The 72,089-nt window shown below is 42.7% G+C and overlaps 2 protein-coding genes across 2 annotated transcripts; both read right to left on the bottom strand.

The window, feature by feature from the left end:
• Positions 1 to 305: 305 nt before the first annotated feature.
• On the bottom strand, positions 306 to 1,969 carry LOC309554222 (E3 ubiquitin/ISG15 ligase TRIM25-like). Its single transcript, XM_082255855.1, has one exon. It carries the CDS (start codon positions 1,937 to 1,939, stop codon positions 371 to 373), a length of 1,569 nt encoding a protein of 522 aa, XP_082111981.1. The 5' UTR covers positions 1,940 to 1,969; the 3' UTR covers positions 306 to 370.
• A 24,135-nt stretch (positions 1,970 to 26,104) lies between these two features.
• Positions 26,105 to 57,404, bottom strand: LOC309553082 (uncharacterized protein; the record flags this gene model as incomplete). Its single annotated transcript, XM_082253981.1, is given in 3 exon segments — positions 26,105 to 26,173; positions 26,175 to 27,772; positions 55,847 to 57,404. Coding segments are annotated over 3 exon segments (3,225 nt in total).
• Between the last annotated feature and the right edge of the window lie 14,685 nt (positions 57,405 to 72,089).

Genomic DNA, 72,089 nt, shown 5'->3' with positions numbered 1-72,089 from the left:
ACAAAACAGTCGATCGCCGGTTTCTGCGGCCATGACCTTGGTATAACCTCTTCCTGATGGGCCGTATATATACAGATGATGGTCAGCAAGGGGTAAAAGGACATCTGTCAAGAATTATGGGGGTTGTCATTGCTAAATTCTTTCTTTGAGAATGCTAGTTCCCTGGCTGTCATGTCTATGCTTTGGATTCAATAATGTCCCAGTGTTTGAACAAAGTACACAGCCAGGTAACTAGCATTTTTTGAAGGAGGCATGCAATGACAGCCCTCATACCTCTCCCAGATGTTGTCACTATCTAAAATCATTTTCTGAACAATGGACCAATCTCACCACCCGTCCCTGTGATGTCACCAGACTGTGGGCGGAGTTTTCACATATCCCCCCTCCCCCCACATATCTTTATACAACCTTCCCATACACATAACACAGCATGGAGGGGCTCAGTGAAGGTGGTGGTGAAGGTGTGGAGGTGTCGGATCGGGTCACACAGATCATAAAAGGAGATTCGCCCGGCCTCATAATCCAGATCTATCCTGACTCTGTTATTGGAGGGATTGGTGGGTAAGAGGGTCTTATTACTGTCATGTCTCACCGAATACTGATTACCAGTCCTGTCCAATCCCCAGGACTTCTTATTATATCCAATCCCTGACTCGTCCCCTTCCCTGTCTATACTGGGGTAACACATCCCGACTGTCCACCAATCTGACCCCCCGACCTCCATATCCCAGTAATGTCTCCCTGAGGAGAAACTCTGACTGCTCATCACCTGAGGACAATCCTGGAATCTCTCTGGTGTTTCTGGGTGATTCTTTTTCCTATCTGACCAGGATACAGTTTTCCTGTCATCTGATATCTGTACAGAAATTGCAGCTGTGTTTCCATCCAGTAATATGTCTGCAGCTCCCTGTATATAGAAGTATACATTTACCTCTCTTATTATATCAGATAAACCTGTGTGTAAGACCCCCGCCACACCCAGACCCCCTCCATCATGGAGGAGTTCCTCATGTCTCTCTCTGTCCTCATTATCTCCATCCTCAGTATCACACAAGTCACCTGTGTCTGATTCCTGTAAGACAGTCAGTGGATCCGTCATGTTACACAGCTCCTCAATGTCCACCATCTTCCTGGACAGCTCCTCCTTCTTTATTTCCAGATCCCAGATGGAGATGGAGATCCGCTCTGCCCGCCCGGAGATCTCCCTCAGGACTCTCTTCTCCAGATCTTCCAGACGTCTCCTGAGATCTATAAACAGGGCAGTGACTCTCTCGGTGTCACCAGCTGCTTCTTCTTCTACTTTCCTCCTGTGTTCCTGCAAACTCTGGACTCTTTCCTCCGTCTCCTCTCTCTTTGTCAGAAGTTTCTGCAGAACATTCCTCAGTGTCTTCTTCTTCTTCTCAGAAGCCTCATCCAGTGACTCCATCTCATGTCCTTTATGTCCTCCAGTCACACAAAACTTACAGACACAGGTCTCATCCTCAGTGCAGTAATACTCCAGGATCTTCTTATGGACGGAGCATTTCCTGCTCTCCATGGACAAGGTGGGGTCACATAAGATGTGTTCTGGGGACTTTTTGTGGACTCTCAGGTGTTTATCACAGAGAGAAACCTCACAGTGTAGACAGGATCTAACAGCAGGTACAGGAGAGTCCACACAGTGAGTACAGAAGATCCCGGACTCCTCTTGATCTGGCTGAGCAGACAGGAAAGTCTCTGCTATGTTACGCAGTGTTGTATTCGTCTGCAGTGCAGGACGATCCGGAAACTTCTCTCTGCATTCAGGACAGGAATATCCTCCAGACCCCCCCTGTGTATCCAGCACACCATCAATACAGACCCGGCAGAAGTTGTGTCCACATCTCAGGGTTACAGGATCTGTATAAATGTTCAGACAGACGGAACATTCCAGCTCAGCTCTCAGATTAGCAGACGCCATCGCTGACAGCAGAGGAGAAACGAAACTGAAAGTCTCTGGAGTCGGTTAGAACTGGTCTGCACAGGGCGAGGCTGAGCTCAGCTCTCAGATTACTTATTCAGGATCCTTGTGATGTCAGAATAAGACACGCCCCCATGATTGTTTATATTTACACTCATAATTCATTTAAAAGACAAAAAACGTTTTAATATTTTATTTTTTAGCTTGAATTGTCCATAAACGACATGAATTAAATAAATACTAAAAAACTATTTATATTGTTATTATCATTATTATTATTATTAATATCATTTTTGTTATCATTATTAATATTATTATTATTAATTATTATTATTATTATTATTATCATTATTGTGATTATCATAATTATTATTATTCATATTATTATCATAATTGTTATTATCATTTTTTTAATAATTATTATTATTATTATTATTATCATTTTATTATCATTATTATTATTAATGCTATTATTATTATTCAGGATTAATAGAGCGCCAACAAGGTGTGCCGTGATTTACACTACAAAGGGGGACGGTAGAAGGAGAAAATAATGGAAGAGAAGAGAATTAGGAGGAGCTGCTCATGGGAAGTTTCCATATGAAAGGAGAAGAAGTTCGGAGTGTAATAATCGCCTTTTTTCCAGCGGGAACGCAGTTCTGGCCCCTCCCCCACACAATGTTTGTAATGGAAAGGGGTACTAGAGTGTGCTGGATGGTCTTCTGATGCTGGTGGATCTATGGTCGCTGGGGGATCTATTACTGACCGAAAGATCTATTGTTGCTGGGGTGAGAGGGGTGAATATTTGCTGCTGGGAGGGATCTACTGTTGAGGGAGGGGTCTATGGTTTCTGGCTCCTGGGGATCTATTGTTGCTGGGTGGATCTATTGTTGCAGGGGGTCTATTACTGACAGGGCTTTTTTTCCCTCAAAAAATAGGTTTAGGAACCCCCCCCCTTCTGAGTCCCCCCCTTGTCTGCGCCCCCTACCCACCTCTGAGCGCCTTCACCCCCTACCCACCTCCCAGTACTGCCCCTTTTAGAGAATACAGAACCAAATATCATTTTGTGGTGCTAAATAATTTGTAGGGAATTTGTTACTGATAACAAGAAAAGCAGTAAAATAGATCTCCTGCACCAGCAATAATAGACCCCCCCAGCAACAATAGACCCCCCACACAATAATAGACTCCCCCAGCAACAACCGACTCCACTCCAGCAACAATAGATCCCCTGCAGCAACAATAGATCCCCTGCAGCAACAATAGACCCCACACAACAATAAACCCCACCCTAGCAACAACAGATCCCCCGCACAACAACAATGGACCACCCACAGCAAAACACCGCACCCAGCAACAAAAGGTCAACCCCAGCAACATTAGCCCTCCCCCCCAGCAGCAACAACAGATCTTCCAGTAGCCAGCATCAATAGACCTTCCAGCAGCCAGCAATAATAGACATCTCCCTCAACAGTAGACCCGTCCCAGCAATAATAGATCCGCCCCCAGAAACAATAGACCCTCACACAAAAACAGGTCCCCAACAGTGACAACAGATTCCCCAGCAGTCAGTATCAACATACATCCAGTGCTGGAGGTGTAGGAACTATGCAGGGAGAAAGCCCTGATTATTGATGGGGGGGAGGGGGATCTATAGTTATTGGCTGGAGGGGATCTATTTTATTGCTTTTCAGAGATTGGGTAAGGGGTGGAGACAAGGGGGGATTCAGAAGGAGGAAGTATTTGCACCTATTTCCTGTATTTCCTGAAAAAGAATCCCCGGTAATAACTGTGTGTCAGGGATCACAGATGGGGGTGACATGGGGTGTATGGTTGGGGGAGGGGCGGAGGGATCACAGATGGGGGTGACATGGGGTGTATGGTTGAGGGAGGGGAGGGGAAGGGATCACAGATGGGGTGTCATTGGGGGTGTATGGTTGGGGGAGGAGGGATCACAGATGGGGGTGTCATGGGGTGTATGGTTGGGGGAGGGGGGTGGGATCACAGATGGGGGTGTCATGGGGTGTATGGTTGGGGGAGGGGGTGGGATCACATTTGGGGGTGTCATGGGGTGTATGGTTGGGGCAGGGATCACAGATGGGGTGTCATGGGGTGTATGGTTGGGGGAGGGGGGTGGGATCACAGATGGGGGTGTCATGGGGTGTATGGTTGGGGGAGGGAGAAGGGATCACAGATGGGGTGTCATGGGGTGTATGGTTGGGGGAGGGGAGAGATCACCGATGGGGGTGTAATGGGCTGTATGGTTGGGGGAGGGGGTGTGTGTAATGGGGTGTATGGTTGGGGGAGGGGGAGGGGGTGCACAATGTATCGCAGTCTCAGAAATCACCCGGCACTCTGACAAATTATTGTAAAACCCCCAAAAGTTCCCCAATCCAGACACTGGGAGCGTCCAATAAACACCAACATACACACTAATATCTAATCTTCCCCCACCAACACATTATTTGTAAGCAATCTTCTTCCTGACCCCTCCAGTCAGTACAATCACTTAGGATAAGGTCACACCTCGGGTGCAAATTTACCCTCCGCTGTCACTGCAAATTTCCTAATCAGCTGTTTGGAGGCGGCGCCCACCGGCATCTTCACCATTGGCTGGTTGTTAGGGAGCGGCCGGGAAGACGGACGCCGCGTCCTTAACAACGGATGACTCATCAGCTGTCAGCGGGCTTCCCTCTCTCCCCCCTCCCCCGCTGACAGCTGAAAGTAAAAAAAACATTGCAGGCAATAAAAAAATCATGAAAAAACAGTTTGGGGTCCCCCCAATCCATACCAGACCCTTATCTGAGCATGCAGCCCGGCAGGCCAGGAAAGGAACGGGGGATGAGAGAGCCCCTCCTGAACGAGGAGGCCACATGCCCCAAACATGGGGGGGGTGCTTAGGGGCGGGGGGGGACCTTTTTTTTATAAGACATAACGGTCTGGTATGGATTTGGGGGGACCAAGCACCATTTTTTTTAGTTTGGCATGGGGGTCCCCTTAAAATCTGTACTAGGCCCTTAGATCTGATAAAAAAAAGCCCCTCCCCCACCCCAAAACACCCCCCCCTATGTTGAGGGTATGTGGCCTGGTATGGTTGGGGGGGAGACACTCGTCCCCCCTTATTTCCTGGCCTGCCAGGCTGCATGCCCTCAATATGGGGGGGGGGGGTGCTTTGTGGCGGGGGGGGGACTTTTTTTATCAGACCTAAGAGTCTGGTATGGATTTGGGGGGGGGGGGGGATCCCACGTCGTCTTTTTTTAGATTTTGGCATGGGGTTCCCCTAAAATCTGTACCTGACCTGAAAGGGCCTGATATGGAATGGGGGGGGGGACCCCACACTGTTGTTTTTTTTTATAGGAATTCAGATAGAGATTCAAAAAATCATGAAAAAACAGTTTGGGCCCCCCCAATCCATATCAGGCGCTTTCGGGTCAGGTACAGATTTTAGGAGAACCCCATGCCGAAGTTTAAAAAGAAAACAGTGTGGGGTCCCCCCAAAAGTCTATGCCAGACCCTTAGGTCTGATCTAAAAAGGTCCCCCCACCCCAAACCCCCCCCCCCATGTTGAAGCCATGTGACCTGTTTTTTTTTTTTTGGGATGTGATTCAGATTTCCATAGAAGGTAATGAGCCTGGAATTCCCATCTGAACCGCACCGCAGTGCTCAGAAAACGCACAGGACTCTTTATATTCGCACTGTCGCTGCACCGCACACACTGTATGTGACCCCCATCCATAGAAAGACGCTTTCATTCACACCTCATGACAATCCGATGCACTTCAACATGCATCCAATTCACACATATGTGAATGGAGCCGTACACTGATATTAAAGGAAATGTTTTTATTTTGTATTTATTTTATTTTTTTTCTGATGCTTTCAAGGGTAGAGGAGAGATTTGGGGTCTTAGAGACCCCGGACCGCTCCATAAAGAGGACCTGCCACCCTTTATTCCTATTACAAGGGATGTCTACATTTCTTGCGATAGGAATAAAAGTAATAAAAAAATTAAAATAAATTAAGGCTACATTCACACCTGAGCGTAGCGTTTTTCGCGCGTTTTTTACCGCGATTTTACCGCGATTTTTGCGGCGTTTTTTACCGCGATTTTACCGCGATTTTTACCGCGATTTTTGTGCAGGCGTTTTTAGATTCAATAGAGATCAATGGAAAACGCCTGTAATCTGCCCAAAAAGAAGCTCATGTACTTTTTTGAGCGTTGGGCGTTTTGTATACAGCTTCAAAACGCTCAGATGTGAACAGGGGCCATTGAAATGTATAGGATTTGTCTTGTTGGGCGTTTTGAGAGCTGATCCTAGAGCAGAAAAACGCCCCAAAAACGCCCCAAAACGCCTACATGTGAACGGAGCCTTAAGGGACAGTGTAAAAAATAAATAAAATAACATAAATAATAATAAAAAAAATGAAAGTGAACAAGTGATTAAAAAATAAATAAAATAAAGAAGCAAAAATAAATAATAATAATAAAAAATGAAAGTGAGCGAGTGATCAAAAAAAATAAATAAATAAAATAAAGGTGCAGTGTAAAAATAAATAAATAAATAAATAATAATAAAAAAAAAAAAAAGCGCCCCATCCTTCCATCCTTTTAGTCAGAAGCAAACACATACGTAAGTCACACACACATAATATGTAAAAGTATTCGCACCACACAAGTGAGGTATCCCTGCAATCCGATGGTTCGCACAGCTGGCCATAGAGGTGAACATAGACCAGACTGTCTCTCATCATCTCTATGATCTGTTCTAGAAGGACTGGAGTGACGTCATTACATCACTTCCTGTCTAGGGCAGAAGTAAACTTTAAAAAAAAAAAAAAAAAAAAAAAGACCTTATTTTCTTTTTTTTTATTGTAATCTTTTCCTTTCAAAAGTAGAGAGATTTGAGGTCCCAGATGTCTCCATAAAGAGGACCTGTCATCCCTTATTTCTATCACAGGGGATGTTTACATTTCTTGCAATGGGAATAAAACTGATGAAAAATAAGAAAAATAAACGAATAATATAAAGAGAAAAAAAATTAAAGCGATCAAGTGATCAATAAAATAAATAAAAAAAAAATAAATAAATAAATAAAGAGACAGTGAAAAAATAAATAAATAAACAAATAAAATAATAATATTAAAAACAATTAAAGCGATCAAGTGGTAAATATATATTAAAGGGACAGTGAAAAATAAAAAAAAGTAAGGAATAAATAGGAAAAAAATGTAAAGTGTCCCATCCCCCCATGCTTGCCCTCAGAAGTGTGCCAACGTAAGACACTCACACATATGTAAACGTTTTTTGCACCACACATGTGAGGTATCGCTGCAAACATTATAGGGAGAGCAATAATTCTATCCCCAGACCTCCTCTGTAACTTTAATCTGGTAACCTGTAAATGTTTTTACAATGTCGCCTATGGAGATTTTTAAGTACCGTAATTTGTCGCAATTCTGCGAGCGCGCACAATTTTAAAGCGTGACATGTTAGGTATCTATTTACTCGGCGTAATATCATCTTTCACATTATACAAAAAAATTGGGTTATATATTGTGTTGCCCAAAAAAAGGGGGCGGGAGCTTCTTTTGGGTAACAAACATGCATTGAAGTGAATGGGCTGTCCAATGTGTGACACGCGGAGTCACATGAAAATCACACAACAAAAATCGCTTGTTCCCACTTTACGATATGTGACCGGGACCTAAAATCTCATATATTGTACATAGTAGTAGCTCCGCCCACTTCCATGTATTTCTAGGTCTTGTATTGAACTGCATGAGGTTATCTTTATTTATTTTTGGTAGTATGATGACATCTAGTGGTGGTTTTAGGTCACTGCAACTTACTTTCTAATTTGATTTTAATGTCTTCATCTCTTCCTGTAAAGCAAAACTCCCAATTGTCCCAGATTTGGAGGGACTGTCGCTGATTTGGAGGGGCTGTCACTGATTTGGAGGGGCTGTCGCTGATTTGGAGGGACTGTCACTGATTTGGAGGGGCTGTCACTGATTTGGAGGGGCTGTCACTGATTTGGAGGGGCTGTCGCTGATTTGGAGGGGCTATCACTGATTTGGAGGGGCTGTCGCTGATTTGGAGGGGCTGTCCCTGATTTGGAACAAAGTCCCTCTGTCCCTTTTTCCTCCTCATTTGTCCCTCATGTTGGTCTGATCTATATAGTTGTATATAATATGCACTTTTTATCTCCCAGTGCTAAACCTTTCACCCAATTTCTAAATTGCTGCATTTGTAAATTCCAAAAACCAATATAAAGGAATAATAGTGGTGAAAAAAAAAAACACTTGTGGGTTTTATAATCTTTTTTTTTTTTGCATAATTCTCCTTTTGGGGGCGTGGCAGGGGGTGTGTCCTATGCCTGCATACTTTTGCTAATAGGGGTCCCTCATTCTCATCTCAAAAAAGTTGATGTGTGTGATAAGGGAGAGTTTTATTTAGACCCTCCCGGTGTCTTCCATGTCCCCTCATTGGTAGCACTTCACAGAGACGGGTTCAGGAAAGTCAATAGGGTGGATTTACTAAAGGAAAATAGACTGCGCACTTTGCAAGGACAGTTGCTCCAGAAATTAGGAAATGACGTGAAGTTTCACTTGCATAAAAAAGAAAATAATGACATGCAAAGAAAAAAAAAGCAGCATTTTTTCTTGCACATGATTGGATGATGGAAGTCAGCAGAGCTTTCCTTCAATCACTAAGCTCTGGAGAAACTTCCCATGTAAAATGTATCTGCATGGTCTATTTGTCTTTAGTAAATCCCCCCATTGTCTCCTTGGACTTCTAAAGAGCAGGAAAACATCCTCTGTACTGCAATTATCTGAGGTGAGATTGTGTTCTATTCAACTTCTGCCTCTTATTGAAGAGTTAAGCTGCCTGTGGATGGTGCCAAGTCAGCAGGTGACCGTACTGTCCGGACAGACTGGGTTGAAGGAGGAATGTTAATGCAGAAAGTGAGATTTGAAATAGAACAGAAATGGAATTCAATATTTTTATATTTGCAGATATCATTAAATAATCCCTGGTGGGGGGGGGGGGGGGAGCCTGCTAATGGCGCCGGCAGCAGGTGCACGCTAGACACCACGGAGATCCCATCCAGGAGCTGAGAATGCAGACCCGCACGGCTGCAGAGATCCATCCCGCCCGCTCATAGGGCTGACCTCCACTGTTCCGCCCTGCTTCCCCCCCCCCCCCTACTCCGCCACCACTAGACTGCTGGTTCGCCGTACCGGGACCCTACTTGGGTGCCGACACCGGAGGATACCGACGGCTCCTAGATCCAGGAGGAGGAGGAGGTCGGTAGTGCAAAGAGAGCGCCGGAGCTCAGCAGCTGAAGCCATACAGAGGTCGCCCCTCCCACGGGACACTGTGCTAACTAGGCATCGGTCTGAGATTAGCAGGAATAACGGAGGAGGGGAAGGTGACCGAGGAGATTACAGCACTCAGCGGCCAACATGAAAGGAGAGACCGGAGATCAGAGGGGAGACCCCCCCCCCCTCCATCTATAAAGGTGAATAAATACCATATTACTCTGGAAATATCAGGAACATAATAACAGTACCCACTATATTTGACTTTATGGGACTTTTTGAGCTCTATAGTGGGATATAAGGAGTGGATTTATAAGTGGAGATGGAAGCATAGACAGCTAACCCAGCACCTGTGATAAACAGAGGGAAATCTTCATTGATATTGGTCCTCGTTTATATTGAAGGGGGCAGTGAGTAGAAAAAGGACTTAAAATTAAAAACAAATCTACAAATCTACTAAAGATGGGGGAGGAAAAACCGCAAAAATAAGTGCAAGCCCCGGGACAATTAAGATGTATATGACACCTGAAAAAATAGGGGAAAATACAGGGTAGGAAAGACAAACAACCCTCAAACCAAAACAAGATACTGAAACAAGTAAGAAAACTAGGAATCAGAAACCATCAGGGATAAACAGAGAAAATAGTCTCAACCCCTCCCCCCCCCAAAAAAAAAAAAAATAACACGCAGATGGACAGAGACCAGGAAGTCAGAGGAGAGGTGGAGGGTAATATAAAAGATCAGCTACCCACAAAACTAGAAATAATGGAGATGTTTGCTAAATTTGAACAATCAATTAAAAATGAGATGGCGATCTTACACAGTGATCTGGGACAAATGCTGAAAAGAGTGGAAGAAGTTGAGGAAATAACGGTCAGATATGGGAAGGAGATAAAGGTATTTGAAGAGGAAATAAAGAAGATGCATCTGGTACAGAAAAATATACTATATAAATTAGAAGATCAAGAGAATAGGCATAGAAGAAAAAATCTAAGGATTCTGGGTTTCCCAGAACGGGGGAGGAAAGAAAAATTAGCTGAAATGCTGGAATCAGTTTTTAATCCCCTATTGGGAAAAGAAAAGACAGAGAAAATAAAAATTGAAAGGATACATAGAATTAGGAAACCACAGAAACTGCCAAAAGAAGCCACCAGAGATGTTATCGTAAGATTTCACAAGTATGAAACACGCGCACAGATCTGGGAAAAAATGAAGAGCAGACCCCCTGTAAAGTTTGAAGGAGTGGATTTAAAGGTATTTGCAGATCTATCACATGAGACATCGGCCAGGAAAAATATATTAAAACCAGTGGTAGACCTAATAAAACAACATGATATTCAATACTTTTGGGGGTACCCAGCGTGTCTGGGAGCTAAAAAGAATGTAAGGACTGTAAAATTGATATTCCCTGAAGAATTACAGGAATTTTGCGGTAGTTTAAATATACCCTTACCGGAGATCCCTGATTGGACCGCCTTAGAGAGAAGAAGAACAGATGAAGTGGAAGAACAGTGGCAATTATGGCCTATGAAGAACACTAATGAGAAGAAATAATAGTATATAGAAACTGATATCGTGTGGCGGGGGGGGGGAATAGGAATTGAGGGAGGAAAATAGGTAATGGATGGGAACCTGAAGGTCTAGAGGTGCACCTAACTCAGGTCCCCAAGGGGAGACCAGGAGGGCTGGCGAGCACTGACAGAGCTTCACCCTAGGGTAAGAGTTGATATGAGGAGGGAGGAAGTGTATCAACAGAAAGGGCCTAAAGGGAGAAGGCCCAGATACCCAATCATTGGAATAGGGGAGAGTGGGGGGGGGAGGGGGAGGGGGAGGAAGGGGAGGGAGCATGGGAGGAGAGGGGGGGAAGGGGGAAAAATAAATGGTATATTTAGGATATTTTACACATCAATATATTGGACCATGACATATTGAGAAGGAAGTGGGGACTGGAACCCTATGCTCTCCCACTCCGAAAGAGGAGGTTAAACAAGGAAGAGTTGGAGAGCATAGGGTGAAACACATTTTTTTTAGATGTCAATCATAAATGTGGTAACATACAATGTCAGAGGTCTAAATACCCCGGAAAAAAGGAAAAAAATTATCAGGGAAGTAAAAAATATGGAAGCTAACATAATATTCCTACAGGAGACCCATATAATACACTCATCTAATATTAGATTATATACAAAAGATCACCCTACATGGTACTACTCGGACTCTACAGCAAAAAAATCAAAGGGATTGGCCATTGGAATGTCCAGAGGGCTGAGATTTACTCTAGAGGAGAGGTTGGTGGACCCTGAAGGGAGATTTATTTTCCTGAAAGGGAAGCTATTGAGTAAAGAAGTTACATTAGTGAATATATATTGCCCGAATGATAAACCCCTGAACTACTTAGGGAAGATCCTGGATAAACTAACGGACTTTAAGAAAGGGTGGGTAATAATGGGAGGAGGCTTTAATTTTTGTTTGGACCCGGAGAAAAGCTATTAAGTGGAAAAAAAAATGGGAGGAGGAAATAAAAAAAGAGCTGGAATTATATTTTTTGATAAATGAAAAAGAAGAAACCCCTAAAGACATATTATGGGAAACGCATAAGGCTTACATACGAGGGATCTAAATAGCGCAAGGAGTCCAAAGGAAAAAAGAAAGATCAGCAAATAAAGAAAGGTTAATAAAATAGATATTTGAATTAGAACAGGGGCATAAAAGAACACAGAATGTGGAGATTCATCACAGTCTAGTAATAAAAAGAGATGAACTAAAAATATTACTAGAGCAGGAAATTAAACAGGAGGTAAATAGGATAGCAAAAGAGAGCTACCAATGGAGTAACAAGATCGGGAAAACATTAGCAAAGGAAGTAAAAAAAGAAAAAATCAATTAACTTTATAGAGAGGATATAGGATAAAGGGGAAGAAATAAGATATTCTTCAATAGAAATAGCGAAGGTGTTCCAGGAATACTATGGAAGATTATATAACATCAAAAAAGAGGAGGTGGGAAAGACGGACCTTGAGAGAACGGAGAAAATCATAAAATATCTGAAAGAAGCAAAGTTGCCACAGGTACAGAAGGAACAGTTAGATCAGTTAGAAAACCCGATTACAGAGTTAGAACTAGGTAAAGTATTAAAAGAAACTAGCTCAGGTAAGAGTCCAGGACCAGACAGGTTTACAGTGAACTACTACAAAAGGTTTAAAGATCTGTTAATTCCTAAATTATAAGAATATATTAACGGAATAGGGCAGCAATTTTTATTGAGTAAAGAAGCTATTAGGGCCTCAATTACCGTCATTCTGAAGGAGGAAAAAGATGCTACGAATTGCTCCAGCTATAGACCTATTTCGCTATTAAATGCAGATATGAAACTGTTTACGAAAGTATTGGCAACTAGGATGAAAAATATGATGGTAGAATGGGTCCATAATGACCAAGTGGGTTTTATACCTGGAAGACAGGGCAGGGATAATGGAGTAAGAACAATTCTCTTGATGCAACAAATGGCTAGGAGTGGTATCCCCGGGTTGATATTGTCAATTGACGCAGAAAAAGCATTTGATAGGGTAAATTGGGAATTTATGTTGAGAACTTTGGAGGAATTGGGAATTGGAATAAAGATGGTGGCATGGATAAGATCAATATATAGCCAACTCACAGTGAGAGTTAAGATCAATTGGACCCACTCCGAGCCATTTGAGATGCACAATGGAACAAGGCAAGGCTGCCCACTCTCCCCGATGTTGTTTGTTCAATCCCTGGAACCCCTTTTGGCTACACTTAGGGGGAACCCTGATATAAGAGGAGTAGAAATAGGAACAGTGGAGCATAAAGTAGCTGCTTTTGCAGACAATGTATTGCTATATATAAATAGACCCAAGATAACACTACCTAATGTGATGAAAACTTTAAAAGACTATGGGGAAATCTCTAACTTAAAAATGAATTTAACAAAGTCAGAAATATTAAGTATTAATATCAAACAACAAGAGGAAGAAGCACTAAAACTTGACTTCCCCTTTATATGGAAAAGATCAGAATTGAAATACTTAGGAATTAAATTGACAGTCTCCCTAGAAAAACTATTTAAAATAAATTATATACCATTGTTAAATGAAATAAAACAGATATAAATAGGCTATTTAGTAGAGTATTATCATGGATAGGAAGAATTAATATAATAAAAAGGGCAATATTACCAAAATTAGCATATAAATATCAAATGGTTCCAATACCAATCCCACAAACATATTTTAGGATTTTGAAGACGATGATAACTAAATTTATATGGAGAAAAGGAAAACCTAAGATACGGTATGCGGTCTTAACGAAAGGCAAACATCAAGGAGGTCTAGCGGTCCCAGATTTTAAAAATTATTATTATGCGACACTATTAGCACGAGTCACGGAATGGGGAAAGAAAGTGGGAAGAGTTGGGTAGAAATAGAAAACACTTTAAGTAATTCTAATTTAAGTAAAATTATATGGATACCTCCCCAATATAGAAAATTAAGCACAAATACACATATACAGTGGGTACGGCAAGTATTCAGACCCCCTTAAATTTTTCACTCTTTGTTATATTGCAGCCATTTGCTAAAATCATTTAAGTTCATTCTTCTTCCTCATGAATGTACACATAGCACCCATACTGACAGAAAAACACAGAATTGTTGACATTGTTGCAGATTTATTAAAAAAGAAAAACTGAAATATCACATGGTCCTAAGTATTCAGACCCTTTGCTGTGACACTCATATATTTAACTCAGGTGCTTTCCATTTCTTCTGATCATCCTTGAGATGGTTCTACACCTTCATTTGAGTCCAGCTGTGTTTGATTATACTGATTGGACTTGATTAGGAAAGCCACACACCTGTCTATATAAGACCTTCCAGATCACAATGCATGTCAGAGCAAATGAGAATCATGAGGTCAAAGGAACTGCCTGAAGGGCTCAGAGACAGAATTGTGGCAAGGCACAGATCTGGCAAAGGTTACAAAAAGATTTCTGCTGCACTTAAGGTTCCTAAGAGCACAGTGGCCTCCATAATCCTCAAATGGAAGACGTTTGGGACGACCAGAACCCTTCCTAGAGCTGGCCGTCCGGCCAAACTGAGCTATCGGGGGAGAAGAGCCTTGGTGAGAGAGGTAAAGAAGAACCCAAAGATCACTGTGGCTGAACTCCAGAGATGCAGTCAGGAGATGGGAGAAAGTTGTAGAAAGTCAACCATCACTGCAGCCCTCCACCAGTCGGGGCTTTATGGCAGAGTGGCCCGACGGAAGCCTCTCCTCAGTGTAAGACACATGAAAGCCCGCATGGAGTTTTCTAAAAAACACCTGAAGGACTCCAAGATGGTGAGAAATAAGATTCTCTGGTCTGATGAGACCAAAATAGAACTTTTTGGCCTTAATTCTAAGCGGTATGTGTGGAGAAAACCAGGCACTGCTCATCACCTGTCCAATACAGTCCCAACAGTGAAGCATGGTGGTGGCAGCATCATGCTGTGGGGGTGTTTTTCAGCTGCAGGGACAGGACGACTGGTTGCAATCGAGGGAAAGATGAATGCGGCCAAGTACAGGGATATCCTGTACAAAAACCTTCTCCAGAGTGCTCTGGACCTCAGACTGGGCCGAAGGTTTACCTTCCAACAAGACAATGACCCTAAGCACACAGCTAAAATAACGAAGGAGTGGCTTCACAACAACTCCGTGACTATTATTGAATGGCCCAGCCAGAGCCCTGACTTAAACCCAATTGAGCATCTCTGGAGAGACCTAAAAATGGCTGTCCACCAACGTTTACCATCCAACCTGACAGAACTGGAGAGGATCTGCAAGGAGGAATGGCAGAGGATCCCCAAATCCAGGTGTGAAAGACTTGTTGCATCTTTCCCAAAAAGACTCCTGGCTGTATTAGATCAAAAGGGGGCTTTTACTAAATACTGAGCAAAGGGTCTGAATACTTAGGACCATGTGATATTTCAGTTTTTCTTTTTTAATAAATCTGCAACAATGTCAACAATTCTGTGTTTTTCTGTCAGTATGGGGTGCTATGTGTACATTCACGAGGAAGAAGAATGAACTTAAATGATTTTAGCAAATGGCTGCAATATAACAAAGAGTGAACAATTTAAGGGGGTCTGAATACTTTCCGTACCCACTGTAATTACACAGCACGCATTTAAAGTATGGGATTTAAATCACAAAAAAGAAAAACGGGAATATAACTCACCATTAATCCCATTAAAAGACACAAGTTTTTTCTTACCAGGACAAGGAAAAATATGGGGTAATTGGAGGGGAGGGGAGGATATAAGATTAAAAGATATTTTGGATAAAAATAAAATGCACACAATAAATGTACTTCAAAAGAAAGGATGGAAAGTAGATGAGTGGAGATACAGTCAGTTGCAACACTTTGTGGCGTCGTTACCGAAACCATTGAGAACAGAAGCGGAATTACTGCCCTTCGAGAAAATGTGTGTTTCGGAAGGGAGTAAAAATAGAATCTCTAACATCTATAAAATCCTTGTGTCCGAGATGAAACCGACTGTACCTCCGTTCAAAAAAAAATGGGAAGAAGAATTGGGAGCACAGAGGGGGGATTTTCACTTGGGAAAAAGTTTGAAGCTAATAAATGGGTCCGCAGTAGACATAAAAACAGCAGAAATGAATTATAAATGCCTCTCTAGATGGTATAATACTCCAGATAAAGTCTATAGTTATCAGAAGAAGAAATCCAAATATTGTTGGAGGGGGTGTGGGGAAATTGGTACAATGGCACACATTTGGTGGAACTGCCCTAAAATTAAAATATATTGGAAGGAAGTCCTAGCCCAAATTAAGAAGGTCACAAATATTGAGGTCCCAGAAGAACCATGGTTTTGTTTATTTCATGGAATACAGAAATCAGTAAAACAATATAAAATAACTGTAATACCATATTTAATGAACGCTGCAAAGGGCTCGATACCTCTGTTCTGGCAGAGAGATGAAGCCCCGAATATAGGAGATTGGATTAAGAGGGTAGAAAAAATAAGGACGATGGAATATTTAAAAAATGGGGGAGAAGAAGAGACGGTACAATGGGAAAATATCTGGAAGGATTGGAATGAGTTCAAGAAGACTAGGGAATATACCAAGTGGAGAGAAAGAGAAGAGGAGGATGAGGGGATGGGGGGGAGGGGAGGGAAAAATAAGGGATTGAAAATATAATTGTTTTAATGCATATTTGTATGTTTGGTATTTTGAAAAATTAATAAACAAATTAAAAGAAAAAATCCCTGGTGATCCTGACATAAAGGTCTTACCATGTGTATCACCTGAAGGGGGTCTTACCATGTGTATCACCTGAAGGGGGTCTTACCATGTGTATCACCTGAAGGGGGTCTTACCATGTGTATCACCTGAAGGGGGTCTTACCATGTGTATTACATGAAGGGGGTCTTACCATGTGTATAACCTGAAGGGGGTCTTACCATGTGTATCACCTAAAGGGGGTCTTACCATGTGTATTACCTGAAGGAGGTCTTACCATGTGTATCACCTAAAGGGGGTCTTACCATGTGTATCACCTGAAGGGGGTCTTACCATGTGTTTCACCTGAAGGGGGTCTTACCATGTGTATTACCTGAAGTGGGTCTTACCATGTGTATTACTGTCTGTTGACATTTAATGTGGGGCTGTTGTGAGAGTCAGTGTTGGATCTGCTGGGACTATTTATCCCAGAAGGCCTCAAAATCTTACATTGTTCCTCCTGGAGCGTTCTTCCAAGTCAGCAGACTCACTGACCCTGGCTTGTGTAAATTACTCTTCTGACTGACCATGTATGACTCTGGCTTGTCTCCTGACCCCTCTCCTACCTTCTCCTCTTGATTCCTGCACATAACCTTGGCTCCGTTCCTGACTACGCTTCTGCTTCACATCCTGTTGACCTCCCGTATATGACCCAAGCTTGGATCTCGACCTTGACTATGCTTCTTCAGTTCCACCCCACCAGTCTGACCATTCTCCTTTGATGGGGGTTATCATATCACTTGCTGAGCATTAGGCCTACTCTACCACAAGTGTTCGCTGTGTTCCTGTAGTCACTTCTGACCACCAGACTTTGAACTCCTAACCACTTAGCTGGGCACTTCCTGAAGCAGCTCTCGGCAGACCAACCTAATGGAAGCCACACTTCTATGAGTCTTGCACTCCCTGTCATTGTATCCAGGGTTGCTTGGATCTTAGATGCAAGGAAAGCCCTTTTGTCCCCTCGGCCTCCAACCAGATATGTGACAGGGCTGCTCTATTGAGTTGAAGTTCATATCCTGTTTAAGATTCACCATCATGGATGTCATATCACTATGTAGTGAGCTTTTTCATGATAAAAGCCTCTCTTTCAGAGTAGTGTCTGATAGAGGCTGGTCAGAAGTTTGAAAATCTTACAGGCAGAATAACACCCTGGTGTTATCCCATGAGTGTAAAATATGTCTCGTCTCTTGACTTGGTTTTCTCAGGGCTGCTGGTGGAGGGTGACCTCAGTGGTTGTGGGGATCCCCTCACATTTGGTCCTCCTTCCTTTTTGCTTCTCCTCGGGTAGTCTGCATGGCCACTGCTAGAGGGCAGGGGAGAACAGCCACTGCTGAGCATGCTGACCACCAGTGCCATCTTGTCTTCTCCTGAGTTATGGATGGAGAAGAGCTCCATAAGTTGCAGTGTCCTTCCTGCATTTTCCACTGTCACAGGCAGTAGCTGTAGGTGTCCTGGTGTTGCTGCTTTTACCTTTGCCCTGGAAAGAGCTCTGGTGTTATTCACCTGTCTCACTTTTCTGCAGGCCACCCCTCCAACGTCTAGCATGTATTTTATGAGGGAAGCCTATGCCATATTTTTTGCCTGGGGCCCCCCTTTATTATCTATCCCAGACTATTATTAACCACCTCCCACCTGGCATTGTAGATAAACAGCTGGCCAGGAGCTTCCTATATTCTGAAGGGAGTTTTTGAATGTCTTCCTGATCCTGCACCTCTAGGCTTTCAGGCAGAGTGGGGTACAGAGCGGGTCACAGAGCGGGGTACAGAGCGGGTCACAAAAAAATTATAGAAAAGTATATAAAAAGTTATAAAAAAGTAGCTCAACTGCATGATTTTACCTTCCCACAACCTCATGTGTGAACGAGCCCTAATAGTGCAGCCAGTCACAGTGTTCCAAATCAGTGTAGCTAGAAACAGTGTTCCTGATTGCCACCACATTGCCACCAGCCCGCAAAAGTTTCCCAATCACCACCACACCAGTCTCCATGTCACCAGCCAGTGCAGCCAGCAACAGTGTTCCTGATCCCCCAGTAGGCTAGGCTTGCTTGGCTTATGGCAACTGGGACTGCTATAGGTGACGCTACACTGAGCTATATTCCCTGATTTATAATACAGAAGGGACCATTACAGTACATTGGTTTTGATACAATTGGTTAATTTTTGTGATAAACAAGATACAATGTACATAATAATTTCAAACATTGAAAAAGTCTCAAATGTGGTATCCTGAATCTGTATCCTAAAATATCATAATAAATTGACTTTATGTTTAAAAAAAATATTTTCATTTTCTTTCTGCATTTTCCAAAAACGTGTTTTAAAAGACTCACCATGCCTCTTAAAACGCTTTGGGGTGTTTACTCTTCAAAATGGGGTCCTTTTGTGAGTGTTTTTCCTCTCCTGGTCCTCCAAAAATGTGATAGATAGTCAGGAAATGTGTAATTTATGCCCTTGGAAAGCCTTAAGGTACTCCTTGGATTTTGGGACCCTTTATGTGGATTGCCTGTGAAAAAGTCTCACATATGTGATATCCCCATAATTGGGAGGAGTAGAAAGTGTTTTGGCGGGTAATTCTAAGTATGTCCATGCTGTGTGTGAGAAATATGTTATTGACAACTTTGTGCAAAAAGAAGATTTTCATTTTCTTTCTGCATTTTCCAAAAACTTGCAGAGAAAAATTATATTTTCAAAAGGCTCACCATGCCTCTTAGAAAATATATTTTCCACAATGTGGTCTTTTTTTTTGGTGTTTCTCCTGTAGTGGCACTTCAGTACCTCAAGAAATATGATATGTAGTCAAGAAATTAGATACAAAATTTATGCTCCTTAAAAGCCAAAAGGTGCTCCTTGGATTTTGGGTCCCTCCATGCATCTAAGCTGTGAAAAATCTCACACAAACTATGGGATATATACCTATGTTAGGTGACCCTAGCATGGGGAAAAAACTTTTCAGTGAAAGGGAATTTAAAAAGACATGCGGCCATTCACTAAAATTGGAGGAGAAGGGGTTTAACCTTTAACTGTGTAGAGGGTTCTTTACTGTCAGAGCAGTAAGGATGTGGAATTCTCTTCCACAAGCAGTGGTATCAGCAGGGAGTGTTTAGAGTTTAAAAAAACTATTAGATGGGCACCTGAATGAGCACAACATACAGGGATATACAATGTACTATTGACATAAACACACACACACTCACACACCACAGGCTGATTTGGATGGACTGGTGTCTTTTTTCAGCCTTACCAACTATGTAACTATGTAACATGTGTTATCCCCTTACTTGGGAGTTGTAGAATGTATTTTGGGGTAGAATGTATTTTGGGGTGTAATTATAAGTATGCCCATGCTCTGTGAGAGAAATAACTTGTTAAAGTGACAACTTTGTGAGAAAAAAACATATTTCATTTAATTTCTCCATTTTCCAAAAAAATTGTGACAGAAAATTACAACTTCAAAAAACTTGCCATGCCTCTTATTAAATACCTTGGACTGTCTGCTTCCCAACAATGTGTCATTTTGGGGGGTATTTGTACTGTCCTGGTATTTTAAGGCCTAAAGAATAATGAGATAGGCCGTCAGTACATCAGGACTGATCAATTTTCAAATACGAGGGTTCTTCAAAAACTTCCCGCCCTTTTTTTTTTAGAAGTTTCTCAGCCATCTTCACCACAGTATACTAAACTGCAAGGTCAGCCGGCCTGCCAGACAGACGGATCACATGAAACTCTCAGACACGACCAATGACTACTCCTCCTGCCCTCACCGTTTCCAACAAAAACATAAAAGTGCGGAAACTTTTTGAAGATCCCTCGTATATATCCCATAGTTTGTAGACTCTACAACTTTCACATAGACTAAATAATATACTAATAATACTACTACTAAGACTAAATAATATACTAATAATTATACTACTAAGACTAAATACTATACTAATAATTCTACTACTAAGACTGAATAATATACTAATAATTCTACTACTAAGACTGAATAATATACTATAATAGGGCCTATTTTTACCAAAGAAATTCATCAGAATACATTTTTGGCCTAAATTTATGAAGAAAGATTATTTAATTGCAAAATTTTATAACAGAAATTAAGAAAAACCTTTTTTTTTTTCAAAATTTTGTCTTTTTATTTTTTAAAGAAAAAAAAAAAGCAAAAAAAAAAAAACAGTGGTGATAAAATATAACCAAAAGAAAGCTCTATCTATTTAAAAGAAATTATATAAAATGCATCTGGGTACAGTGCTGCCTGACCGAGTAATTGTCATTCAAAGCGTGACAACGCTAAAAAATGTGATACATTTTATAACAGTGATTAAGAAAAACATATTTTTTCAACATTTTTAGTCTTTTTTCCCATATATATATATATATAAACAGTGGTGATTAAATATAACCAAAAGAAAGCTCTATTTAAAAGACATTATCTAAAATTAATCTGGGTACAATGTTGCATGACTGAGTAATTGTTATTGAAGTGTGACAGCGCTGAACAATTTGCTAAATTTTATAACAGAAACTAAGAAAAACCTTTTTTTTTTTTTTTACATTTTTAGTCTTTTTTCCCTTATATAGAAAAAGCAGAGGTGATTTAATATAACCAAAAGAAAGTTTTATCTATTTAAAAGACATAATATAAAATTCATCTGGGTACAATGTTGCATGGCCGAGTAATTGTCATTCAAAGTGTGACAGTGCTGCACCTCCATCACCCCCCACCATAATATAATAATACATCACTTTACATTTCAATGTAGACTTTTGTATCAGCATTATGTGATAAAGCGGAGATAAGATAAGACAAGCCAGGGAGAGTCCCAGCTAATGGTCTGCTATTATCATATAACAGGAGATTGGGCAGACTCATTCCTGCTCATGTTTTCTGCCAGAGATTTCCCAGAATTCTCTCCTGTATGAAGGAGACGTGTATTTCCAGGACTGAAAACTGCCGGCATTGACCACCTAAACCTATTTCTGACATTTGTTGCTTACAAGATAAAATCAGTATTTTTTGCTAGAAAATTATTTAGAACCCCCAAACATTATATATAATTTTTAGCAGAGACCCTGGAGAATAAAAATGGAGATCGTTGCAATACTTTATGTCACACCGTATTTGCGCAGCGGTCCTACAAATGCAATTTCTTATTTTTTTAAAAATACACTTTTTTCAATTAAAAAATAATAAAACAGTAAAATTAGCCCAATTTCTATAATATGAAAGATGATGTTACGCAGAGTAAACTGATACCTAACATGTAATGTTTTAAAATTGTGCACGCTCGTGGAATACCAAACTTTGGTACTTAAAAATCTCCATAGGTGACAATTTAAAAATGTCTACAGATCACCAGCTTAGAGTTACAGAGGAGGTTGGGGGATAGAATTATTGCTCTCTCTCTAACCATCACAGCGATACCTCACATGTGTGGTTTGAACACCGTTTACATATGTGGGCACAACTTGCGTATTCGTTCGCTTCTGCGCGTGAGCTCGGAGGGACGGGGCGCTTTAAATTATTATTTTTTTAAATTTATTTTACCTTTTATTTTATTTTTTTACACTGTCCCTATGAAAAAAAAATATATCACTTTTATTCTTATTACAAGAAATGTAAACATCCCTTGTAATAGAAATAATCAGGACAGGTCCTCTTTAACTACCTCAATACTGGGCACTTAAACCCCCTTCCTTCCCAGACCAATTTTCAGCTTTTAGCTCTGTTGCAATTTGAATGACAATTGCGCGGTCATGCAACACTGTACCTAAACCAAATTTGTGTCATTTTTTCCCCACAAATAGAGCTTTCTTTTGGTGGTATTTGATCACCGTCAGGTTTTTTCTTTTTTGGTGCACAAATAAAAAAAGACTGAAAAGTTTGAAAAAAAAAAAAAGTTTTTTGTTTAGGTTAAAAAATTTTGTAAATAGATACGTTTTTGCTGCACTGATGAGCACTGATGATGCCGCACTGACAGGCACTGATGAGGAGACACTGATGGGGTGGCACTGATGGGGTGGCACTGATGGGCACTGATAGGTAGCACTGATATGCAGCACTGATGGGCACTGATATGTGGCACTGATAGATAGCACTGATATGCAGCATTGGTGGGCACTGATAGGCAGCGCTGATGGGCACTGATAGGCAGCACTGATGGGCACTGATTGGCGGCACTGATGGGCACTGATGGGCACTGATAGGTGGCACTGTTGGGCGGCAATGATCGGCACTGATGGGGGGCACTGATCGGCACTGATGGGGGCACTGATGGGCACTGATAGGCGGCACTGGTGGGCAGTAATGGGCACTGGTGGGCGGCACTGATAGATGGCAATAACGGCACTGGTGGGCAGCACTGATAGATGGCATTGGTGGGCAACACTGATAGGGAGGGCACTGGGGGGCTCTCTGAGCCCTGCTTGCCATCCCTGGTGGCCATGGTGGGCATCCCTGGTGGTCATGGGTGGGCATCTCTGGTGGCTTAGTGGCACCCCCCCCCCCAAGGCTGCACTGGTAATCAATCATCTGATTACCAGCACAGACCCCCCTGTGATCAGTGAGTAATTAGAAATACTCACTGATCACCCCCGCAGCAGCACCGATCCTCTTCTCTTCTCCTCACTGACAGGATCTGTCAGGAGGAGAAGAGATCGAAGCAGTTACAACGGCTCTATTTACATTACATGACGGCTGTGATTGGACACAGCCGTCATGTGATCAGGAGGGCCAATCACAGGGCCCTCCTGCCGAATGATGTTGCTCTGTGTCCGAGGGACACAGGCACATCGAGATTGCGCCGCTGCGCGTTCCCGCGGCGGCACGATCTCTCTCCTTCTGAAGGACTTTCCAGAACGTCCATTCAGAAGGACGAGACTCCCACCCGGCCGTATATCTACAATGGCCCGGGTGGGAGGTAGTTAATGTGAGATCTGGGGTCAAAAAGACCTCACACCTCACATCTACACTAAAAAGCAATGAAAAAAATAAAAAAGAGTAATTTTTATGTTTTTTTCAAGAATAAAAAATGGGCCCTTTTAATGCCAGAGGGCGGAAGTGACGTCCCTCTGGTCCTCCAAGGGCATAGAGTGGAGTGGGGTCCATCTTGCCCTCACTCGACTTCCTGCCCATCTGTACACAGGATCGGATCCTTTCCACAGCTACCGATCTCTCCGATAAGCGATGGAAGTGACGGCACGCGGGGAAGCACCTCCCCCACCTCCAATAAAAGTGATCCCATGGTGAATCTGCTACTGGACCACTTTTAACCGCTTGCCGACCACCGCACGACTATTTACTGCGGCGGTCAGCCCCGTACAGGCAAAGTGACATAGAACTACGTCACTAGCCTGTGAGCCTCGTGGGGGTGAGTGCGCGCCGCAGGAGGCGCGCTCCCGCCCCCGCTCGTTCCCTAACAAGTCCGCGTGTGTGACCAGTGGACCCGATGTCCAGCGGTCACTCGCGATCGTCCGGTGCAGAGGGAGAAAGGCAGGCGGCTAATGTAAACAAAGCCGCCTGTCATTCTCCCTTGTGTAACTGCAGAGATCATACGGTCCTGCTATGTAGGATCGTATATCTCTGTGGTTACACAAAAAGCCACGCCCCTTTACAGTTAGAAACACGTCCCTAGAGACACATTAACCCCTGCATCTCCAATAAAGTTAACCCCTTCCCTGCCAGTGTCATTTTTACAGTAACAGTGCATATGTATAGCACTGATTACTGTAGTAATGTCACTGGTAACCCCAAAAGCGTCAAAAATGTCAGTCAAGGGTCCGATCTGTCCGCCGCAATGTAGCAGTCCCGCAAAAAAAAAAAAATCGCAGATCGCCGCCGTCACTCGTTAAAAAAAAAAACACAAAAAATGACAGAAATCTTTCCCTTAGTTAGTAAACGCAATAACGTTTGCGCAAACCAATCAAAATACGCTTATTGTGATTTTTTTTTTACCAAACATAGGTAGCAGAAAACAAAATTGGCCTAAAATGTTAGAAAATTTAGATTTTAAAAATTTTTTGGGGGGGAATTTCATATAAAAAAATTAGAAAAATATTGTTATTTTTTCAAAATTGTCGCTCTTTTTTTGTTTATAGCACAAAAAGTAAGAATCGCAGAGGTGATCAAATACCACCAAAAGAAAGCTCTATTTGTGGGAATAAAAGGACATCAATTGTATTTGGGTGCAGCGTCTCACAACCGCGCAATTGTCCGTTAAAGTAACGCAGTGCCGAATCACAAAAAACTGGCCTGGTAAGGAAGGGGCAAATCCTTCAGGTCTTAAAGTGGTTAATGTGAGATCTGGGGTCAAAAAACCTCAGATCTCTCATTAAGGCCCCTTTCACACTTGTGTGACTTCAAAGTCGCACGATTTTATTGTGATTTTGACGCAACTCTTTGCCGCAATTTTGATGCGAGTTTGACTGGGCTTATAATGTCTTTTCCTCAAAACGCATCAAAATCATGCCAAAAGTAGTGCAGGGACTACTTTGAAGTTGGTGCGACTTCAAATTGCACAGATATGAATGGGGCTCATTGGAAATAATGGAGAACGACTTGTAATGCGACTTTGCAGTCCCAAATCACATGACAAGTCGCACAAGTGTGAAAGGGGCCTTACACTTAAAAGCAATATAAAAAAAGTCAATTTTTATTTTTTATTTTTTCAAGAAAAAAACAAAATGGGCCCTTTAAGGTCGGAGGGTGGAAGTGACGTCACTCCGGTCTTCCAAGGGCATAGAGTGGAGTGGGGGCCATCTTGCAGCTATCTGCTACCATAACTCCGGTATATAGCGTCAAAGTAGCGATGTAAATACACGGTGGGCGGTCCGGAAGTGGTGAATAGAAACAGTAAAATGAGGAATAAAGTAACCATCACTGGTTGGCCCCCTTGTGGTAGCTTTTGGCAGGTGACAGGTCCTCTTTATGGAGCGATCGGGGGGTCTATTATACCCTCCAATGTTTCCCCTGACCTCTAGAGGGCAGAGGAGAAGCTCTGAAACCGGAAGTGATTAAATCATTATTACTTCTGGGTTCATTCGTCCCAGAGGAGATCGCAGAACTGGTGTTCCTCCATCTCCTCAGTGTGATCCTGTCCTGGCCACTTACCACAGTCCCGATCTCCTGGAAGGACTGGGAGAGCCTGGGAAGCACTGCAGGCAGTGACGGGAGGGGGTGATCCTTCACAGTGCTGTAAAAGTGATCGGTCATTGTAAAGCCACCCAGATTACTTTTACAAAACAGTCGATCGCCTGTTTCTGCGGCCATGACCTTGGTATAACCTCTTCCTGATGGGCCGTATATATACAGATGATGGTCAGCAAGGGGTAAAAGGACATCTGTCAAGAATTATGGGGGTTGTCATTGCTACATTTTTTCCTTGAGAATGCTAGTTCCCTGGCTGTCATGTCTATGCTTTGGATTCAATAGTGTCCCAGTGTTTGAACAAAGTACACAGCCAGGTAACTAACTTCAGAAGAAGGCCTGCAATGACAGCCCTCATACCTCTCCCAGATGTTGTCACTATCTAAAATCATTTTTTGATCAATGAACCAATCTCACCACCCATCCCTGTGATGTCACCAGACTGTGGGCGGAGTTCTCACATCTCCCCCCTCCCCCCACATATCTTTATATTACCTCTCCTCCATACACCTAACCCAGCATGGAGGGGCTCAGTGAAGGTGGTGGTGAAGGTGTGGAGGTGTCGGATCGGGTCACACAGATCATAAAAGGAGATCCGCCCAGCCTCATAATCCAGATCTATCCTGACTCTGTTACTGGAGAGATTGGTGGGTAAGGGGGTCCCTTTACTGTCATGTATCACCCAATACTGATTATCATCCCTGTCCAATACCCAGGACTTCTCATTATATCCAATCAGTGACTCCCCCCCTCTCCTGTCTATACTGGGGTAACACATCCCGACTGTCCACCAATCTGACCCCCCGACATCCACATCCCAGTAATGTCTCCCTGAGGAGAAACTCTGACTGCTCATCACCTGAGAATAACCCTGGAATCTCTCTGGTGTTTCTGGGTGATTCTGGTCTATATCTGACCTGGATACAGTTTTCCTGTCATCTGATATCTGTAGAGAATTATTAGCTGTGTTTCCATCCAGTAATATATCTGCAGCTCCCTGTATATAGAAATATACATTTACCTCTCTTATTATATCAGATAAACCTGTGTGTAAGACCCCCGCCACACCCAGACCCCCTCCATCATGGAGGAGCTTCTCATGTCTCTCTCTGTCCTCATTATCTCCATCCTCAGTATCACACAAGTCACCTGTGTCTGATTCCTGTAAGACAGTCAGTGGATCCGTCATGTTACACAGCTCCTCAATGTCCACCATCTTCCTGGACAGCTCCTCCTTCTTTATTTCCAGATCCCGGATGGAGATGGAGATCCGCTCTGCCCGCCCGGAGATCTCCCTCAGGACTCTCTTCTCCAGGTCTTCCAGACGTCTCCTGAGATCTCTAAACAGGGCAGTGACTCTCTCGGTGTCACCAGCTGCTTCTTCTTCTACTTTCCTCCTGTGCTCCTCCAGACTCTGGACTCTTTCCTCCGTCTCCTCTCTCTTTGTCAGAAGTTTCTGCAGAACATTCCTCAGTGTCTCCTTCTTCTTCTCAGAAGCCTCATCCAGTGACTCCATCTCATGTCCTTTATGTCCTCCAATCAGACAGCAGGACACACAGATAAAGGTGTTATCTTTAATGCAGAAATACTTCAACACTTCCTTATGGACGGAGCATTTCCTGCTCTCCATGGACAAGGTGGGGTCACATAAGATGTGTTCTGGGGACTTTTTGTGGACTCTCAGGTGTTTATCACACAGAGAAACCTCACAGTGTAGACAGGATCTAACAGCAGGTACAGGAGAGTCCACACAGTAAGTACAGAAGACCCCAGACTCCTCCTGACCTGGCTGAGCAGACAGGAAAGTCTCTGCTATGTTACGTAGTTTCATGTTCTTCTGCAATGCAGGACGATCCGGAAACTTCTCTCTGCATTCAGGACAGGAATATCCTCCAGACTCCTCCTGTGTATCCAGCACACCATCAATACAGACCCCGCAGAAGTTGTGTCCACATCTCAGGGTTACAGGATCTGTATAAATGTTCAGACAGACGGAACATTCCAGCTCAGCTCTCAGATCTGCAGACGCCATCGCTGACAGCAGAAGAGAAACGAAACTGAAAGTCTCTGGACTCGGTTAGAACTGGTCTGCACAGGGCGAGGCTGAGCTCAGCTCTCAGATTACTTATTCAGGATCCTTGTGATGTCAGAATAAGACACGCCCCCATGATTGTTTATATTTACACTCATAAATTATTTAAAAGACAAAAAACTTTTTAATATTTTATTTTTTAGCTTGAATTGTCCATAAACGACATGAATTAAATAAATACTAAAAAACTATTTATATTGTTATTATCATTATTATTATTATTAATATCATTTTTGTTATCATTATTAATATTATTATTAGTATTTTTAATAATATTATTATTATTATATTAATATTATTATTATTACTATTTTTGTTATCATTATTATTATTATTATTATTATTATCATTATTGTGATTATCATAATTATTATTATTAATGTTATAATTATTATTATTCATATTATTATCATAATTGTTATTATCATTTTTTTAATAATTATTATTATTATTATCATTTTATTATCATTATTATTATTATTCAGGATTAATAGAGCGCCAACAAGGTGTGCCGTGATTTACACTACAAAGGGGGACGGTAGAAGGAGAAAATAATGGAAGAGAAGAGAATTAGGAGGAGCTGCTCATGGGGGGTTTCCATATAAAAGAAGGATAAGAAGTACGGAGTGTAATAATCACCTTTTTTCCAGCGGGAACGCAGTTCTGGCCCCTCCCCCACACAATGTTTGTAATGGAAAGGGTTACTAGAGTGTGCTGGATGGTCTTCTGATGCTGGTGGATCTATGGTCGCTGGGGGATCTATTACTGACCGAAAGATCTATTGTTGCTGGGGTGAGAGGGGTGAATATTTGCTGCTGGGAGGGATCTACTGTTGAGGGAGGGGTCTATGGTTTCTGGCTCCTGGGGATCTATTGTTGCTGGGTGGATCTATTGTTGCAGGGGGTCTATTACTGACAGGGCTTTTTTTCCCTCAAAAAATAGGTTTAGGAACCCCCCCCCCTTCTGAGTCCCCCCCTTGTCTGCGCCCCCTACCCACCTCTGAGCGCCTTCACCCCCTACCCACCTCCCAGTACCACCCCTTTTAGAGAATACAGAACCAAATATCATTTTGTGGTGCTAAATAATTTGTAGGGAATGTGTTACTGATAACAAGAAAAGCAGTAAAATAGATCTCCTGCACCAGCAATAATAGACCCCCCCAGCAACAATAGACCCCCCACACAATAATAGACTCCCCCAGCAACAACCGACTCCACTCCAGCAACAATAGATCCCCTGCAGCAACAATAGATCCCCTGCAGCAACAATAGACCCCACACAACAATAAACCCCACCCTAGCAACAACAGATCCCCCGCACAACAACAATGGACCACCCACAGCAAAACACCGCACCCAGCAACAAAAGGTCAACCCCAGCAACATTAGCCCCCCCCCAGCAGCAACAACAGATCTTCCAGTAGCCAGCATCAATAGACCTTCCAGCAGCCAGCAATAATAGACATCTCCCTCAACAGTAGACCCGTCCCAGCAATAATAGATCCGCCCCCAGAAACAATAGACCCTCACACAAAAACAGGTCCCCAACAGTGACAACAGATTCCCCAGCAGTCAGTATCAACATACATCCAGTGCTGGAGGTGTAGGAACTATGCAGGGAGAAAGCCCTGATTATTGATGGGGGGGAGGGGGATCTATAGTTATTGGCTGGAGGGGATCTATTTTATTGCTTTTCAGAGATTGGGTAAGGGGTGGAGACAAGGGGGGATTCAGAAGGAGGGAGTATTTGCACCTATTTCTTGTATTTCCTGAAAAAGTATCCCCGGTAATAACTGTGTGTCAGGGATCACAGATGGGGGTGTCATGGGGTGTATGGTTGGGGGAGGGGGGGGAGGGATCACAGATGGGGGTGACATGGGGTGTATGGTTGAGGGAGGGGAGGGGGAGGGATCACAGATGGGGTGTCATTGGGGGTGTATGGTTGGGGGAGAAGGGATCACAGATGGGGGTGTCATGGGTGTATGGTTAGGGGAGGGGGAGGGATCACAGATGGGGGTGTCATGGGGTGTATGGTTGGGGGAGGGGGGTGGGATCACAGATGGGGGTGTCATGGGGTGTATGGTTGGGGGAGGGGGTGGGATCACATTTGGGGGTGTCATGGGGTGTATGGTTGGGGGAGGGGGGTGGGATCACAGATGGGGGTGTCATGGGGTGTATGGTTGGGGGAGGGAGAAGGGATCACAGATGGGGTGTCATGGGGTGTATGGTTGGGGGAGGGGAGAGATCACCGATGGGGGTGTAATGGGCTGTATGGTTGGGGGAGGGGGTGTGTGTAATGGGGTGTATGGTTGGGGGAGGGGAGGGGGGTGCACAATGTATCGCAGTTTAGAAATCTCCCGGCACTCTGAAAAATTATTGTAAAACCCCCAAAAGTTCCCCAATCCAGACACTGGGAGCGTCCAATAAACACCAACATGCACACTAATATCTAATCTTCCCCCACCAACACATTATTTGTAAGCAATCTTCTTCCTGACCCCTCCAGTCAGTACAATCACTTAGGATAAGGTCACACCTCGGGTGCAAATTTCCCCTCCGCTGTCACTGCAAATTTCCTAATCAGCTGTTTGGAGGCGGCGCCCACCGGCATCTTCACCATTAGCTGGTTGTTAGGGAGCGGCCGGGAAGACGAACGCCGCGTCCTTATCAACGGATGACTCATCAGCTGTCAGCGGGCTTCCCTCTCTCCCCCCCTCCCCCGCTGACAGCTGAAAGTAAAAAAAACATTGCAGGCAATAAAAAAATCATGAAAAAACAGTTTGGGGTCCCCCCAATCCATACCAGACCCTTATCTGAGCATGCAGCCCGGCAGGCCAGGAAAGGAACGGGGGATGAGAGAGCCCCTCCCCCCTCCTGAACGATACCAGGCCACATGCCCCCAACATGGGGGGGGGGGTGCTTAGGGGCGGGGGGGGACCTTTTTTTTATAAGACATAACGGTCTGGTATGGATTTGGGGGGACCAAGCACCATTTTTTTTAGTTTGGCATGGGGGTCCCCTTAAAATCTGTACTAGGCCCTTAGATCTGATAAAAAAAAGCCCCTCCCCCACCCCAAAACACCCCCCCCTATGTTGAGGGTATGTGGCCTGGTATGGTTGGGGGGGAGACACTCATCCCCCCTTATTTCCTGGCCTGCCAGGCTGCATGCCCTCAATATGGGGGGGGGGGTGCTTTGTGGCGGGGGGGACTTTTTTTATCAGACCTAAGAGTCTGGTATGGATTTGGGGGGGGGATCCCACGTCGTCTTTTTTTAGATTTTGGCATGGGGTTCCCCTAAAATCTGTACCTGACCTGAAAGGGCCTGATATGGAATGGGGGGGACCCCACACTGTTGTTTTTTTTATAGGAATTCAGATAGAGATTCAAAAAATCATGAAAAAACAGTTTGGGCCCCCCCAATCCATATCAGGCGCTTTCGGGTCAGGTACAGATTTTAGGAGAACCCCATGCCGAAGTTTAAAAAGAAAACAGTGTGGGGTCCCCCCAAAAGTCTATGCCAGACCCTTAGGTCTGATCTAAAAAGGTTCCCCCACCCCAAACCCCCCCCCCCCCATGTTGAAGCCATGTGACCTATTTTTTTTTTTTTTTGGGATGTGATTCAGATTTCCATAGAAGGTAATGAGCCTGGAATTCCCATCTGAACCGCACCGCAGCGCTCAGAAAATGCACAGGACTCTTTATATTCGCACTGTCGCTGCACCGCACACACTGTATGTGACCCCCATCCATAGAAAGACGCTTTCATTCACACCTCATGACAATCCGATGCACTTCAACATGCATCCAATTCCTACATATGTGAATGGAGCCGTACACTGATATTAAAGGAAATGTTTTTATTTTTTATTTATTTTATTTTTTTTCTGATGCTTTCAAGGGTAGAGGAGAGATTAGGGGTCTTAGAGACCCCGGACCGCTCCATAAAGAGGACCTGCCACCCTCTATTCCTATTACAAGGGATGTCTACATTTCTTGCGATAGGAATAAAAGTAATAAAAAAATTAAAATAAATTAAAAGGACAGTGTAAAAAACAAATAAAATAACATAAATAATAATAAAAAAAATTAAAGTGAACAAGTGATTAAAAAATAAATAAAATAAAGAAGCAAAAATAAATAATAATAAAAAAAATGAAAGTGAGCGAGTGATCAAAATAAATAAATAAATAAAATAAAGGTGCAGTGTAAAAATAAATAAATAAATAATAATAAAAAAAAAAAAAGCGCCCCATCCTTCCATCCTTTTAGTCAGAAGCAAACACATACGTAAGTCACACACACATAATATGTAAAAGTATTCGCACCACACAAGTGAGGTATCCCTGCAATCCGATGGTTCGCACAGCTGGCCATAGAGGTGAACAGAGACCAGACCGTCCCCCAACATCTCTATGATCTGTTCTAGAAGGACTGGAGTGACGTCATTACATCACTTCCTGTCTAGGGCAGAAGTAAACTTTAAAAAAAAAAAAAAAAAAAGACCTTTTTTTCTTTTTTTTTATTGTAATCTTTTCCTTTCAAAAGTAGAGAGATTTGAGGTCCCAGATGTCTCCATAAAGAGGACCTGTCATCCCTTATTTCTATCACAGGGGATGTTTACATTTCTTGCAATGGGAATAAAACTGATGACAAATAAGAAAAATAAACGAATAATATAAAGAGAAAAAAAATTAAAGCGATCAAGTGATCAATAAAATAAATAAAAAAATAAATAAATAAATAAAGGGACAGTGTAAAAATAAATAAATAAACAAATAAAATAATAATATTAAAAACAATTAAAGCGATCAAGTGGTAAATATATATTAAAGGGACAGTGTAAAAATAAAAAAAAGTAAGGAATAAATAGGAAAAAAATGTAAAGTGTCCCATCCCCCCATGCTTGCCCTCAGAAGTGTGCCAACGTAAGACACTCACACATATGTAAACGTTTTTTGCACCACACATGTGAGGTATCGCTGCAAACGTTATAGGGAGAGGAATAATTCTATCCCTAGACCTCCTCTGTAACTCTAATCTGGTAACCTGTAAATGTTTTTACAGTGTCGCCTATGGAGATTTTTAAGTACCGTAATTTGTCGCAATTCTGCGAGCGCGCACAATTTTAAAGCGTGACATGTTAGGTATCTATTTACTCGGCGTAATATCATCTTTCACATTATACAAAAAAATTGGGTTATATATTGTGTTGCCCAAAAAAAGGGGGCGGGAGCTTCTTTTGGGTAACAAACATGCATTGAAGTGAATGGGCTGTCCAATGTGTGACACGCGGAGTCACATGAAAATCACACAACAAAAATCGCTTGTTCCCACTTTACGATATGTGACCGGTACCTAAAATCTCATATATTGTACATAGTAGTAGCTCCGCCCACTTCCATGTATTTCTATGTCTTGTATTGAACCGCATGAGGTTATCTTTATTTATTTTTGTTAGTATGATGACATCTAGTGGTGGTTTTAGGTCACTGCAACTTACTTTCTAATTTGATTTTAATGTCTTCATCTCTTCCTGTAAAGCAAAACTCCCAACTGTCCCAGATTTGGAGGGACTGTCGCTGATTTGGAGGGGCTGTCACTGATTTGGAGGGGCTGTCACTGATTTGGAGGGGCTGTCGCTGATTTGGAGGGACTGTCGCTGATTTGGAGGGGCTGTCGCTGATTTGGAGGGACTGTCCCTGATTTGGAACAAAGTCCCTCTGTCCCTTTTTCCTCCTCATTTGTCCCTCATGTTGGTCTGATCTATAGAGTTGTATATAAAATGCACTTTTTATCTCCCAGTGCTAAACCTTTCACCCAATTTCTAAATTGCTGCATTTGTAAATTCCAAAAACCAATATAAAGGAATAATAGTGGTGAAAAAAAAAAACAATTGTGGGTTTTATAATCTTTTTTTTTTTTTGCATAATTCTCCTTTTGGGGGCGTGGCAGAGGGTGTGTCCTATGCCTGCATACTTTTGCTAATAGGGGTCCCTCATTCTCATCTCAAAAAAGTTGATGTGTGTGATAAGGGAGAGTTTAGTGTTATGTAGACCCTCCCGGTGTCTTCCATGTCCCCTCATTGGTAGCACTTCACAGAGACGGGTTCAGGAAAGTCAATAGGGTGGATTTACTAAAGGAAAATAGACTGCGCACTTTGCAAGGACAGTTGCTCCAGAAATTAGGAAATGACGTGAAGTTTCACTTGCATAAAAAAGAAAATAATGACATGCAAAGAAAAAAAAAGCAGCATTTTTTCTTGCACATGATTGGATAATGGAAGTCAGCAGAGCTTTCCTTCAATCACTAAGCTCTGGAGAAACTTCCCATGTAAAATGTATCTGCATGGTCTATTTGTCTTTAGTAAATCCCCCCATTGTCTCCTTAGACCTCTAAAGAGCAGGAAAACATTCTCTGTACTGCAATTATCTGAGGTGAGATTGTGTTCTATTCAACTTCTGCCTCTTATTGAAGAGTTAAGCTGCCTGTGGATGGTGCCAAGTCAGCAGGTGACCGTACTGTCCGGACAGACTGGGTTGAAGGAGGAATGTTAATGCAGAAAGTGAGATTTGAAATAGAACAGAAATGTAATTCAATATTTTTATATTTGCAGATATCATTAAATAATCCCTGGTGGGGGGGGGGGGGAGCCTGCTAATGGCGCCGGCAGCAGGTGCACGCTAGACACCACGGAGATCCCATCCAGGAGCTGAGAATGCAGACCCGCACGGCTGCAGAGATCCATCCCGCCCGCTCATAGGGCTGATCTCCGCTGTTCCGCCCTGCTTCCCCCCCCCCTACTCCGCCACCACTAGACTGCTGGTTCGCCGTACCGGGACCCTACTTGGGTGCCGACACCGGAGGATACCGACGGCTCCTAGATCCAGGAGGAGGAGGAGGTCGGCAGTGCAAAGAGAGCACCGGAGCTCAGCAGCTGAAGCCATACAGAGGTCGCCCCTCCCACGGGACACTGTGCTAACTAGGCATCGGTCTGAGATTAGCAGGAATAACGGAGGAGGGGAAGGTGACCGAGGAGATTACAGCACTCAGCGGCCAACATGAAAGGAGAGACCGGAGATCACAGGGGAGACCCCCCCCCCCCTCCATCTATAAAGGTGAATAAATACCTTATTACTCTGGAAATATCAGGAACATAATAACAGTACCCACTATATTTGACTTTATGGGACTTTTTGAGCTCTATAGTGGGATATAAGGAGTGGATTTATAAGTGGAGACGGAAGCATAGACAGCTAACCCAGCACCTGTGATAAACAGAGGGAAATCTTCATTGATATTGGTCCTCGTTTATATTGAAGGGGGCAGTGAGTAGAAAAAGGACTTAAAATGAAAAACAAATCTACAAATCTACTAAAGATGAGGGAGGAAAAACCGCAAAAATAAGTGCAAGCCCCGGGACTATTAAGATGTATATGACACCTGAAAAAATAGGGGAAAATACAGGGTAGGAAAGACAAACAACCCTCAAACCAAAACAAGATACTGAAACAAGTAAGAAAACTAGGAATCAGAAACCATCAGGGATAAACGGAGAAAATAGTCTCAACCCCCTCCCCCCCCCCCAAAAAAAAAAAAGCAGATGGACAGAGACCAGGAAGTCAGAGGAGAGGTGGAGGGTAATATAAAAGATCAGCTACCCACAAAACTAGAAATAATGGAGATGTTTGCTAAATTTGAACAATCAATTAAAAATGAGATGGTGATCTTACACAGTGATCTGGGACAAATGCTGAAAAGAGTGGAAGAAGTTGAGGAAATAACGGTCAGATATGGGAAGAAGATAAAGGTATTTAAAGAGGAAATAAAGAAGATGCATCTGGTACAGAGAAATATACTATATAAATTAGAAGATCAAGAGAATAGGCATAGAAGAAAAAAATCTTAGGATTTGGGGTTTCCCAGAACGGGGGAGGGAAGAAAAATTAGCTGAAATGCTGGAATCAGTTTTTAATCCCCTATTGGGAAAAGAAAATACAGAGAAAATAGAAATTGAAAGGATACATAGAATTAGGAAACCACAGAACCTGCCAAAAGAAACCACCAGAGATGTTATCGTAAGATTTCACAAGTATGAAACACGCGCACAGATCTGGGAAAAAATGAAGAGCAGACCCCCTCTAAAGTTTGAAGGAGTGGATTTAAAGGTATTTGCAGATCTATCACATGAGACATCGGCCAGGAAAAATATATTAAAACCAGTGGTAGACCTAATAAAACAACATGATATTCAATACTTTTGGGGGTACCTGGCGTGTCTGGGAGCTAAAAAGAATGGAAAGACTGTAAAATTGAGATTCCCTGAAGAATTACAGGAATTTTGTGTGGCGGGGGGGGGGGGGCAGGAGGGGGGATAGGAATTGAGGGAGGAAAATAGGTAATGGATGGGAACCTGAAGGTCTGGAGGTGCACAGGGTGAAGGGTCCCAGGTCCCAGTTGATATGAGGAGGGAGGAAGTGTATCAACAGAAAGGGCCTAAAGGGAGATACCCAATCATTGGAGTGGGGGAGAGTGGGGGGGGAGGGAGAGGAGGAGGGGAGGGAGGGGAGGGAGGATGGAAGGAGAGGGGGGAAAAGGGGGAAAATAAATGGTATATTTAGGATATTTTACACATCAATATATCGGACCCATGACATATTGAGGAAGTGGGGACTGGGACCCTATGCTCTCCCACTCCGGAAGAGGAGGTTAAACAAGGAAGAGTTGGAGAGTAGGGATGATCGAACTTTTGAAAAGTTCGGTTCGGCCAGAACACCTGAACTTCCCGAAAGTTCGGTTCGGATTCCAGAACCCCATTGAAATCAATGGGACCCGAACTTCTGGAATCAAAAAACACAATTTTGAAGCCCTAAAACCCAATAAATGCCCCTAAAAAGTGCCTAGGGTTCTGGGTCATGCCCCAGGGACTATGAATCAGGCAAAAAAAGTTCTTAAAAATTGTCGTTTTTGATAGAGAGCCAATTATTGAAAAAATCATTGAAAAAAAAAGAAGAGAGATTTCTTTGGATTTAGTGTCTGGGGGGGTCTAAAAAGTGCACCTGTGAAGTTTCAGCTCTGTAGCATGTCCAGAACCAGAAAAAAAACATTCATTTTCTTAGAATTTCAGTAGCGCAGGGATGGTGTTACCCTCCTTTCACACCTGGGCGTTTTTGTTTCAGGCATTTTTCAGGCGTTTGGAGGCAGGCATGACATCTGAACTTCTGTATAGGGGTATATATACATATATGTGTATGTATATATATATATATATATATATATATACTGTGCATAAATAGTACAGTAAAAATGCAGGAAAGGGCACTGGGGGGCATACTAATGTGAATTTATTTTATTTTGCAATGTATATATATATATATTTATATATATATATATATATGTATACCCCTAACCCAAAATCTGCATAGTGGGGTCACCCTGACATGGAAGAGTTCGGTCACCCTGGTATGGCAGCCTCAGGCAGAGTCAGCTAAACTACATTACGGTCACCCTGACATGTTAGCGTTCGGTCACCCTGGTATGGCAGGCAGAGTCAGCTTACTACATTACGGTCACCCTGACATGTTAGAGTTCGGTCACCCTGGTATGGCAGGCAGAGTCAGCTAACTACATTACGGTCACCCTGACATGTTAGAGTTCGGTCACCCTGGTATGGCAGCCTCAGGCAGAGTCACTTAAACTAAATTACGGTCACCCTGACACTTAAAGGTATCCCTACAGAAACTAGATTATTGAATCTAACTATAGTGGTATATAGTACCCTAACTACACTGCATATCCCTTTCCTCACACTAAAAGAACAGCTCCATACAGCAGGAGTAACACTAATGCTTCCATTTTCTTCCACAGCCCCTGTATTACAGTGCTAGAGGTTTGGCGGGGCTATGTTATATACTGGGGGGCGTATTCACTACTGATTGGCCTCTGGACCCCGTAGTCACTCCAATCACATTCCTAGCAGACTCTTGCTCCCTCAATTGGCTTTTACTGACATTTCTGGTCCAATCACAGGCTTTTAAAGCCCAGTTCCTGTCTCATTGCATTTTGGGCGGTTCTGGAGGCCGAATTCTGAACTTTAACCGCAAAAAGTTTGGAATTCAGCCGAATTTCGAACAGCCAATGTTCGGGTCGAACCGATGGTCGACCCGAACCGTTCGATCATCTCTATTGGAAAGCATAGGGGTGAAACACATTTTTTTTTAGATGTCAATCATAAATGTGGTAACATATAATGTCAGAGGTCTAAATACCCCGGAAAAAAGGAAAAAAATTCTCAGGGAAGTAAAAAATATGGAAGCTAACATAATATTCCTACAGGAGACCCATATAATACACTCATCTAATATTAGATTATATACAAAAGATCACCCTACATGGTACTACTCGGACTCTACAACAAAAAAATCGAAGGGAGTGGCCATTGGAATGTCCAGAGGGCTGAGATTTACTCTAGAGGAGAGGTTGGTGGACCCTGAAGGGAGATTTATCTTCCTGAAGGGGAAGTTATTGAGTAAAGAAGTTACATTAGTGAATATATATTGCCCGAATGATAAACCCCTGAACTACTTAGGAAAGATCCTGGATAAACTAACAGACTTTAAGAAAGGGTGGGTAATAATGGGAGGAGACTTTAATTTTTGTTTGGACCCGGAGAGGGATAGTACGTCGAGAGGACAGAGGAGTAAGAGACTACATTTAAGAGCAATAAAAGAGAAACTATACCAATCCCAACTTCTGGATGCATGGAGAGTGTTACATCCAGAAGAACGGGATTATACGTTCTAATCCTCGGTCCCCGGGACGTATTCAAGGATTGACTATCTGCTGATCGAACATAGAGGGATAGAGTCTGTGTTAGAAGTAAAAATAGGTATAAAATCATGGTCGGACCACACCCCTGTTAAAATGAAGTTGAAAATAGTGGGTGAGCAAACTAAAACAAATATCTGGAGAATAAATGAAGAGCTATTAAGGGGAAAAAAATGGGAGGAGGAAATAAAAAAAGAGCTGGAATTATATTTTTTGATAAATGAAAAAGAAGAAACCCCTAAAGACATATTATGGGAAACGCATAAGGCTTACGTACGAGGGATCTTAATAGCGAAAGGAGTCCAAAGGAAAAAAGAAAGATCAGCAAATAAAGAAAGGTTAATAAAAGAGATATTTGAATTAGAACAGGGGCATAAAAGAACACAGAATGTGGAGATTCATCACAGTCTAGTAATAAAAAGAGATGAACTAAAAATATTACTAGAGCAGGAAATGAAACAGGAGGTAAATAGGATAGCAAAAGAGAGCTACCAATGGAGTAACAAGATCGGGAAAACATTAGCAAAGGCAGTAAAAAAGAAAAAATCAATTAACTTTATAGAGAGGATAAGGGATAAAGGGGAAGAAATAAGATATTCTTCAATAGAAATAGCGAAGGTGTTCCAGGAATACTATGGAAGATTATATAACATCAAAAAAGAGGAGGTGGGAAAGACGGACCTTGAGAGAACGGAGAAAATCATAAAATATCTGAAAGAAGCAAAGTTGCCACAGGTACAGAAGGAACAGTTAGATCAGTTTGAAAACCCGATTACAGAGGAAGAACTAGGTAAAGTATTAAAATAAACTAGCTCAGGTAAGAGTCCAGGGCCAGACAGGTTTACAGTGAACTACTACAAAAGTTTTAAAGAGCTGTTAATTCCTAAATTAAAAGAATATATTAACAGAATAGGGCAGCAATTTTTATTGAGTGAAGAAGCTATTAGGGCCTCAATTACCGTCATTCTGAAGGAGGAAAAAGATGCTACGAATTGCTCCAGCTATAGACCTATTTCGCTATTAAATGCAGATATGAAACTGTTTACGAAAGTATTGGCAACTAGGATGAAAAATATGATGGTAGAATGGGTCCATAATGACCAAGTGGGTTTTATACCTGGAAGACAGGGCAGGGATAATGGAGTAAGAACAATTCTCTTGATGCAACAAATGGCTAGGAGTGGTATCCCCGGGTTGATATTGTCAATTGACGCAGAAAAAGCATTTGATAGGGTAAATTGGGAATTTATGTTGAGAACTTTGGAGGAATTGGGAATTGGAATAAGGATGGTGGCATGGATAAGATCAATATATAGCCAACTCACAGTGAGAGTTAAGATCAATTGGACCCACTCCGAGCCATTTGAGATGCACAATGGAACAAGGCAAGGCTGCCCACTCTCCCCGATGTTGTTTGTTCAATCCCTGGAACCCCTTTTGGCTACACTTAGGGGGAACCCTGATATAAGAGGAGTAGAAATAGGAACAGTGGAGCATAAAGTAGCTGCTTTTGCAGACAATGTATTGCTATATATAAATAGACCCAAGATAACACTACCTAATGTGATGAAAACTTTAAAAGACTATGGGGAAATCTCTAACTTAAAAATGAATTTAACAAAGTCAGAAATATTAAGTATTAATATCAAACAACAAGAGGAAGAAGCACTAAAACTTGACTTCCCCTTTATATGGAAAAGATCAGAATTGAAATACTTAGGAATTAAATTGACAGTCTCCCTAGAAAAACTATTTAAAATAAATTATATACCATTGTTAAATGAAATAAAACAGATACAAATAGGCTATTTAGTAGAGTATTATCATGGATAGGAAGAATTAATATAATAAAAAGGGCAATATTACCAAAATTAGCATATAAATATCAAATGGTTCCAATACCAATCCCACAAACATATTTTAGGATTTTGAAGACGATGATAACTAAATTTGTATGGAGAAAAGGAAAACCTAAGATACGGTATGCGGTCTTAACGAAAGGCAAACATCAAGGAGGTCTAGCGGTCCCAGATTTTAAAAATTATTATTATGCGACACTATTAGCACGAGTCACGGAATGGGGAAAGAAAGAGTTGGGTAGAAATAGAAAACACTTTAAGTAATTCTAATTTAAGTAAAATTATATGGATACCTCCCCAATATAGAAAATTAAGCACAAATACACATATACAGTGGGTACGGAAAGTATTCAGACCCCCTTAAATTTTTCACTCTTTGTTATATTGCAGCCATTTGCTAAAATCATTTAAGTTCATTCTTCTTCCTCATGAATGTACACATAGCACCCATACTGACAGAAAAACACAGAATTGTTGACATTGTTGCAGATTTATTAAAAAAGAAAAACTGAAATATCACGTGGTCCTAAGTATTCAGACCCTTTGCTGTGACACTCATATATTTAACTCAGGTGCTTTCCATTTCTTCTGATCATCCTTGAGATGGTTCTACACCTTCATTTGAGTCCAGCTGTGTTTGATTATACTGATTGGACTTGATTAGGAAAGCCACACACCTGTCTATATAAGACCTTCCAGATCACAATGCATGTCAGAGCAAATGAGAATCATGAGGTCAAAGGAACTGCCTGAAGGGCTCAGAGACAGAATTGTGGAAAGGCACAGATCTGGCCAAGGTTACAAAAAGATTTCTGCTGCACTTAAGGTTCCTAAGAGCACAGTGGCCTCCATAATCTTCAAATGGAAGACGTTTGGGACGACCAGAACCCTTCCTAGAGCTGGCCGTCCGGCCAAACTGAGCTATCGGGGGAGAAGAGCCTTGGTGAGAGAGGTAAAGAAGAACCCAAAGATCACTGTGGCTGAGCTCCAGAGATGCAGTCAGGAGATGGGAGAAAGTTGTAGGAAGTCAACCATCACTGCAGCCCTCCACCAGTCGGGGCTTTATGGCAGAGTGGCCCGACGGAAGCCTCTCCTCAGTGTAAGACACATGAAAGCCCGCATGGAGTTTGCTAAAAAACACCTGAAGGACTCCAAGATGGTGAGAAATAAGATTCTCTGGTCTGATGAGACCAAAATAGAACTTTTTGGCCTTAATTCTAAGCGGTATGTGTGGAGAAAACCAGGCACTGCTCATCACCTGTCCAATACAGTCCCAACAGTGAAGCATGGTGGTGGCAGCATCATGCTGTGGGGGTGTTTTTCAGCTGCAGGGACAGGACGACTGGTTGCAATCGAGGGAAAGATGAATGCGGCCAAGTACAGGGATATCCTGTACAAAAACCTTCTCCGGAGTGCTCTGGACCTCAGACTGGGCCGAAGGTTTACCTTCCAACAAGACAATGACCCTAAGCACACAGCTAAAATAACGAAGGAGTGGCTTCACAACAACTCCGTGACTATTCTTGAATGGCCCAGCCAGAGCCCTGACTTAAACCCAATTGAGCATCTCTGGAGAGACCTAAAAATGTCTGTCCACCAATGTTTACCATCCAACCTGACAGAACTGGAGAGGATCTGCAAGGAGGAATGGCAGAGGATCCCCAAATCCAGGTGTGAAAGACTTGTTGCATCTTTCCCAAAAAGATTCCTGGCTGTATTAGATCAAAAGGGGGCTTTTACTAAATACTGAGCAAAGGGTCTGAATACTTAGGACCATGTGATATTTCAGTTTTTCTTTTTTAATAAATCTGCAACAATGTCAACAATTCTGTGTTTTTCTGTCAGTATGGGGTGCTATGTGTACATTCACGAGGAAGAAGAATGAACTTAAATGATTTTAGCAAATGGCTGCAATATAACAAAGAGTGAACAATTTAAGGGGGTCTGAATACTTTCCGTACCCACTGTAATTACACAGCACGCATTTAAAGTATGGGATTTAAATCACAAAAAAGAAAAACGGGAATATAACTCACCATTAATCCCATTAAAAGACACAAGTTTTTTCTTACCAGGACAAGGAAAAATATGGGGTAATTGGAGGGGAGGGGAGGATATAAGATTAAAAGATATTTTGGATAAAAATAAAATGCACACAATAAATGTACTTCAAAAGAAAGGATGGAAAGTAGATGAGTGGAGATACAGTCAGTTGCAACACTTTGTGGCGTCGTTACCGAAACCATTGAGAACAGAAGCGGAATTACTGCCCTTCGAGAAAATGTGTGTTTCGGAAGGGAGTAAAAATAGAATCTCTAACATCTATAAAATCCTTGTGTCCGAGATGAAACCGACTGTACCTCCGTTCAAAAAAAAAATGGGAAGAAGAATTGGGAGCACAGAGGGGGGATTTTCACTTGGGAAAAAGTTTGAAGCTAATAAATGGGTCCGCAGTAGACATAAAAACAGCAGAAAATAATTATAAATGCCTCTCTAGATGGTATAATACTCCAGATAAAGTCTATAGTTATCAGAAGAAGAAATCCAAATATTGTTGGAGGGGGTGTGGGGAAATTGGTACAATGGCACACATTTGGTGGAACTGCCCTAAAATTAAAATATATTGGAAGGAAGTCCTAGCCCAAATTAAGAAGGTCACAAATATTGAGGTCCCAGAAGAACCATGGTTTTGTTTATTTCATGGAATACAGAAATCAGTAAAACAATATAAAATAACTGTAATACCATATTTAATGAAGGCTGCAAAGGGCTTGATACCTCTGTTCTGGCAGAGAGATGAAGCCCCGAATATAGGAGATTGGATTAAGAGGGTAGAAAAAATAAGGACGATGGAATATTTAAAAAATGGGGGAGGAGAAGAGACGGTACAATGGGAAAATATCTGGAAGGATTGGAATGAGTTCAAGAAGACTAGGGAATATACCAAGTGGAGAGAAAGAGAAGAGGAGGATGAGGGGATGGGGGGGAGGGGAGGGAAAAATAAGGGATTGAAAATATAATTGTTTTAATGCATATTTGTATGTTTGGTATTTTGAAAAATTAATAAACAAATTAAAAGAAAAAATCCCTGGTGATCCTGACATAAAGGTCTTACCATGTGGATCACCTGAAGGGGGTCTTACCATGTGTATCACCTGAAGGGGGTCTTACCATGTGTATTACCTGAAGGGGGTCTTACCATGTGTATTACCTGAAGGGGGGTCTTACCATGTGTATCACCTAAAGGGGGTCTTACCATGTGTATTACCTGAAGGAGGTCTTACCATGTGTATCACCTAAAGGGGGTCTTACCATGTGTATCACCTAAAGGGGGTCTTACCATGTGTTTCACCTGAAGGGGGTCTTACCATGTGTATTACCTGAAGGGGGTCTTACCATGTGTCTCACCTGAAGGGGGTCTTACCATGTGTATTACCTGAATGGGGTCTTACCATGTGTATTACCGTCTGTTGACATTTAATGTGGGGCTGTTGTGAGAGTCAGTGTTGGATCTGCTGGGACTATTTATTCCAGAAGGCCTCAAAATCTTACATTGTTCCTCCTGGAGCGTTCTTCCAAGTCAGCAGACTCACTGACCCTGGCTTGTGTAAATTACTCTTCTGACTGACCATGTATGACTCTGGCTTGTCTCCTGACCACTCTCCTACCTTCTCCTCTTGATTCCTGCACATAACCTTGGCTCCGTTCCTGACTACGCTTCTGCTTCACATCCTGTTGACCTCCCGTATATGACCCAAGCTTGGATCTCGACCTTGACTATGCTTCTTCAGTTCCACCCCACCAGTCTGACCATTCTCCTTTGATGGGGGTTATCATATCACTTGCTGAGCATTAGGCCTACTCTACCACAAGTGTTCGCTGTGTTCCTGTAGTCACTTCTGACCACCAGACTTTGAACTCCTAACCACTTAGCTGGACACTTCCTGAAGCAGCTCTCGGCAGACCAACCTAATGGAAGCCACACTTCTATGAGTCTTGCACTCCCTGTCATTGTATTCAGGGTTGCTTGGATCTTAGATGCAAGGAAAGCCCTTTTGTCCCCTCGGCCTCCAACCAGATATGTGACAGGGCTGCTCTATTGAGTTGAAGTTCATATCCTGTTTAAGATTCACCATCATGGATGTCATATTAGTATGTAGTGAGCTTTTTCATGATAAAAGCCTCTCTTTCAGAGTAGTGTCTGATAGAGGCTGGTCAGAAGTTTGAAAATCTTACAGGCAGAATAACACCCTGGTGTTATCCCATGAGTGTAAAATATGTCTCGTCTCTTGACTTGGTTTTCTCAGGGCTGCTGGTGGAGGGTGACCTCAGTGGTTGTGGGGATCCCCTCACATTTGGTCCTCCTTCCTTTTTGCTTCTCCTCGGGTAGTCTGCATGGCCACTGCTAGAGGGCAGGGGAGAACAGCCACTGCTGAGCATGCTGACCACCAGTGCCATCTTGTCTTCTCCTGAGTTATGGATGGAGAAGAGCTCCATAAGTTGCAGTGTCCTTCCTGCATTTTCCACTGTCACAGGCAGTAGCTGTAGGTGTCCTGGTGTTGCTGCTTTTACCTTTGCCCTGGAAAGAGCTCTGGTGTTATTCACCTGTCTCACTTTTCTGCAGGCCACCCCTCCAACGTCTAGCATGTATTTTATGAGGGAAGCCTATGCCATATTTTTTGCCTGGGGCCCCCCTTTATTATCTATCCCAGACTATTATTAACCACCTCCCACCTGGCATTGTAGATAAACAGCTGGCCAGGAGCTTCCTATATTCTGAAGGGAGTTTTTGAATGTCTTCCTGATCCTGCACCTCTAGGCTTTCAGGCAGAGTGGGGTATAGAGCGGGTCACAGAGCGGGGTACAGAGCGGGTCACAAAAAAATTATAGAAAAGTATATAAAAAGTTATAAAAAAGTAGCTCAACTGCATGATTTTACCTTCCCACAACCTCATGTGTGAACGAGCCCTAATAGTGCAGCCAGTCACAGTGTTCCAAATCAGTGTAGCTAGAAACAGTGTTCCTGATTGCCACCACATTGCCACCAGCCCGCAAAAGTTTCCCAATCACCACCACACCAGTCTCCATGTCACCAGCCAGTGCAGCCAGCAACAGTGTTCCTGATCCCCCAGTAGGCTAGGCTTGCTTGGCTTATGGCAACTGGGACTGCTATAGGTGACGTTACACTGAGCTATATTCCCTGATTTATAATACAGAAGGGACCATTACAGTACATTGGTTTTGATACAATTGGTTAATTTTTGTGATAAACAAGATACAATGTACATAATAATTTCAAACATTGAAAAAGTCTCAAATGTGGTATCCTGAATCTGTATCCTAAAATATCATAATAAATTGACAACTTTATGTTTAAAAAAAATATTTTCATTTTCTTTCTGCATTTTCCAAAAACGTGTTTCAAAAGACTCACCATGCCTCTTAAAACGCTTTGGGGTGTTTACTCTTCAAAATGGGGTCCTTTTGTGAGTGTTTTTCCTCTCCTGGTCCTCCAAAAATGTGATAGATAGTCAGGAAATGTGTAATTTATGCCCTTGGAAAGCCTTAAGGTACTCCTTGGATTTTGGGACCCTTTATGTGGATTGCCTGTGAAAAAGTCTCACATATGTGATATCCCCATAATTGGGAGGAGTAGAAAGTGTTTTGGCGGGTAATTCTAAGTATGTCCATGCTGTGTGTGAGAAGTATGTTATTGACAACTTTGTGCAAAAAGAAGATTTTCATTTTCTTTCTGCATTTTCCAAAAACTTGCAGAGAAAAATTATATTTTCAAAAGGCTCACGATGCCTCTTAGAAAATATATTTTCCACAATGTGGTCTTTTTTTTTGGTGTTTCTCCTGTAGTGGCACTTCAGTACCTCAAGAAATATGATATGTAGTCAAGAAATTAGATACAAAATTTATGCTCCTTAAAAGCCAAAAGGTGCTCCTTGGATTTTGGGTCCCTCCATGCATCTAAGCTGTGAAAAATCTCACACAAACTATGGGATATATACCTATGTTAGGTGACCCTAGCATGGGGAAAAAACTTTTCAGTGAAAGGGAATTTAAAAAGACATGCGGCCATTCACTAAAATTGGAGGAGAAGGGGTTTAACCTTAAACTGTGTAGAGGGTTCTTTACTGTCAGAGCAGTAAGGATGTGGAATTCTCTTCCACAAGCAGTGGTATCAGCAGGGAGTGTTTAGAGTTTAAAAAAACTATTAGATGGGCACCTGAATGAGCACAACATACAGGGATATACAATGTACTATTGACATAAACACACACACACTCACACACCACAGGCTGATTTGGATGGACTGGTGTCTTTTTTCAGCCTTACCAACTATGTAACTATGTAACATGTGTTATCCCCTTACTTGGGAGTTGTAGAATGTATTTTGGGGTAGAATGTATTTTGGGGTGTAATTATAAGTATGCCCATGCTCTGTGAGAGAAATAACTTGTTAAAGTGACAACTTTGTGAGAAAAAAACATATTTCATTTAATTTCTTCATTTTCCAAAAAAATTGTGACAGAAAATTACAACTTCAAAAAACATGCCATGCCTCCTACTAAATACCTTGGACTGTCTGCTTCCCAACAATGTGTCATTTTGGGGGGTATTTGTACTGTCCTGGTATTTTAAGGCCTAAAGAATAATGAGATAGGCCGTCAGTACATCAGGACTGATCAATTTTCAAATACGAGGGTTCTTCAAAAACTTCCCGCCCTTTTTTTTTTAGAAGTTTCTCAGCCATCTTCACCACAGTATACTAAACTGCAAGGTCAGCCGGCCTGCCAGACAGACGGATCACATGAAACTCTCAGACACGACCAATGACTACTCCTCCTGCCCTCACCGTTTCCAACAAAAACATAAAAGTGCCGAAACTTTTTGAAGATCCCTCGTATATATCCCATAGTTTGTAGACTCTACAACTTTCACATAGACTAAATAATATACTAATAATTCTACTACTAAGACTAAATAATATACTAATAATTATACTACTAAGACTGAATAATATACTATAATATGGCCTATTTTTACCAAAGAAATTCATCAGAATACATTTTTGGCCTAAATTTATGAAGGAAGATTATTTAATTGCAAAATTTTATAACAGAAATTAAGAAAAACCTTTTTTTTTTTCAAAATTTTGTCTTTTTATTTTTTAAAGAAAAAAACAAAAGCAAAAAAAAAAAAAACAGTGGTGATAAAATATAACCAAGTAATTGTCATTCAAAGCGTGACAACACTAAAAAATGTGATACATTTTATAACAGTGATTAAGAAAAACATATTTTTTCAACATTTTTAGTCTTTTTTCCCATATATATATAAACAGTGGTGATTAAATATAACCAAAAGAAAGCTCTATTTAAAAGACATTATCTAAAATAAGAAAACCCTTTTTTTTTTTTTTACATTTTTAGTCTTTTTTCCCTTATATAGAAAAAGCAGAGGTGATTTAATATAACCAAAAGAAAGTTTTATCTATTTAAGAGACATAATATAAAATTCATCTGGGTACAGTGTTGCATGGCCGAGTAATTGTCATTCAAAGTGTGACAGTGCTGCACCTCCATCACCCCCCACCATAATATAATAATACATCACTTTACATTTCAATGTAGACTTTTGTATCAGCATTATGTGATAAAGCGGAGATAAGATAAGACAAGCCAGGGAGAGTCCCAGCTAATGGTCTGCTATTATCATATAACAGGAGATTGGGCAGACTCATTCCTGCTCATGTTTTCTGCCAGAGATTTCCCAGAATTCTCTCCTGTATGAAGGAGACGTGTATTTCCAGGACTGAAAACTGCCGGCATTAACCACCTAAGACTATTTCTGACATTTGTTGCTAACAAGATAAAATCTGTATTTTTTGCTAGAAAATTATTTAGAACCCCAAACATTATATATATATATATTTAGAAGAGACCCTGGAGAATAAAATGGCGATCGTTGCAATACTTTGTCACGCCGTATTTGCTCAACGGTCTTAAAAATTCATTTTTTTTTTTAAATACACTTTTTTGAATTAAAAATAAGAAAACAGTAAAGTTAGCCCAATTTCTATAATGTGAAAGATGATGTTACACCGAGTAAATAGATACCCAACATGTCACGATTTAAAATTGCGCACACTCGTGGAATGGCGACAAACTTTGGTACTTAAAAATCTCAATAGGCAACGCTTTAAAAAATTCTACAGATTACCAGCTTAGAGTTACAGAGGAGGTCTGGGGATAGAATTATTGCTCTCGCTCTAATGATCGCGGTGATAACTCACATGTGTGGTTTCAACACCGTTTACATATGTGGGTCCGACTTGCCTACGCGATCGCTTCTGCGCGTGAGCTCGGAGGGACAGGGCCCTTTAAATAATATTTTTTCTTATTTATTTTACTTTTTATTTTTACACTGTCCCTTAAAAAAAACAAAAAAAGATCATGTTTATTCTTATTACAAGAAATGGAAACATCCCTTGTAATAGAAATAAGCAGGGCAGGACCTCTTTCGGCTCGGTTCACATTTGTGCGATGCGGGAAGGCTGCGAATATGCAGCGTGATCCCGCATCTCATCCGCACCTCTGGCATTTCACACTGCCATATGCGATACGCAGGGGGTGTCAATTAAAAGTTAACGACAATCTTTACACAAAGTGCAGCGCTAAAATAATTTGAATAATAATGTGGCAAGTGGAAAACCACAAAAAAAAACATATACAATATAAGCTAAATAGTGTCCAAAATACTGAATAAAGTCCCAAAACAGAAATGCAAATGAAAATGAATCCGCATGCAAGGTGTAGTGATGTCGCGAACCTAAAATTCGCGGTTCGCGAACGGCGAACGCGAACATCGGCAAATGTTCGCGAACCGGTGAACCGGGCGAACCGCCATAGACTTCAATAGGCAGGCGAATTTTAAAACACACAGGGACTCTTTCTGGCCACAATAGTGATGGAAAAGTTGTTTCAAGGGGACTAACACCTGGACTGTGGCATGCCGGAGAGGGATCATGCAAAAAAAAGTTCTTAAAAATTATAATTTTTTGATAGAGAGCCAATTATTGGAAAAATTAAAAAAAAATAAAAATAAAAAATTTCTTTGGATTTAGCATCTGGGGGGTCTAAAAAGTGTACCTGTGAAGTTTCAGCTCTGTAGAATGTCCAGAACCCCTAAAAAACAGCATTTTTCTTATATTTTCAGGAATATGGCTTCTCTGCGGCTGGCTTTTACTCTTGCAGGCATTTAGCGGGCATTTTTTTAGGCAGGCATGTCATTTTTTGTATTTAGTGTCTGGGGGGTCTAAAAAGTGTACCTGTCAATTTTCAGCTCTGTAGCATGTCCAGAGCCCCTAAAAAACAGCATTTTTCTTATATTTTCAGGAATATGGCTTCTCTGCGGCTGGCTTTTTCTCTTGCAGGCATTTAGCGGGCATTTTTTTAGGCAGGCATGTCATTTTTTGTATTTAGTGTCTGGGGGGGTCACAAAAGTGTACCTGTCAAGTTTCAGCTCTGTAGCATGTCCAGAACCCCTAAAAAACAGCATTTTTCTTATATTTTCAGGAATATGGCTTCTCTGCGGCTGGCTTTTTCTCTTGCAGGCATTTAGCGGGCATTTTTTTAGGCAGGCATGTCATTTTTTGTATTTAGTGTCTGGGGGGTCTAAAAAGTGTACCTGTCAAGTTTCAGCTCTGTAGCATGTCCAGAACCCCTAAAAAACAGCATTTTTCTTATATTTTCAGGAATACGGCTTCTCTGCGGCTGTCTTTTTCTCTTGCAGGCATTTATCGGGCATTTTTTTAGGCAGGCATGTCATTTTTTGTATTTAGTGTCTGGGGCGTCACAAAAGTGTACCTGTCAAGTTTCAGCTCTGTAGCATGTCCAGAACCCCTAAAAAACAGCATTTTTCTTATATTTTCAGGAATACGGCTTCTCTGCGGCTGGCTTTTTCTCTTGCAGGCATTTATCGGGCATTTTTTTAGGCAGGCATGTCATTTTTTGTATTTAGTGTCTGGGGGGTCTAAAAAGTGTACCTGTCAAGTTTCAGCTCTGTAGCATGTCCAGAACCCCTAAAAAACAGCATTTTTCTTATATTTTCAGGAATACGGCTTCTCTGCGGCTGGCTTTTTCTCTTGCAGGCATTTATCGGGCATTTTTTTAGGCAGGCATGTCATTTTTTGTATTTAGTGTCTGGGGGGTCTAAAAAGTGTACCTGTCAAGTTTCAGCTCTGTAGCATGTCCAGAACCCCTAAAAAACAGCATTTTTCTTATATTTTCAGGAATACGGCTTCTCTGCGGCTGTCTTTTTCTCTTGCAGGCATTTATCGGGCATTTTTTTAGGCAGGCATGTCATTTTTTGTATTTAGTGTCTGGGGGGTCTAAAAAGTGTACCTGTCAAGTTTCAGCTCTGTAGCATGTCCAGAACCCCTAAAAAACAGCATTTTTCTTATATTTTCAGGAATACGGCTTCTCTGCGGCTGGCTTTTTCTCTTGCAGGCATTTATCGGGCATTTTTTTAGGCAGGCATGTCATTTTTTGTATTTAGTGTCTGGGGGGTCTAAAAAGTGTACCTGTCAAGTTTCAGCTCTGTAGCATGTCCAGAACCCCTAAAAAACAGCATTTTTCTTATATTTTCAGGAATACGGCTTCTCTGCGGCTGGCTTTTTCTCTTGCAGGCATTTATCGGGCATTTTTTTAGGCAGGCATGTCATTTTTTGTATTTAGTGTCTGGGGGGTCTAAAAAGTGTACCTGTCAAGTTTCAGCTCTGTAGCATGTCCAGAACCCCTAAAAAACAGCATTTTTCTTATATTTTCAGGAATACGGCTTCTCTGCGGCTGTCTTTTTCTCTTGCAGGCATTTATCGGGCATTTTTTTAGGCAGGCATGTCATTTTTTGTATTTAGTGTCTGGGGGGTCTAAAAAGTGTACCTGTCAAGTTTCAGCTCTGTAGCATGTCCAGAACCACTAAAAAACAGCATTTTTCTTATATTTTCAGGAATACGGCTTCTCTGCGGCTGGCTTTTTCTCTTGCAGGCATTTATCGGGCATTTTTTTAGGCAGGCATGTCATTTTTTGTATTTAGTGTCTGGGGGGTCTAAAAAGTGTACCTGTCAAGTTTCAGCTCTGTAGCATGTCCAGAACCCCTAAAAAACAGCATTTTTCTTATATTTTCAGGAATACGGCTTCTCTGCGGCTGGCTTTTTCTCTTGCAGGCATTTATCGGGCATTTTTTTAGGCAGGCATGTCATTTTTTGTATTTAGTGTCTGGGGGGTCTAAAAAGTGTACCTGTCAAGTTTCAGCTCTGTAGCATGTCCAGAACCCCTAAAAAACAGCATTTTTCTTATATTTTCAGGAATACGGCTTCTCTGCGGCTGTCTTTTTCTCTTGCAGGCATTTATCGGGCATTTTTTTAGGCAGGCATGTCATTTTTTGTATTTAGTGTCTGGGGGGTCTAAAAAGTGTACCTGTCAAGTTTCAGCTCTGTAGCATGTCCAGAACCCCTAAAAAAAAGCATTTTTCTTATATTTTCAGGAATACGGCTTCTCTGCGGCTGGCTTTTTCTCTTGCAGGCATATATATCAGTGGTGGGTGGGCAGTGGCACAGTACACTCTCTGTGGACCTGGCAGCAGTCACTGGCACCCAGGCAACTGCAATTTAAAAAATATATATATATTTTTTTACTTTGCAAGCTGCTGTGCCACTTTATATATCAGTGGTGGGTGGGCAGTGGCACAGTACACTCTCTGTGGACCTGACAGCAGTCACTGGCACCCAGGCAACTGCAATTTAAAAAAATATATATATTTTTTTACTTTGCAAGCTGCTGTGCCACCTTATATATCAGTGGTGGGTGGGCAGTGGCACAGTACACTCTCTGTGGACCTGACAGCAGTCACTGGCACCCAGGCAACTGCAATTTTAAAAAAATATATTTTATTTTACTTTGCAAGCTGCTGTGCCACCTTATATATCAGTGGTGGGTGGGCAGTGGCACAGTACACTCTCTGTGGACCTGACAGCAGTCACTGGCACCCAGGCAACTGCAATTTAAAAAAATATATATATTTTTTTTACTTTGCAAGCTGCTGTGCCACCTTATATATCAGTGGTGGGTGGGCAGTGGCACAGTACACTCTCTGTGGACCTGACAGCAGTCACTGGCACCCAGGCAACTGCAATTTAAAAAATATATATATATTTTTTTACTTTGCAAGCTGCTGTGCCACCTTATATATCAGTGGTGGGTGGGCAGTGGCACAGTACACTCTCTGTGGACCTGACAGCAGTCACTGGCACCCAGGCAACTGCAATTTAAAAAAAAATATATATTTTTTTTTACTTTGCAAGCTGCTGTGCCACCTTATATATCAGTGGTGGGTGGGCACACAGTGGCACTGCAGTGGGCACAGTACACTCTGTGGACCTGACAGTCACTGGCAGCCCAGGCAACTGCAATAATAAAAAATATTTTTTTTTTCAATTTATTGCAACAAGATGCTGTGCCAACGTATATATATCAGTGGTGGGCAGTGCACTGCAGTGGGTACAGTGCACTCTGTGGACCTGACACAGCACTCACTGCAATTATGACAGAGGAAAAAAATATTTTTTAAAATGCCAGGTACTGTGCCTGTGCCACCCGAAATGAGTGTGGTGTGCACACAGTACAGTCTGTGGTAGGTCTGTGGCCTCTCACACACAGCGGGCAGGCAACTGCAGTGTACAATAGATATATATATAAAGAAAAAAATCTATTACCTTACCAGCCCTTAAAAGGGCTTTTGGGGACACTATATATATATATATATATATATATATGTATATATATATAAATAAAAAAATCCTCAATTACCAGCCCTTAAAAGGGCTTTTGGGGACACTAGATAGATATAGATATATATATATATGAAGAAACAACTCAATTACCAGCCCTTAAAAGGGCTTTTGGGGACGCTAGGTATATATATATATATAAAAAAAAAAAAAAAAAACACAAATACCAGCCCTTAGAAGGGCTTTTTGGGGTGCTGATATTACAGCAGTAGTGGACCAAGAACACTGCAAGACCAGGAACACTGACTAACTGTCCCTAGCTTAACAGCAGCAGCAGCAGCAGCAGCTCTCCCTACTCTCACTACACACACTGCTTCAGAATGATCTAAGATGGATGCTGCCCTTGCTTATTTATAGGAGGTGGGAGGGTGTGGGAGGGAGGTACGCTGATTGGCTGGAAATGTGTCTGCTGACTGTAAAGTTCAGGGTCAAAGTTTGCCTCAATGATGTCTTATGGGGGGCGGACCGAACATCGCATATGTTCGCCGGCAGCGGCGAACGCGAACATGCTAAGTTCGCCGGGAACTGTTCGCCGGCGAACAGTTCTATACATCTCTAGCAAGGTGTTGAGGAGAACAATCCTTTTCAGTGACACCCAGGGAAAAGTGAAGGATGGGGACACCTCTGTGCACAAGTATGACAAGCAGCTTACCAGAACTCCTTGGCTACTCAATTTAATGAGACAGCCTCTCCCAGCAAGATGTTATACCAATGTCACCAGTCGCTGATTTAGGTATCCTTCACTCCTTTGCACTATTGCACACACTTACCGCACTTTATACTACACAGTTTTTTATATATTAATATTTATATTTGATACTGTGATATATATTGGTGTATTCAATTCTTGCTACATGAATTGATAGTGGTGGTCTTATGATATTTTATATTTTTTATTGGTGGTTTTGATATATTGATTAATATTGATGTTTTTTAATATTTATATCTAATACCATTACGTTTTTACACATATTTACATATTATTATTCTGTGTGTAATACATCCCATTGATGAAGCAATAATACCACTATATATCCAAATCGGGCAGCGCCAATTCCCTACCCCTTATACACTATTACTAGATATAGCCTTGGCTATATTTTAGGGAGGCTGCAGCCCCTACATTCCCTATACATTTCCATAGCGCAGGACCCCTCCAATATTTATTCAGCCATACAAAGTGTATGGCTGAAATTTGCACCGCACATAGATCGCATGTCATTTAGGAGCAGTGCGCTCCGAATTACATGCGATCTCCACGATCGCACAAATGTGAACCGAGCCTTAATGTGAGATCTGGGGTGAAAAAGACCTCACATCTCACATCTACATTAAAAAGGAATTAAAAAGAAAAAAAAAGTAATTTTTATGTTTTTTTTCAAGAAGAAAAAATGGGCCCTTTAAGGCCGGAGGGCAGAAGTGACGTTTGACGTCACTCCGGTCCTCCAAGGGCATAGAGTGGAGTGGGGGCCAACTTTCCCTCACTCGTCTTTTTGCCCATCCATACACGGGATCGGATTGTTTCCATCGCTACCATTCTCTCCGGTAAGCGGTGGAAATGACCGGGAAGCGGCGGGAGGGGGAGCTCCTCTCCCACCACCCATAAAAGTGATCCCATGGTGAATCTGCCACTGGGAACCACTTTTATGGTAAAGCGGACCGCCCGCCGTTTATAAATATAACGGGGTTATGGTGGCTATCTGCTGCCATAACTCCGGTATATAATGTCAAAGTAGCGATGTAAATACACGGTGGGCAGTCTGGAAGTGGTGAATAGAAACAGTAAAATGAGGAATAAAGTAACCATCACTGGTTGGCCCCCTTGTGGTAGCTTTTGGCAGGTGACAGGTCCTCTTTATGGAGAGATTGGGGGGTCTATTACACCCTCCAATGTTTCCCCTGACCTCTAGAGGGCAGAGGAGAAGCTCTGAAACCAGAAGTGATTAAATCATTATTACTTCTGGGTTCATTCGTCCCAGAGGAGATCGCAGAACTGGTGTTCCTCCATCTCCTCAGTGTGATCCTGTCCTGGCCACTTACCACAGTCCCGGTCTCCTGGAAGGACTGGGAGAGCCTGAGAAGCACTGCAGGCAGTGACGGGGGAGGGGGGTGATCCTTCACAGTGCTGTAAAAGTGATCGGTCATTGTAAAGCCACCCGGATTACTTTTACATACAGTCGTTTGCCGGTTTCTGCGGCCATGACCTTGGTATAACCTCTTCCTGATGGGCCGTATATATACAGATGATGGTCAGCAAGAGGTAAAAGGACATCTGTCAAGAATTATGGGGGTTGTCATTGCTAAATTATTTCTTTGAGAATGCTAGTTTCCTGGCTGTCATGTCTATGCTTTGGATTCAATAGTGTCCCAGTGTTTGAACAATTACACAGCCAGGTAACTAGCATTTTCAGAGCAAGGCCTGCAATGGCAGCCCTCATACTTCTCCCAGGAGTCACCACTTCCTCAATGAACCAATCCCACCACCGGTCAATGTGATGTCACCAGACTCTGGGCCGAGTTCTCACATCTCCCCCCACATATCGTTATACAACCTTTCAATACATTAAACCCAGCATGGAGGGGCTCAGTGAAGGTGGTGGTGAAGGTGTGGACGTGTCGGATCGGGTCACACAGATCATAAAAGGAGATCCGCCCGGCCTCATAATCCAGATATATCCTGACTCTGTTACTGGAGAGATTGGTGGGTAAGAGGGTCTCTTTAATGTCATGTATCACCAAATAATCTTTACCATACCTGTCCAATCCCCAGGACTTCTTATTATATCCAATCCCTGACTCGTCCCCTTCCCTGTCTATACTGGGGTAACACATCCCGACTGTCCACCAATCTGACCCCCCGACATCCACATCCCAGTAATGTCTCCCTGAGGAGAAACTCTGACTGCTCATCACCTGAGGACAATCCTGGAATCTCTCCGGTGTTTCTGGGTGATTCTGGTCTATATCTGACCAGGATACAGTTTTCCTGTCATCTGATATCTGTACAGAAATTGCAGCTGTGTTTCCATCCAGTAATATGTCTGCAGCTCCCTGTATAGGGAAATATACATTTACCTCTGTTATTATATCAGATAAACCTGTGTTTAAGACCCCAACCACATCCAGACCCCCTCCATAATGGAGGAGTTCCTCATGTCTCTCTCTGTCCTCATTATCTCCATCCTCAGTATCACACAAGTCACCTGTGTCTGATTCCTGTAAGACAGTCAGTGGATCCGTCATGTTACACAGCTTCTCAATGTGACGCATCTTCCTGGACAGCTCCTCCTTCTTTATTTCCAGATCCCGGATGGAGATGGAGATCCGCTCTGCCCGCCCGGAGATCTCCCTCAGGTCTCCCTTCTCCAAATCTTCCAACAGGGCAGTGACTCTCTCGGTGTCACCAGCTGCTTCTTCTTCTACTTTCCTCCTGTGCTCCTGCAGACTCTGGACTCTTTCCTCCGTCTCCTCTCTCTTTGTCAGAAGTTTCTGCAGAACATTCCTCAGCGTCTTCTTCTTCTTCTCAGAAGCCTCATCCAGTGACTCCATCTCATGTCCTTTATGTCCTCCAATCATAGAACAAGATATACAGATACAGGTCTCATCCTCAGTGCAGTAATACTCCAGGATCTTCTTATGGACGGAGCATTTCCTGCTCTCCATGGACAAGGTGGGGTCACATAAGAGGTGTTCTGGGGACTTTTTGTGGACTCTCAGGTGTTTATCACACAGAGAAACCTTACAGTGTAGACAGGATCTAACAGCAGGTACAGGAGAGTCTGCACAATGAGTACAGAAGACCCCGGACTCCTCTTGATCTGGCTGAGCAGACAGGAAATTCTCCACTGTGTTACAAAGTTTAATTTTCTTCGGCAGTGCAGGACGATCCGGAAAATTCTCTCTGCATTCAGGACAGGAATATTCTCCAGACCCCTCCTGTGTATCCAGCACACCATCAATACAGACCCGGCAGAAGTTGTGACCACATCTCAGGGTTACAGGATCTGTATAAATGTTCAGACAGACGGAACATTCCAGCTCAGCTCTCAGATCTGCAGACGCCATCGCTGACAGCAGAAGAGAAATGAAATGAAAGTCTCTGGACTCGGTTAGAACTGGTCTGCACAGGGCGAGGCTGAGCTCAGCTCTCAGCTTACTTATTCAGGATCCTTGTGATGTCAGAATAAGACACGCCACCATGATTGTTTATATTTACACTCATAATTAACCACTTAAGCCCCGGAGGATTTGGCTGCTCAAAGACCAGGGTCCTTTTTTCAACTTGGCACTGCATGACTTTAACTGACAATTGCGCGGTCATGCAATGCTGTACCCAAACGAAATTTACGTCCTTTTTTCCCACAAACAGACCTTTCTTTTGGTAGTATTTGATCACCTGTGCGCTTTTTATTTTTTGCGATATTAATAAAAAAAGAGCGTAAATTTTGAGAAAAAATTAAATTTTCAACTTTGTCTTTTAAAAAATATACAATATACTCAATTTATGTCATATATTTTGGCCAAATTGTATTAAGCTACATGTCTTTGACAAAAAAAAATCTCAATTATTGGTTTGCGCAAAAGTTATAGCGTCTACAAACTATGGTGTAAATACTGGAATTTACGCAGCTTTAATTTCTGACTGCCTATCTCATTTCATGAAGTGCTAAAATGGCAGGGCAGTACTAAACCCCCTCAAATTACCACTTTTTGGAAAGTAGACATCCTAAGGAATGTCCTGAGAGGCATGTTGAGCTCATTGAATATTTCGTTTTTTTTACACAAAGTTGACATTGAAATGATATATTGCTCACACATGCCATGGGTATATGTGTAATTACACCCCAAAATATTATCTTCTGCTTTTCCGGAGTACAGGGATACCACATATGTGAGACTTTTTGGGAGCCTAGCTGTGTACGGGACCCCGAAAACCAATCCCCACCATCAGAATTTCAAAGGGCGTACATTTTTCATTGCATTTTCTCACTACCTATAACGGTTTAGGAGGCCCTGAAATGTCAAGATAGCACAAAACCCCCCAAATGACCCCATTTTGGAAAGTAGACACCCCAAGCTGTTTGCTGAGAGGCAGTGTGAGTCCATGGAATATTTTATATTTTGCCACAAGTTTTGGGAATATTACAGCTTTTTCTTTTTTCTTTTTTTTTAACACAAAGTTGTCACTAAAAGATACATTTCTCACACATGGCATGGGTATATGTGTAATTACACCCCAAAATATATTCTGCTGCTTCTCCTGAGTATGGAGATACCACATGTGTCTGTGTGAGACTTTTTGGGAGCCTAGCTGTGTACGGGACCCCGAAAACCAGTCACCATCTTCAGGTTTTCTAATGGCGTAAATTTTTGATTTTACTCCTCACTACCCATCACAGTTTCGGAGGCCCTGAAATTTCAAGATAGCACAAAACCCCCCAAATGACCCCATTTTGGAAAGTAGACACCCCAAGCTATTGCTGAGAGGCATGGTGAGTCCATGGAATATTTTATATTTTGCCACAAGTTTCGGGGAAAATTACATTTTTTTTTTAATTTTTTTTTTAACACAAAGTTGTCACTAAAAGATAAATTGCTCACACATGCCATGGGTATATGTGAAATGATACCCCAAAATACATTCTGCTGCTTCCCCTGAGTACAGGAATACCCCATGTGTGAGACTTTTTTGCAGTCTAGCCGAGTACAGGACCCCGAAAATCAATCACCACTTTCAGGCTTTCCAAGGGCGTAAATTGTTGATTTAACTCCTGACTACCTATTACAGTTTAGGAGGCCATGAAATTCCAAGACAGCACAAACCCCCGCAAATGACACCTTTTCGGAAAGTAGACACCCTAAGCTATTTTCAGAGAGGCATGTTGAGTGTTTTTCAGATCTCACTTTTTGTCACAAAGTTTTGGAAATTGAAAAAAGAGGGAAAAAATGCATTTTCCTGTATTTTCTTCATTTTCCCAAAAAAAATGAGAGCTGCAAAATACTCACCATGCCTTTCAACAAATAGCTTGGAGTGCCTACTTTGCAAAATGGGGTCATTTGGGGGGGTTTTATGCCATCTTGGCATTTCATGGCCTTCAAAAGTGTGATAGGTAGTAAGGAGTGAAATCAACAATTTACGCCCTTAGAAAGTCTGAAGGTGGGGATTGGTTTTCGGGGTCCTGTACGCGGCTAGACTGCCAAAAAGTCTCACACATGGGGTATCCCTGTACTCAGGAAAAGCAGCAGAATGTATTTCGGGGTGTCATTCCACATATACCATGCCATGTGTGAGCAATATATCATTTAGTGACAACTTTGTGTGAAAAAAAAAAATCATAATTTTCCTGAACTTGTGGCAAAATATAAACTATTCCCTGGACTCACCATGCATCTCAGCTAATAGCTTGGAGTTTCTACTTTGCAAAATGGGGTCATTTGGGGGGGGGGTTGTGCTATCTTGAAATTTCAGGACCTCTGAAACTGTGACAGGTAGTGCGGGGGTAAAATACTGTACACAATTTACGCCATTAGAAAACCTGTAGGTGAGGATTGATTTTCGGGGTCCCGTACACAGCTAGGCTCCCAAAAAGTCTCACACATGTGGTATCCCTGTACTCAGGAGAAGCAGCAGAATGTATTTTGGGGTGTGGTTTCACATATACCCATGGCATGCGTGAGCAATATATAATTTAGTGACAACTTTGTGTAAAAAAAAAAACAACAAATTGTCACCTTCCCGAAACTCAGGGCAAAATATAAAATATTCCACGGACTCAATATGCCTCTCAGCAAATAGCTTTGGGTGTCTACTTTTCAAAAAGGGGTCATTTGGGGGGGGGGGGGTGTGAACAGTCCCGGCATTTTATGCTCAATCTTAGCCACACATCACCCACTCTTCTAACCACTTGAAAACCAAGCATTTTCTGTGACTTTTTGTTTACATGAAAAAATATTTTGAACCCCCAAACATTATATACTTCCTTAAAGCAGAGGCCCTATAGAACAAAATGGTGGATGTTGCAAATTTTTTTGTCACCTGGTATTTGCGCACAGATTTTCCAAACGCAATTTCTGCAAAAAAATATATATATTTTAAAATTTAATGCACAAATACACTATATAATTCCAAATTGTTTGGTAAAATTTAAAAGATGATCTTATGCCGAGTACATAGATACCAAACATGACATGCTTTAAAAATTGCGCACGCATGTGCAACGGCAACAAACTACATACATTTTTAAAAGCCTTTAAAAGTCTTTACAGGTTACCACTTTAGACTGACAGAGGAGGTCTACTGCAAGAATTACTGACCTCGACCTGGCGTTCGCGGCAATACCTCACATGCATGTTGCAATTGTGGTTTACATATGACACTAGACCAACGCTTGCGTGTGCCTTTGCGCGCAAGCACGGGGGGGACAGGGGGGGCTTGATTTTTTTTTATTTATTTAGCTTTTTTATGTTATTTTGACACCTTTCCTTTCATTTTTTTTTATCATTTTTATTGTTATCACAGTGAATTTAAATATTCCCTATGAAAGCAATCTGTAGTGACAGGTACTCTTTTTTGGGGTCTTTTAGACTCTAGATCTCTACTCTGACCTTAACGCATCTGAGCACACCAAAATTGGTGTGATAAAATACTTTCTCAATTTCCCAATGGCGCTGTTTATTTCTGGCGAAACAGAAGTCATGAAATGCTCGTAGCTTCCGGTATCTTAGGCCATAGAGATGATTGGAGCCATTCTCATCTCCAATCAGCTTTATGGTTAGATAATTGAACCTCCGGCTGCACTCTTGGGGTAACCGGTGGGACAGAAGAGCCCGAGAAAAATGGTGGAAGGCGGAGGAAGGGGGGGAGTCCCCTCCCACTGCATGTAAAAGCAGTCTAGCGGTCAATTATCTGCCAGGATTTCTTTTACATGTAAGCCGACCGCTGGCTGTAAAAAACAATACCAAGATGATGCCTAAATCTGGCAGGCATCATCCTGGTAAAACCACTCAAAGTCCAGCAACGTACCAGTACATTGCTGGTCCTTGTTTGGCATAGAGTGTAGGTTTTTTTCATGCAGCCTGTGGGCTGAACGAAAAAAAAGAGAACCTTACAGAAATCACCACAGGAATATTGTGTAGTATTACACACCATTAACCGCCCAACAACCAAACCCACTGATTTAATGGTGGGTATACATGACAATATTCCATGTATACCTAAAGATATTTTAACTGCAGTGGTGAAATTAGCCTATCACAGCTGCTGCCATCAGAGGTATCCATATATGCTGTGCGTAAACGCTGTTTGTGTCAGAATATATAAAATCAGTGTGGCAGCCGACGGGTACCTGCAAGAGAAACAGGTTAACAAAAAAATGAAAAATAAACAAAGTACAGTAAAAGTACAGTAGGAAGAGTAGAAGAACATGAAAATGACTGACACGACAACTGTTTTTGTATTTTTTTTCTGTTTTTTCTGCGAACTGCGATTTTCCAGCTTGGGTCTCTCAAAATGTCGATAGCCATCGAACATCTTTTGAGACCCTGTGTTTGTGTGCCCTACACTATGTCATGCTGTACCCTACACTAATACTCTACTAGTGTATGGTAGCGCTCTAAACATTCCCCGATGCCTAGACCAGGTTGGTCAGGACATTTGGGACAATAATAGCGGCTGTGACGCCTACATCCATGCCTGCTACAGACACGACATCTTATTTGGGGGCGTCTTTGGGTAGGGGTACTCAGGAGGACATGTGGAAAATGTCTCTCATGCAGCCGGCTCACTGCATCTGGAAGGGGAGATTGGACAGGAACACCTCCTGGGTACAGGTAGGCTTCGATGATCACATCCTGGAATTCTCGGAAGGATCCAGTTCGTCCTGACGCCCTGTATAGGACAAAGGCGTTCAGCATCGCCAATTGGAATAAACAGACACTTTTTTGTACCAGCGTCTGGCTTTATGGGCAACCAAATACGGCGCCAAAAGCTGGTCGTTAAGGGCCACCCCTCCCATATTAAGGTTGTAGTCGTGGACAGAGAGGGGTTTGGATTTTTGGATCATCGTGTCTGCGTGAAGTGAGGACAGAACGAAAACATCCTGTGTATCCCTCCACTTCAATGCAAGCAATTTGTCAGTTTTCAAGCAGGCTCTCTCCCCCCGACTAACATGGAAATTTACAAGCCGTTGGGGGAAGCCCCGGCGATTAGGTCGCACGGTGCCACATGCGCCAATTTGTAAATCGAGAAGGTGACTAAATAGTGGCACGCTTGTGTAAAAGTTGTCCACGTACAAATGGTACCCCTTTCCGGATAAGGGTGACACCAAGTCCCAAACTATCTTGCCGCTGCTCCCTATGTAGTCTGGGCAGTTGGGGGGCTCCACAGTGCTATCTTTTCCCTCATAGACCCGGAAACTAACTGTATAGCCTGTGGCCCTGTCACAGAGCTTGTACAGCTTGACCCCGTATCTGGCACGCTTGCTGGGGAGATACTGTTTCATAGCAAGGCGGCCAGTAAATTTAATCAGGGACTCGTCAACGCAGACAATTTGTTTGGCCGTAAACAAGGCTGCAAACCGCTGATTGAAGTGGTCTATGAGGGGCCGACTTTTGTGGAGCCGATCATATTCAGGGTCTCCCCGAGGACGACAAATTTCATTATCGTTGAAATGCATAAATCGCAGAATTTGCTCGTATCTCACCCTGGACATGGAGGCAGAGTACACGTGCATATGGTGAATTGGGCTAGTGGACCAATATAGCCGCAATTTACTATTTTTGGTTATGCCCATGTTGAGGGAAAGGCCCAGAAAGATTTTAAAATCGGGAACCGTTATAGGTTTCCAGCCGAATGGTCTGCCAAGGGGCGAATTTGGGTTGGCGGTGATGAATTGTTGTGCATATAAATTTGATTGATCCAACTAGTACCGACACTCTGCTCCATACGAGCACCCTGCGATTCCTGCATCTCAACAACTCCAGATGGGGTCGGTACGCCTGGGTCTAACAGGGACCCATCTGTCATCGGAACTATCTGTCAGGGAGCCGCTGCTGTCATCAGTTTCGTATACTGACCCTGATTCTGCCATTGAGGCTTCCCCATTGCTCTCATCTGACATGGTCAGTATACTGTAAGCCTCTGCACTACTGTGCCAACGTTTGGTCATTTTAGTAACTAAATTTACTGGTACAGTAGTGTGACTCACAGGTAATAAAAGTACCTGGTTGTCAAGGACTATTTCAACCGCTACCAAAAAATACTGCTAATGCTAGCAGGGATCAGGCCTGACTCTGCTAACACAGCGGTTTTGTGTGTTGTGCTTTTTGCAAGTGACAGTAATCTATTGATTACTACACTTGCCTGGGTGGGGTGGGCTGGGCGGAGGGGTTAAACGCAGGTGCTGGCAGGAATCAGTGCTGATGGTGCAAACACCGCGTTTTGGGAACCCTAAACTATGGGGAAGCTAGTATAGCTCTGATCAGATCAGATATTGATCTGTTCAAACACTATACTAGTAATGGAAGTGTGTGTGTGTGTGTGTGTATGTGTGTGTGTGTGTGTGTGGTAATCAAGGGGTTATTTCTAACTATGCGCTGGGGATCTGCGCTGTCCTAGACTGACGCTAACACTAACTAATGTCACCTGTGTCACTAATAATAGTGATCAGAAAAAAAAACTGTACACAATAAAAGTGACACTGTGACAGGGCAATGAAGGGGTTAACTGGGGGTGATTGGGGGGGATCAGGGGGTTAAATCTTTATTGGTGGGGGGAGGCGGGTATCCTAAGTGTAAAAGGTAGGGCCGCAAATGCTAAACCTGGTCACAAGTTACACTTATACGGGTATATAGAAAATGCTATATCCTGTATACAGTGTGTGTTGTGACAGGGGGTGTAGGGGTGATCATGGGGGGAATCAGGGGGTTAAATCTTTATTGGGGGGTGTCGGGGACCCTAAACCTCCTTGGGACAGAAACGAACTCGCTAGCGCTAACTCAAGTCACAATCACACTAATAGAAAATACAGTAAAACACAATATTACTTTTTTATTAGTGTGCAATGTGACAGGGGGGAAGGGGTTAACAGGGGGTGATCAGGGGGGGATAAGGAGGGATCAGGGGGTTAAATATTTATGGTGGGGGTGGCGGGTATCCTAAGGATAAAAGGAACGACCGCAAGTGCTAAACCTGGTCACAAGTCACACTTATACGGGTATATAGGAAAATGCTATATACTGTATACAGTGTGTGTTGTGACACGGGGTGTAGGGGTGATCAGGGGGGATCATGGGGTTAAATATTTATTGGGGGGGGTGGCGGGGACCCTAAACCTACTTGGGACAGAAACTAGCGCTAACTCAAGTCACAATCGCACTAATAGAAAATACAGTAAAAAAACTATATCACTTGTTTATTAGTGTGCAATGTGACAGGGGGGGAAGGGGTTAACTGGGGTGATCAGGGGGGGATCAGGGGGTTAAATCTTTATGGGGGGTGGCGGGTATTTTAAGTGTAAAAGGAAGGGCTGCAAACGCTAAACCTGGTCACAAATCACACTTATATGGGTATATAGGAAAATGCTATATACAGTATACAGTGTGTGTTGTGACAGGGGGTGTATGGGTTAACTGGGGGGGGGGGCGATCGGGGGTGAAATGTGCCTATCCAAGTGTGTGTGGGTGTGCTTTGTGCAGTACTTACAGTTATATGTGCTCTCTCCTCTCGATGAATCCACCCGCCAGGTGTTTTTGCCGCCGCTGCCCGTCACTTTTTTTTTCAACATAAGAGACGGACGGTCCGGCAGCCGGCCTATCATTGGTGGAGGGAGAGGGGGCGGCGACCACCGATTGGCTGGCCGGCTGAAGCTCAGGATCATGGGAATTGCAGTCCGGCCACAATCAAGCTGCTGGCAGTGAGAGGAACTGCTCGGTCTTGTCAAAATTATAGGTACCGGGGCTGGCAGCGGTGAGGGACATGGGAGGCTGAGAGACCCTGGGACTCCTGGAGCGGGAATCCACAGGGGACAGTCCAGTCTCACTACATGAGTGAAGCTGCCGGCATGAAACCCAGAGCTGCGGGCAGAGGATTGGGGAGCTGTGGAGGGTGTGGAGCGCAAATCAGCGGAGGGGCCTGAGAGACAGCGTTTTCAGGGGAAAAGGAGTGTAAAACTAACAGCAAGTGTCACTTTTCCTAGCACCCAGAACTGCCAACCAATCCCCACCACCAAAGCTGCCACTGATGCCCCCCCATCCCCCCAGCACTGCCCCTGATCCCATTCCCTCCCTGCCACCACCACTGCCCCTGATCCCCTCCCCCCACCACCACTGAACCCATCAACTCCCCAGCACTACCACTGATCTGTGATGGGGGGGGGGGTCTGTGATAGAGAGGGGTCTGTGATAGTTGGGGGATCTGTGATAGAGAGGGGTCTGTGATAGGTGGGGGATCTGTGATAGAGGGGGATCTGTGATGGAGAGGGGTCTGTGATAGAGAGGGGTCTTTGATGGGGGGGATCTGTGATAGAGAGAGGTCTGTGATATGTGGGGGATCTGTGATAGAGAGGGGTCTGTGATAGGTTGTATGGCTGAACTTGCATTAGATTCGGAAGAAAAAAGGTACATGTGCCTTTTTTTTCCTGCAGTTGAATCAGATCGCATGGGTCTTCTCACCCATGCGATCAGATTCCTGTGTGAGTTCACACAGGGCAGTGTGAACTGGACATATGGTGCAGGAACCGGCACAATTACAGAGCCGATTCCTGCACCGCACCAGTGTGAGCCTGGGGTAAAAGCGGAGTTCCACAAACATGGGCACTGGTGAGGCTGAAATGATGTGGACTGGTAAGGCTTCATTGATGGACACTGATCAGACTGCATTGATGGGCAGTGCAGTCTGTATGTCTCTGTGTGGGCATTGGGTTATTGCTGGTATATTGTTTTTGTAGCGCTGTGTATATAGCAATTTGGAATAGTTTTTTAAACTATAGTCCGGCCCTCCATGGTCTGAGGGACAGTGAACTGGCCCCTTGTTTAAAAAGTTTAAAGACTCCTGGTCTAGAGTATATGTGGATACTTTTGCTATTAGTTGGTGGACTTGTGACCAAAAGACTTTTATTCGAGGACACTCCCACCAGATGTGTATCAGAGAGCCTGTTTCTTGAGAGCAACGCCAGCATTTGTTGGGTAAGGTCGAGTTAAAGTGATGGAGGAGCTCTGGAGTTCTATACCATCTTGTAATAAGTTTGAAATTATTCTCTTGGGTGACCGCGTTCACAGAACCCTTGTGGGCCAGAGTGAATATACACTCCCAGTCCCCATCTGACAGATCCATATGCAAATCACGGTCCCATGAGAGGCAAGCTTTTCCCGATTTCGGGGAGAGATTCTCAAAAAATAAATTGTGGATCGCTGAGATCACATGTCTTTGGGGGGTGTTTTGCATGCAAACTGTTTTAAACTGTGTGAGCTAGCGTGAGATTTGTTTATCACGGTTGATGTCTTTCAAGAAGTGTCTGATCTGTAGGTATAGCCAGAAGGGAATATAATTATTTCTAGACATGGCCGAGACGTCAGCAATTATGAGGATGTCTCTGTTTTTGAAGAAATGTTGGGCTAGCAGATTGGAGTGTGGCCAAATATCACAAATATGGGTTATACTGTATGTGTACCTCGGAGAAAGGCTCGATTGTTGTTGATTGGCGTAAGAGGACCGGGAGACGAGGAAAGTTTGAATTTTGAGCATGTGACTTTAGAACATTTGAGTGTTGGGCCAATCAAAGGGTGGCTCTTTAGTGAGGGAGGAATAAGACTTTCTGGTATCCACGGCGTGGAGGCTAAGTTAACTGAGCTAAAGGAGGCTACAACTGTTATCCAATCAATTGTTATTGCCCTAAGTGGCAGGCCCAATAGTAGTACTGAACGTCTGGAAGGCCGACACCACCTCTTTGCTTGGGTCTGGTCATTTGTTCATAGCTTATCCTAGGTATCTTATGATTCCAAAGAAATTTAGTGCAAATTGTTTTGAGATTTTGAAAAAAATGGCGCGGGATAGCAATAGGAATAGTTTGGAGGATAAATAAAATATGCGGAAAGACATTAATTTTGAGCAGAGCAGCTCTGCCAAACCAGGGAAAAAAACGATTTATCCCATCTATGCGAGTCTTCTGTGATGGATTTCAGTATGGGAGGGAAATTTGTGCTGAACAAATCTGACAGCTTTAGGGAAGAAAAATGCCTAGATATTTGACTGCCTTTGATTCCCATTGAAAAGGAAAATTTTCTTTACATTGGGGTAGAATATGGGCTGGTAGGGACACATGCAAGGCCTGGGACTTGCTATAATTTATTTTAAGATTGGAAATTGTTTTGAATAGTTTGAAATCTTTTAGTACATTGGGAATGGTAATGAGTGGATCTTGGAGGAATAATAGAATGTCGTCTGCAAAAGCTGCCAATTTGTAGGTATCCCAAAATGGCGGCGGAGACATCTCCACTAACAGCGCTGCCGGCCCTCTTGCGGTGGTCCTACACACAAACACAGGAATGGAGCCAGAAGGTCCTGCGCTGCTCGGACCTGATAAGCAGCCTGCAAATATTAACCCCTCCACCTCTGGAGACTCCACACCACCCTCTCCATCTACCCAGAGCCCTGCCAAATCGCGGCCCAGGCGGGATCATCCTCCTCCCTCTCCACAACAGGGATCCTCCATGGAGGTGAGTGAAACACACTCCAACCCCTCCCTCTATATCTAGCGACCTGATTATTTCTCCACATACCACACTACAGGATAACCAGTGTCTGACACAATACTTAAAGAGCTGCTGACAACCCTACATGCCTCAATCCAAGCCAATTTAATATCTTCTATATCCCACTGCCAAAGAGAGATTCATGCATTAGGGGATAGAGCTGACACAGTTGAAAACAAAACGAGCGAGTTCACCACGTCATACAACTCCTTGGTGGATTCCCATGCCTCCCAACAAGAAGAACTAAATCGCATCACGGTCAAACTTGCTGACCTTGAGGATAGGTCGCGCCGCAACAACTTAAAAATAAGAGGTATACCCGAGTCCGTCCAGTCCAACCAACTACCACAGTATGTGCGGTACTTGTTTTCCTCAGTGCTGCCTAACTTAACTTCCGCAGACCTCACCATAGATTGGATACGTCGTATACCCAAACCGTTTTTCCTTCCGCAAGAAATACCCCGCTGCGTTTTACTGAGGATTCACTTTTTCCAAGCAAAGGAGAAGATTCTTGAAGCCTTCCGTCGTAAGGACCACCTCCCGGAATCAGCAGCCACCCTACAAGTCCTTTCCGACTACTCGCAATACACCCTACAACTCAAACGCAACCTCAATCCCATCACCAAAGCCCTACGGAATAACAAAATCGTCTGTAAGTGGAAGTATACAGCCAAGCTATGTGTAACCTTCCAAGACACGTTGTCCAATATAACCACAATCGATGAAGGCATACGCCTACTCCGTCAGTGGGGTATAGTTCCTGACCTTCCCCACTCACCTCTGGAACCTGCAGCTCCCCCGCCCAACTATGTCCAACCGACTGGCAAGTCATCACCAGGAGGTCCAGAACCTCCCACCGCAAGTCCTGATGAAGTGGTCTACTATACTGCCGGGGGAGCCAGGCCCTCCTGCCGAATATGAGTACCCTCCCCCGTTCTCTATCCCTCCATGAAATAAAACCAATATAAAAAATAAAAATAAATAATTAATAAAACAAATTAAGCGATCAAGTGGTTAAAAAAATAAATAAATGAAAGGGGCAGTGTAAAAATAAATAAATAAAATAATATTAATAATAAAAAAATGAAAGCGATCAAGTGGTCAAAAATAATAAAAAATTAAAGGGACAGCGTAAAAATAAAAAAAGTAAGAAATAAATAGGAATACATTTTAAAGTGCTTGCGCTCAGAAGTGTGCCCTCAGATACTTTTATTATTTCACTTTAAGCCTCAGTAAATCACTGCTCATTTAAAAATGATCTTTTTAACAAACTTTTTTTCATTGAATCATGTCCCCCAGGGCCGTATCCGGACCCCTATACTCTTTGCATGCTCAGTTACTAACATATAAGCCTTTAAAATTGGCACTTTTGATTCTTCCAGTTTGGGTCCCTGAGACTTTATCGGGGTTCGTTGTCCGGCTGCAAGCCATGTTTGAAAGTTCTGTTGTGAACTGAACCAGGGGGTGTTCGGCCCATATCTCTAGTGTGAAGTGAAACATTGAGCTGCCGTATTATTACCACTGCCAACATGTAACGGCTCCCTCCTGGTTGTTAGGGAGCTGGCACACTCTGATGTCCTAACAACCAGTGGCTCATCCCTTCCCTGCACAATATTCAGTTGTTAAAAATGGCATGGGGCCCCCCTAGAATTCCATACAGACCCTTTAAATCAAGTTTGGATTTTAACAGGGGAACTTCATGCAAAAAAAAACAAGAAAAAAGTGCGAGGTCCAACTTTAATTTAAAAAAAGGCCCACAATGTAAATCCACCATCATCACATCATCCAGCAATGCAGATTCACATCAATCACAATGCCCAACAGCCACTGACCTGCTGAATGAGAAAATCCACTGGCTGCCAACACATCCAAACCCAATGCTTTACTCCCACCAAATGTCATGTCTGGATCCCCACCACTGCAGTAGAAGCATAGGGGCAGAGTCTCTGGGTGATGTCATAGAACTAATATTGACCTGACTACATCTGGTAGATGACATTACTGGAATCCCTTTGACATCATTGACTAATAATGATCATGTCCGTATATGACCAATATTATTTCCCAGAGACTTTTCCCCGTTTGCTTCTATTTGGGAGGTGGTCAAGCGATATTTAGATGTTAAGATACAGGTTTGGCTGTGTCAGTGCCCGGTGGGGTTTTTTTTTTTTCATTTGGTGGCTTGGTGGTGGGATTTGGATCTACATTACTGGATAATACGATTGACGTTAGACAAAACCTACGTTTTGACTAAAGGATTCGTCGACCTCGGTCCTCGAACTTTACAATAAAGACACAAAACTATGTGACATGGGTTTAAAACGGCCACAGCAGACATTTTATTAACAAATTTATAAATAACATAAACAGAACAATTTCAACAATGAAAATTTCAACAAAGCAACCAGGAGGGGGTCTTTGGGTGTCCTTAAGACACTCTTTATGACTATAGTCGCCCATGTTCTCAGCCACGCCCCATCCAGCATGAAGAGGTTGAGACTCACACATCTTTAGATTTTCCCCCAGGTGACCTAGCTCCTGGTAGAACCACCAACAACCAACGAGGTGGAAGCACCATACCCTAGATGGGCCCCCAATTTCTAACAATATCGTTAATCACTGAATACAGGGAGGGAGGGGAGGGAAAGTCTTCTCATATCCTGAACTTTCCAGAATGAATACCCGGCAACCCTCACAATGAACCACCCTCGTGGTTCCACCTTGCCCATCTGACCATTAGCCTCCAGTCAGGTAAGCACTTTGCCCCTACCACACTAAACTACTGAGTTTTAACCCTTCTCTGACCTGTTCCTCCCTTAGTCATGCTGACCCTTCATCAATTCCCTCTTCTCCAGTTCGCACATCTTTACACATCAGATTGAGGTTAATTCAGCCTAACAACCATTCATTCAGCCATTCACACAAGATTCTCCCTAGACTGCACAGAGGTCTCCCTCATGTTTCCCCCCCTGCCGGCTGAATGTTCTTAGGCTTAGACATTAGGGTGATTTCTCTACTATCTCTCATGGTTGAATGTTCTTTTCTCTTAGAACCCAATGTGCCCCGCAAAGGGCAACAAGGAAAATATTACATACATATTACAAACATTACAGGTAATATTTGTTACACTTGCATGAATGCTGAGATATTCACAAAGCCAATTTTTATAAATAGGCCCCTCGCTGTGCTTGGAAAGCCTGACGGTCCCTGTACCCCTCATTATCCCATCATCTGATATTACAATTTTGGATTTTACCTTGGAAAAAAAATTGATCAATTTTTTTCCAAGGTAAAAAAATCTAGAAGAATGATGCAGCAAAGAAAAAAAAAAAAAAGGTGATCCAATAGAACTCCCAATGGGAAAATGTTTAGGATTCATTTTAACCGCTTGCCGACCGCCGCACGACGATTTATGGCGGCAGTCAGCCCCTCACAGGCAAAGCGACGTAGGTCTACGTCGCTAGCCTGTGAGGCTCTAGGGAGCGAGCGCGCTCCGCCGGAGGCACGCTCCCGCACGGTCACGGACCCCCCGCGTGTGTGCCCGGCGGACCCGATGTCCGCCGGGCACTCACGATCTTCCGTTAAACCGGCAGAAAGGCAGGCGGCTAATGTAAACAAAGCCGCCTGTCATTCTTCCCTATGCAAGAATGGAGATCACACGGTTCTACTATGTAGGACCGTTGATCTCTGTTCTTGCACTAGTAACCACAGCCAATCACAGTTAGAAACACGCCCCTAGGGACACACTTAACCCCTCCCTCTCCAATAAAGTTAACTGCTTCACTGCCAGTGTCATTTTTACAGTAACAGTGCATATGTATAGCACTGATTACTGTAGTAATGTCACTGGTAACCCCAAAAATCTGTCCGCCGCAATGTCGCAGTCCCGCAAAAAAATCGCAGATCACCGCCATTACTCGTTTAAAAAAAAAACAACAAAAATTACAAAAATCTTTCCCTTAGTAAACGCAATAACTTTTGCGCAAACCAATCAAAATACGC

The sequence above is a fragment of the Pelophylax lessonae genome, assembly GCF_965119305.1.
Source record: "Pelophylax lessonae genome assembly, chromosome: 4".
Lineage (NCBI taxonomy): Eukaryota > Metazoa > Chordata > Amphibia > Anura > Ranidae > Pelophylax > Pelophylax lessonae.
This window is presented reverse-complemented; position numbering and strand designations above follow the sequence as displayed.

Coding starts and splice junctions, on each gene's coding strand:
- LOC309554222 (XM_082255855.1), bottom strand. CDS start 1,939: ATGGCGTCTGCTAATCTGAGAGCTGAGCTGGAATGTTCCGTCTGTCTG.